This window comes from Dendrobates tinctorius, unplaced genomic scaffold, assembly GCF_039654945.1.
Source record: "Dendrobates tinctorius isolate UK_male_01 unplaced genomic scaffold, ASM3965494v1 ptg000179l, whole genome shotgun sequence".
Lineage (NCBI taxonomy): Eukaryota > Metazoa > Chordata > Amphibia > Anura > Dendrobatidae > Dendrobates > Dendrobates tinctorius.
This window is the reverse complement of record NW_027361846.1, coordinates 3,332,730-3,404,818: the sequence shown is the minus strand read 5'-3', so window position 1 is coordinate 3,404,818 and position 72,089 is coordinate 3,332,730. Positions and strand designations below refer to the sequence as shown.

General features: G+C 47.6%; 4 protein-coding genes across 4 annotated transcripts in view; 2 read left to right on the top strand and 2 right to left on the bottom strand.

Moving 5' to 3' along the window:
- Positions 1 to 10,808, top strand: part of LOC141054879 (SCO-spondin-like) — a 463,576-nt gene extending 452,768 nt beyond the window's left edge. Inside the window, exons 115-118 of the mRNA XM_073551763.1 lie at positions 6,447 to 6,507; positions 7,257 to 7,384; positions 10,183 to 10,333; positions 10,598 to 10,808. Of these exons, the coding sequence (XP_073407864.1) occupies positions 6,447 to 6,507; positions 7,257 to 7,384; positions 10,183 to 10,333; positions 10,598 to 10,620 (363 nt within the window). The 3' untranslated portion in view covers positions 10,621 to 10,808. The remainder of the gene's footprint in view (positions 1 to 6,446; positions 6,508 to 7,256; positions 7,385 to 10,182; positions 10,334 to 10,597) is intronic.
- A 39,673-nt stretch (positions 10,809 to 50,481) lies between these two features.
- On the bottom strand, positions 50,482 to 55,753 carry LOC141054877 (uncharacterized). The gene is made up of 3 exons (XM_073551762.1): positions 55,731 to 55,753; positions 55,408 to 55,576; positions 50,482 to 51,853 (listed from the first exon to the last, which is right to left on the bottom strand). Exons 1-3 carry the CDS (start codon positions 55,751 to 55,753, stop codon positions 50,861 to 50,863), a joined length of 1,185 nt encoding a protein of 394 aa, XP_073407863.1. The 3' UTR covers positions 50,482 to 50,860.
- Positions 53,284 to 54,671, bottom strand: LOC141054875 (uncharacterized). The gene has a single exon (XM_073551760.1). It carries the CDS (start codon positions 54,424 to 54,426, stop codon positions 53,284 to 53,286), a length of 1,143 nt encoding a protein of 380 aa, XP_073407861.1. The 5' UTR covers positions 54,427 to 54,671.
- LOC141054864 (zinc finger protein 777-like) lies at positions 55,743 to 70,500 on the top strand. Its single transcript, XM_073551745.1, has 5 exons — positions 55,743 to 55,899; positions 59,174 to 59,300; positions 69,205 to 69,294; positions 69,456 to 69,512; positions 70,358 to 70,500. Exons 1-5 carry the CDS (start codon positions 55,798 to 55,800, stop codon positions 70,441 to 70,443), a joined length of 462 nt encoding a protein of 153 aa, XP_073407846.1. The 5' UTR covers positions 55,743 to 55,797; the 3' UTR covers positions 70,444 to 70,500.
- The last annotated feature ends 1,589 nt before the right edge of the window (positions 70,501 to 72,089 follow it).

Sequence of the window (72,089 nt, the reverse complement as noted above, 5' to 3'; positions counted from 1 at the left end):
CACCACGGTAACGAGGATTATTACATCACACCGACACCACAGTAACGAGGATTATTACACCACACCGACACCACGGTAACGAGGATTATTACACCACACCGACACCACGGTAACGAGGATTATTACATCACACCGACACCACGGTAACGAGGATTATTACATCACACCGACACCACGGTAACGAGGATTATTACATCACACCGACACCACGGTAACGAGGATTATTACATCACACTGACACCACGGTAACGAGGATTATTACATCACACCGACACCACGGTAACGAGGATTATTACATCACACTGACACCACGGTAACGAGGATTATTACATCACACCGACACCACGGTAACGAGGATTATTACATCACACTGACACCATGGTAACGAGTATTATTACATCACACCGACACCACGGTAACGAGGATTATTACACCACACTGACACCATGGTAACGAGTATTATTACATCACACTGACACCACGGTAACGAGGATTATTACATCACACTGACACCATGGTAACGAGGATTATTACATCACACCGACACCACGGTAACGAGGATTATTACACCACACTGACACCATGGTAACGAGTATTATTACATCACACCGACACCACGGTAACGAGGATTATTACATCACACCGACACCACGGTAACGAGGATTATTACATCACACCGACACCACGGTAACGAGGATTATTACACCACACTGACACCATGGTAACGAGGATTATTACACCACACTGACACCACGGTAACGAGGATTATTACATCACACCGACACCACGGTAACGAGGATTATTACATCACACTGACACCATGGTAACGAGTATTATTACATCACACCGACACCACGGTAACGAGGATTATTACACCACACTGACACCATGGTAACGAGTATTATTACATCACACCGACACCACGGTAACGAGGATTATTACATCACACTGACACCATGGTAACGAGTATTATTACATCACACTGACACCACGGTAACGAGGATTATTACATCACACCGACACCACGGTAACGAGGATTATTACATCACACTGACACCACGGTAACGAGGATTATTACATCACACCGACACCACGGTAACGAGGATTATTACACCACACCAACACCACGGTAACGAGTATTATTACACCACACCGACACCACTGTAACGAGGATTATTACATCACACCGACACCACGGTAACGAGGATTATTACATCACACCGACACCACGGTAACGAGGATTATTACATCACATTGACACCACAGTAACAAGGATTATTACACCACACTGACACCACGGTAACGAGGATTATTACACCACACCGACACCACGGTAACGAGGATTATTACATCACACCGACACCACGGTAACAAGGATTATTACATCACACCGACACCACGGTAACGAGGATTATTACATCACACTGACACCACGGTAACAAGGATTATTACACCACACCGACACCACGGTAACGAGGATTATTACATCACACCGACACCACGGTAACGAGGATTATTACATCACACCGACACCACGGTAACGAGGATTATTACATCACACCGACACCACGGTAACGAGGATTATTACATCACACCGACACCACGGTAACAAGGATTATTACACTACACCGACACCACGGTAACAAGGATTACTACATCACACCGACACCACGGTAACGAGGATTACTACATCACACCGACACCACGGTAACGAGGATTATTACATCACACCGACACCACGGTAACGAGGATTATTACATCACACCGACACCACGGTAACGAGGATTATTACATCACACCGACACCACGGTAACGAGGATTATTACATCACACCGACACCACGGTAACAAGGATTATTACATCACACCGACACCACGGTAATGAGGATTATTACATCACACCGACACCACGGTAACAAGGATTATTACATCACACCGACACCACGGTAACGAGGATTATTACATCACACTGACACCACAGTAACAAGGATTATTACACTACACCGACACCACGGTAACGAGGATTATTACATCACACCGACACCACGGTAACGAGGATTATTACATCACACCGACACCACGGTAACGAGGATTATTACACCACACCGACACCACGGTAACGAGGATTATTACATCACACTGACACCACGGTAACGAGGATTATTACATCACACCGACACCACGGTAACGAGGATTATTACACCACACCGACACCACGGTAACGAGGATTATTACATCACACCGACACCACGGTAACAAGGATTATTACACCACACCGACACCACGGTAACAAGGATTACTACATCACACCGACACCATGGTAACGAGGATTATTACATCACACTGACACCACGGTAACAAGGATTATTACACCACACCGACACCACGGTAACAAGGATTACTACATCACACCGACACCACGGTAACGAGGATTACTACATCACACCGACACCACGGTAACGAGGATTATTACATCACACCGACACCACGGTAACGAGGATTATTACATCACACCGACACCACGGTAACAAGGATTATTACACTACACCGACACCACGGTAACAAGGATTACTACATCACACCGACACCACGGTAACGAGGATTACTACATCACACCGACACCACGGTAACGAGGATTATTACATCACACCGACACCACGGTAACGAGGATTATTACATCACACCGACAGCACGGTAACGAGGATTATTACATCACACCGACACCACGGTAACGAGGATTATTACATCACACCGACACCACGGTAACAAGGATTATTACATCACACTGACACCACGGTAACAAGGATTATTACATCACACTGACACCACGGTAACAAGGATTACACTGCGTTCCAAATTATTATGCAAAAAGAGTTTGGGAGTGATAAGGTTAGAGTTTGTTGTTTACACTCATTGCTGGTGATGTGTCAGGGGTCTTTATATCACTGAAAGCAATTGCAGAGACCTGTGCACATTAGTTTGGCCGGTGTGTCCAGATAAAGGCAAGATACTGAAGAAGGCTGTTCCACATTATTAAGCAGCCGACATTTTTTGCCAAAATGTGAAAGAAAAAGGATGTGTCGGCTGCTGAGAAGCCACAAATTGTGGAGTATTTAGGTGAAGGCATGACTACAACCAACATTGCCAAGACACTTCATCGTGATCATCGCACAGTCAAGAAGTATGTCGCTGATTCCCAGCACACACGTGTGCGGCTGATAAGGAAACATTGAGGACTCTTTCCAACAGGCAATTGTGTCAGGTTAAAAGAGCAGCTGCAGAAATGTCTTGTCATAGCAGCAGACAAGTTTTTGAAGCTGCTGGTGCCTCCAGCGTCCCCCGAACAACAAGCTGCAGGGTCCTTCAGAGGTTTGCAGCTGTGTGTAAGCCGTCCTGTCCACCACCTCTATCCACTGCACACAAGCAGAAGCGGCTCCTGTGGGCCAAACTATACATGAAGACTGACTTCCAAACTGTTCTGTTCTCCGATGAGTGCCGTGCAACGCTCGATGGTCCAGATGGATGGAGTGGAGGATGGCTGGTTGATGGACACCCCATGAAAACACGGCTAAGGCGCCAACAAGGAGGAGGTGGAGTAATGTTTTGGGCTGGAATCATGGGGAGAGAGATTGTCGGCCCCTTTAGGATCCCTGAAGGGGTAAAGATGAACTCCATAATCTATGTGGAGTTTCTAGAACAGCACTTCTGCCATGGTTCAAGAGGAAGAACCGTGCTTTCCGCAGCCAGATCATTGTCATGCCTGATAATGCAGCGTCTCCTGCTGCAAATAACACATCTGCATCTCTGGCTGCTATGGGCATAAAGAGGACAAACTTATGGTGTGGCCACCATCTTCCCCGGACCTCAACCCCACTGAGAACCTCTGGAGCATCATCACAAGGAGCGTCTATGATGGCGGGAGGCAGCTCACATCTAAGCAACAGCTCTGGGAGGGGATTCTGTCCACAGGCAAAGCAACGGAAGCACAAACCATCCAAAACCTGACAAATCCAATGGACGAGAGAGTTCAGAAGCTTCTTTCCAACAAGGGTCCTATGTGCAGATGTAACATCACCGAGAAGAAAGGTCTGACCTGAAAACTGTTTGATGTCATTCTGTAATAAGCTGATAATGATTATCATTCCACAAGTGACCATTGTTTTGTTCAAAATAAAAATAAAAAGGCTGAAAACTCTGCTGAGCATAATAATGTGGAACCTGCATTGTGAGAGTTTCTTATTTTCATAGGCAGATTGTTCAAAAACATTGCAATTATACTAGAATATTAGATGACGGGAAAATAACAATGACGGCAATTCATATCGGTAATTTACAGAAAATAGGAGGAAATATTTGCTGCATAATAATTTGGAACACAGTGTATTACACTGACACCATGGTAACGAGGATTACTACATCACACCGACACCACGGTAACGAGGATTACTACATCACACCGACACCACGGTAACGAGGATTATTACACCACACCGACACCACGGTAGCAAGGATTATTACATCACACTGACACCACGGTAACGAGGATTATTACATCACACCGACACCACGGTAATGAGGATTATTACATCACACCGACACCACGGTAGCAAGGATTATTACATCACACTGACACCACGGTAACGAGGATTATTACATCACACCGACACCACGGTAATGAGGATTATTACATCACACCGACACCACGGTAGCAAGGATTATTACATCACACTGACACCACGGTAACGAGGATTATTACATCACACTGACACCACAGTAACGAGGATTATTACACCACACTGACACCACGGTAACGAGGATTATTACATCACACCGACACCACGGTAACGAGGATTATTACATCACACCGATACCACGGTAACGAGGATTATTACATCACACCGACACCACGGTAACGAGGATTATTACATCACACCGACACCACGGTAACGAGGATTATTACATCACACCGACACCACGGTAACGAGGATTATTACACCACACCGACACCACGGTAACGAGGATTATTACACCACACCGACACCACGGTAACGAGGATTATTACACCACACCGACACCACGGTAACGAGGATTATTACATCACACCGACACCACGGTAGCAAGGATTATTACATCACACTGACACCACGGTAACGAGGATTATTACATCACACCGACACCACGGTAATGAGGATTATTACATCACACCGACACCACGGTAGCAAGGATTATTACATCACACTGACACCACGGTAACGAGGATTATTACATCACACTGACACCACAGTAACGAGGATTATTACACCACACTGACACCACGGTAACGAGGATTATTACATCACACCGACACCACGGTAACGAGGATTATTACATCACACCGACACCACGGTAACGAGGATTATTACATCACACCGACACCACGGTAACGAGGATTATTACATCACACCGACACCACGGTAACGAGGATTATTACACCACACCGACACCACGGTAACGAGGATTATTACACCACACCGACACCACGGTAACGAGGATTATTACACCACACCGACACCACGGTAACGAGGATTATTACATCACACCGACACCACGGTAGCAAGGATTATTACATCACACCGACACCACGGTAACGAGGATTATTACATCACACCGACACCACGGTAACGAGGATTATTACATCACACCGACACCACGGTAACGAGGATTATTACATCACACTGACACCACGGTAACGAGGATTATTACACCACACCGACACCACGGTAACGAGGATTATTACACCACACCGACACCACGGTAACGAGGATTATTACACCACACCGACACCACGGTAACGAGGATTATTACATCACACCGACACCACGGTAGCAAGGATTATTACATCACACTGACACCACGGTAACGAGGATTATTACATCACACCGACACCACGGTAACGAGGATTATTACATCACACCGACACCACGGTAACGAGGATTATTACATCACACCGACACCACGGTAACGAGGATTATTACATCACACCGACACCACGGTAACGAGGATTATTACATCACACCGACACCACGGTAACGAGGATTATTACACCACACCGACACCACGGTAACGAGGATTATTACACCACACCGACACCACGGTAACGAGGATTATTACATCACACCGACACCACGGTAGCAAGGATTATTATATCACACTGACACCACGGTAACGAGGATTATTACATCACACCGACACCACGGTAATGAGGATTATTACATCACACCGACACCACGGTAGCAAGGATTATTACATCACACTGACACCACGGTAACGAGGATTATTACATCACACTGACACCACAGTAACGAGGATTATTACACCACACTGACACCACGGTAACGAGGATTATTATACACATCGACACTGGGGATATAAAGGTTCATGCTGTAATGACCAGTTTCTATGTGATAGGTGGAGGTGAAGGTGCAGGAGCCCGGAGGATGCTGTCCCGTGTGCCGTAGACTGATAGCAGGTAGGATTGTACCTTTTACTGTAGATTTAGGGGGCGTCTTGGGATCTTGTGCTCTGAGAGGATATCATCATTCCTGGCTGGTCACGTAAGGCGAGGCTAGTCTTGTGGTTCCTGGCTGGTCACGTAAGACGGGGCTAGTCTTGTGGTTACGGGCTGGTCACGTAAGGCGGGTCTAGTCTTGTGGTTCCTGGCTGGTCACGTAAGGCTGGGCTAGTCTTGTAGTTCCTGGCTGGTCACGTAAGGCTGGGCTAGTCTTGTGGTTACGGGCTGGTCCCATAAGGTGGGGCTAGTCTTGTGGTTCCTGGCTGGTCACGTAAGGCTGGGCTAGTCTTGTGGTTCCTGGCTGGTCACGTAAGGCGGGGCTAGTCTTGTGGTTACTGGCTGGTCACGTAAGGCAGGGCTAGTTTTGTGGTTACTGGCTGGTCAAGTAAAGCGGGGCTAGTCTTGTTGTTCCTGGCTGGTTACTTTGAGTGGGGCTAGTCTCGTGACTCCTCGCTGTTGACGTGGGGCAAGGTCAGTTTAGTGGCTGCTGTCCAGTCACTCAGTACAGGACCTGTCTAGTGGCGTCTGCCTGATGACATGGGGTGGGGCCGGTCTAGTGGCGCCTGGCTCTTGTAGTCTGCTATGAAATAGACATGTGGGGACCATGACTTTTGATAGATTCACCAGTGAGAAGCTGATGTGTCCAGTGGCTTCTGGGCTCATTTTCAACCATTATAATGTATAATAATGTGGTCATCTCTCTACAGATGGCTCCCCAGTCTGCAAACTCCATACTGAGGTCAGGAACATCACCAAAGGCGGCTGCTACCTGGAGAATGTGGAGGTTCGCTTCTGTCGTGGTCAGTGCTCATCCTGGACCAATGTCCTAGCAGAGGTAAAAGGTCATAGATGGGGTTGAAAGGTCAAAGATGATAGCAGGGATTACTGGCTGGACAACTGAGGGAAGGTCGGGAATTACAAGTGGCACGATAGAGGGGAGGTTGGGGATTGCAGGAGGGGTGATAGAGGGAACTTCAGTGACTACAGGGGGAACAACAGAAGGTGGGACATGGGAGTGAAGGTCAGTGATTACAGGTGGGACATGGGAGTGAATGTCAGTGATTATAGGTGGGACATGGGAGTGAAGGTCAGTGATTACAGGTGGGACATGGGAGTGAATGTCAGTGATTATAGGTGGGACATGGGAGTGAAGGTCAGTGATTACAGGTGGGACATGGGAGTGAAGGTCAGTGATTACAGGTGGGACATGGGAGTGAAGGTCAGTGATTACAGGTGGGACATGGGAGTGAAGGTCAGTGATTATAGGTGGGACATGGGAGTGAAGGTCAGTGATTACAGGTGGGACATGGGAGTGAAGGTCAGTGAGTATAGGTGGGACATGGGAGTGAAGGTCAGTGATTACAGGTGGGACATGGGAGTGAAGGTCAGTGATTACAGGTGGGACATGGGAGTGAAGGTCAGTGAGTATAGGTGGGACATGGGAGTGAAGGTCAGTGATTACAGGTGGGACATGGGAGTGAAGGTCAGTGATTACAGGTGGGACATGGGGGAGTGAAGGTCAGTGATTACAGGTGGGACATGGGAGTGAAGGTCAGTGATTACAGGTGGGACATGGGAGTGAAGGTCAGTGAGTATAGGTGGGACATGGGAGTGAAGGTCAGTGATTATAGGTGGGACATGAGAGTGAATGTCAGTGATTACAGGTGGGACATGGGAGTGAAGGTCAGTGATTACAGGTGGGACATGGGAGTGAAGGTCAGTGATTATAGGTGGGACATGGGAGTGAAGGTCAGTGATTACAGGTGGGACATGGGAGTGAATGTCAGTGATTATAGGTGGGACATGGGAGTGAAGGTCAGTGATTACAGGTGGGACATGGGAGTGAAGGTGAGTGAGTATAGGTGGGACATGGGAGTGAAGGTCAGTGATTACAGGTGGGACATGGGAGTGAAGGTCAGTGATTACAGGTGGGACATGGGACTGAAGGTCAGTGAGTATAGGTGGGACATGGGAGTGAAGGTCAGTGATTACAGGTGGGACATGGGAGTGAAGGTCAGTGAGTATAGGTGGGACATGGGAGTGAAGGTCAGTGATTACAGGTGGGACATGGGAGTGAAGGTCAGTGATTATAGGTGGGGCGACAGAGGGAAGGTCAGTGATTACAGGTGGGACATGGGAGTGAAGATCAGTGATTACAGGTGGGACATGGGGGTGAAGGTCAGTGATTACAGGTGGGACATGGGAGTGAAGGTCAGTGAGTATAGGTGGGACATGGGAGTGAAGGTCAGTGATTACAGGTGGGACATGGGAGTGAAGGTCAGTGAGTATAGGTGGGACATGGGAGTGAAGGTCAGTGATTACAGGTGGGACATGGGAGTGAAGGTCAGTGATTACAGGTGGGACATGGGAGTGAAGGTCAGTGAGTATAGGTGGGACATGGGAGTGAAGGTCAGTGATTACAGGTGGGACATGGGAGTGAAGGTCAGTGATTATAGGTGGGGCGACAGAGGGAAGGTCAGTGATTACAGGTGGGACATGGGAGTGAAGATCAGTGATTACAGGTGGGACATGGGGGTGAAGGTCAGTGATTACAGGTGGGACATGGGGGTGAAGGTCAGTGATTATAGGTGGGACATGAGAGTGATGGTCAGTGATTATAGGTGGGGTGACAGAGGGAAGGTCAGTGAGTATAGGTGGGGTGACAGAGGGAAGGTCAGTGATTATAGGTGGGGTGACAGAGGGAAGGTCAGTGATTATAGGTGGGGTGACAGAGGGAAGGTCAGTGAGTATAGGTGGGGTGACAGAGGGAAGGTCAGTGATTATAGGTGGGGTGACAGAGGGAAGGTCAGTGATTATAGGTGGGGTGACAGAGGGAAGGTCAGTGATTATAGGTGGGGTGACAGAGGGAAGGTCAGTGATTATAGGTGGGGTGACAGAGGGAAGGTCGGGGTTTACATGCAAAATGACTAATTACAGGAGGGATGACGGCGAGGTCAGTGATTACAGGCGGGACATTGGAGGGAGGGTCAGTAATTATAGGTGGAGGAAACCAAAGGAAGGCCGGGATTTACAGGTGGGATGACAGTTGGAATGTCAGGGATTACAGGCGGGACGATGGAGGGAAGGTCGGTGATTACAGGTGGCACACTGGAGGAAAGGTCGGGGATTACAGGTGGAATGACGGAGGGAAAGACAGTGATTACAAGTTTGATAACAACTAGTGATGAGCGAGTATACTTGTTGCTCGGGTGTCCTCCAAGTATTTTGGCGTGCTCGGAGATTTAGTTTTCGCCTCAGCTTGCATGATCTGCAGCTGCTAGACAGCCTGAATACACATGGGGATTCCCTAACAGTCAGGGAATCCCTGGATGTATTCAGGATGTCCAGCAGCCACAAATCACGCAGCTGCGTTGACACAATCTAAATCTCCGAGCACTCCAAAATACTCGGAGGACACCCGAGCAACAAGTATACTCGCTCATCACTAATAACAAGGTGAAGACTTTGTATTACAGGCATGATGAAAGAGGGAAGGTCAGGGATTTCAGGCAGGATAATGGAAGATAGGCCAGGGATTACAGACCGGACAACAGAGGGAAGCTCCGGGATTGCAGATGGTGTTAGAGGGTATGGCCTACATCATGTTATCACCCAGCCTCATTGTCTCTGCAGGAACCGTATCTTCAGACCATGTGTGACTGCTGCAGCTACAGACTGGACCCCGAGAACCCGGTGAAAATCCTGAACCTCGGCTGTGAGGATGGCGAGGAGGAGCCGGTAGTTCTCCCCGTGATTGACAGCTGCGAGTGCACTGGCTGTCAGGGTACGTAGCAGCAATAAAGAGGACTTGCCCTGCAGGTACAGGGGAAGGTGAGCGCCTGCCGAACACCAGTCACAGATCTCACTACTGTCCGGTATCAGCCATTATTAGCTCCTTTGTTTTCGCTACCTGAAGTGATGTTCTGCATTTTATTTTTTGGAAATGGGATTGAATTTCCTTTTGCGTAGGCTTCTCTTAGGTTTTACCTCTTGTGCAATCACTAATCGTCACTGATATATGGACCATGCTCTGATTCTGTCTACACAGGTGGAGACTTCTCCAAGCGCTGAACCCTGCGCCGGTGATCCCTCTGCCGGTGATCCCTCTGCCGGTGATCCCTCTGCCGGTGATCGCTCTGCCGCTGATCCCTCTGCCGGTGATCACTCTGCCGCTGATCCCCAGCTGTCTGGCTCTTCCTCCCTTGTGCTGCAGTCACGCTGAATGTATATCATTTTAATAAACCCTTTTCTGCAACAAATTTTGCATCTTTTCTCCATTTTTATGTATGTTTTCTCCCCCATTACCTCCCAGGCGCTGAGCGTCGTCTCTTCTCAGTTCTTTCCCTTCTCTTGCCTCATGTGGCCCAATCTTCTATCCTCTGTGAGAGTGTTAATCTTCTGAGAATTATCCATCCCCCAAATGATGAGAACACCTCATGACACGATTGATTGGCTGTATGAAGAACGAGACATTATCAGGACCCCCGTCTGGTGACTGCTCAGCCAGGTGAAGGCCCTGCCCGGTCATGGCTCAGCCGGTAATACAAATCCCGATTGTGCGATGATGGTGAATATTGTGGGGAAAAAAAAACAATAAAGTTTCAACATTTGTGAGCAAAGACGGAATAATAAGATCAGAGGAAAGCATTCAAATAACGAGAAGTAAAGGGGACAACGTGTCCTGCCGGATCGCAATGTGTCAAGATGGTGAATAATCCCATCAAATAGTGACCCTGCCGAGATGCGGGAGCATGGATCCACAACATTACAGACCTGAGAGCCGCTTACTGGAGGGGGGGATACAACCCTCACCGGACTCCAGCCATATACTGTGAACATCGGCCTCTCCGAGAAGTCGGACAGATAACCCGGTGGGATCATCCACAGCAGGAGACGGGTCAGTGAGGACGAATAAAATCACAGGGTTTTCCGGACTGGCGCATAGAAAGTGTCAGGTCAATATCCGAAAAATGAGAAATTACCGTTCGGAAGGGGTAGCCTGCAAGCCCCCTCTGTCTCCTTCTGTGAAACTCTACTCTCCCCCTCCCTCGGGAATGCAGTTTATGGCCCTAGGTATCTGACCCAAACTGGTGACCCCTAAAGAGATTATCCCGGGGAAAACCCTGACTGTCACCGGGATTGGGGGTGTCCACTGTCCCTTGCCGATGACCTGGGTTTTTATAGATTGGGGTGCTGGTATCGGGGTGAAGGAAATGGGGGTGTCCGTAAACTTACCCACAAATGTTTTTTTGGGAACTGATTTGGGGGGGATGTTTGCTTATTATGTCCCGGACACCCCTCCCCAATCTGATACTGAGGGTAATGTTACTGCTAATGATGTGAATGTGCGTGCTTTACCTGATAATTATGATGTACCTGGAGGAACAGGAGTACTCAGTCACATTATGCTGCGGGGTGAAATGGCTGAGGAACCCCTAACAGGAGCAAGCAACAGTGCTAAAGGGAAATGGGGAGAGGCACGGGAATCATGAAGAAGGTGAGGCTAAGCAATTGACCAGTGCCACAAAGAAAGGTGACCTGGCCGATAACTGCTCCATAATGAGCACTGCTCCTGAAGTAATGGGGAAGGATGAAGAGGTAGTACCCATCACTGAGCAGGCTAATGGGACTGTGGAAATCCCCGGGGAGACGACCTATGTAGCCATGTCACCCGCAGTCAGAGTGCCCAGAATGCAAGTAACACCCTGCCTTCTGGACCCTACTCAGTCAGAGGATTGACTGAACCAGCGACAGACCCAGAGCAGGTCCCAGAGGGTCCCCATGAGGACGGAACCTTAACATCACTTCTGGCTGCCTTCAGCCAGGAGTTCTTGGCTGCTCTGCACTCAGATGTTAGCCTGGAGACCTTAAGAAACCTCACCGAGACACCCACCTCCGAGACTGATAAGGTGTTCTGGGAACGAGGGAGATTGTACCGGGAGACGGTTCCCTGTAAACTCCAACAGGAGTGGTTGAGGGAGAGACAGCTGGTCGTACGCTACCAATTTAGGGGTGAGTTGTTATGGATTGCCCATGAGATTCCATTCACTGGACACTTGGGGATCAGCAAAACTAAGGCCCGGCTGTCTCAACACTTCTATTGACCCAAAATGGGGACAGATGTAACAAACTATTGCCGCTCCTGTATCACATGTCAAACAGTGGGGAAGTCAGGGCCTGTTCCCAAGGCTCCCCTGATCTCTTTGCCAGTGATAGAGGAGCCTTTCCAGAGGATTGCTGTGGACATTGTGGGACCACTGGCCGTCCCCAGCAGCTTTGGAAAGAGTTTCATCCTTACTGTGGTAGACTATGCTACCCGGTACCCGGAGGCAGTGGCTCTGTCCTCTACTAGGGCGGATAAGGTGACGGATGCCCTGTTGGCCATCTTTTCCCAAGTAGGATTTCCCAGGGAGATGCTTACTGACCAGGAGATTCAATTCATGTCTCTCTGTAGGAAAATGCAGCTGCAACATCTGGTATCGAGCGCTTATCAGCAAGTGAAAGAACTGGGAGCGCAGGTGGTCTTCTCATCCATCTTCCCAGTGGGTGGCCATGGAACAAGGAGGTGGAACAAGATTATGGAGGTGAACAACTGGCTACGTTGATGGTGCCGTCAGCAAGGATTTGGATTTCTGGATCACGGAATGAATTACCAATATGATGGACTACTTGCTAGAGATACCCTCGGCATCAGATTGGGAGGGGTGTCAGGGGCATAATATGCGAAAATCCTGCCCAATTCAGTCCCCAACAAAATGTCGGTGTCAGGAACACCGCACTGCACTTGCTCACTGAGCCAGTGCGCATGTCCTGTGTACAAAAACAGTGCTCAAAGATACCTGTGGAGCAGGGCAGCAGCAGTGAAGATGCATGCTTCAGACTATCAGGACCTGAAGCACGTGACTGCTGGAGGCGTGGCCTAAACTCCACAGATCTAGGAGCTGCAGGGAAACTCCTAGAAAGGTAACTACAGAACAATGTTACCAAGGGGCATATACAGAGACAGAAACCAGATGAAGCCAGGGTCAAAGCACGAGATAGCAATACAGTACCAAAGGGTTAGACAGAGCGAATAGTCAGGACGTAGCAATAGATCAGAAAACCAGAACGGGCAATAGACTGTACAATAGGGACAAACTGTAACGGAGTAACGATAGCCAAGCCAGGCGGTCAGAACCGGAAAAGACAATAGTCCCAAAACGAGAGACGGAGTTCAGAGTGAGGGGACAGACTGGGTCATACACGGGAATCAAACAAGCAATGCAGTATACACGCACACCAGGGGGGTCAGACACACAGCCAGAATAACCATATAGCTGACAGGGAATCCTAGTCTGGAGTGAGTATAAATACCCCTCCCTGATCCAAAGAGAGGCCGGCAAAAGTTAACCCTGTGAGAACAGGACATTAACCATGTCCTAACCATGACAGTCGGTGGGCAAGTTTTCGGACAACCCCACTTCCTTCACCCCGCTCCTGACATCCCAATCTAAATAAACCCAGGCTATTGACAAGAGACAGCAGACGCCCCAATCCCGTTGACAATCCCAGGGTTTTCCCCATAATAATCTCTTCAGGGGCCGCCAGATTGGGTCAGATAAGGGTTCGTTCGGCCCCCGTGTCTTTGAGGCCTGTAGCGATTTGGCCCCCCCACGGTGACATGCTGCAAATTTTCACAGAACCTCCGTTCCTTCCCTGCCAGAATCTACCAAATACCCCGGAACACACTTTGCTGCCACCAGCTAGTTATGATATTAAAATCAATCTCGGGTCAGGAGCCAACCGACCAGTAGTGTAGTTTTAGCACAGAGGATGTGGCAAGTAAGCTTATAGAGCAAGGAAACACAAAACTAGTAAATATTAAAGATTTTACTCCAAAAAAAATAGGCAGTGTTTACAAAAGTACAAAACATGTTACAAAGAGAGACAGATACAATATGTACAGGCAATTACAAAATAAAAATGGATTAAAAGATGAACTTACATATTTCAGTCAATGGCACACCATGTGGAGTGGGGGAGGGGAGTTCCCAACGACCAAGATTCAGTCCACAGCATGGATGGTATATGCTGTCTACACCAGGTCTGAACAACCTGCAAAATGGCTGTTCCTGCTTTATAGTTGGCCTATAAACTTAGGGACCTCCCCGTGCTGACCTCACCGGGTGGCTGGATACGCCCCCTTTGGAAAGTTATGAAAAACTTTCTATTGGCCATAACTCTTGGGGGGAAGCTCGTAGAGGGACTACGGAAGTATTATATGTCTGCTTACAGCATCATCTTCCATTTGAGAGTAAACATATCTCTAGGTATTAGATTAGATTAGTTACTAGATAGCAATAGGGACGTCTTATTGACACCTCACCATTACTAACCTCGGGGCTTGATGTCACAAAGGTGACATCAACCCCTCAACTAATACCCCACTTGCCACTGATACAAGGCAAGTGGGAAGAGCGAGACTAAGTGCCAGAATTAGCGCATCTTACAGATGTGGGTTTTCTGGGGTGGATGAGAGCTGATGTTTTTAGCCAGGGGGTGGGGCAATATCCATGGCCCCTTCCTAGGCTATTAATATCAGGCCTCAGCTGTCTGCATAGCCTTTGCTGGTTTTTAATTATAGGGGGACCCCATGTCAGTTTTTTTTAATAGCCAGGCGGTAGTTAAGGGTAATTAAACCACAGTGCCGTTAATTCACGGCGCTGTGGAGAAAGTAAATAGCGCCCACCCAGCGTCGGATTTTCTCTAGGGTCTCGGCTGCCCGGGGTAGCCGAAACACCAGAACATGAATCTGGTCGGCTGGTTTTTACCGACCCCGCTTTTACAATCGCCGTTATTAACCCTATAACAGCGATCGCCAAAAAAAAAAAAAGCTGCGGTTTTGCATTTAATTTCTCTCTCCTCTGATGTGATCGCACATCAGAGTAGAGAGAAAAAGGGTCCCCGATCCCCCCCCCCGGTACCTCCCGGTGGTCCTCGTAGTCCCTGGGCCCTCCTGCCTCCTCCGGTGGGTGTCGCCATCTTGGTCCCCGAAGAAAATGGTGGGCGCGGTGCACCCGCCGCGAATCTGCCGGCTGGCAAATTCCATTCATTCATTTTTATCACTGTGATAAACTATCACAGTGACCAAAATAAAAAAAAATAGTAAAAACAAAACCCCGTTTATCACCCCCCTTAGTTAGGTACATATAATAAAATACAGAAAATATATTTATTCTCAATTTTTCATTAGGGTTAGAGTCAGAATTAGTGTTAGGGTTGAAATTAGGGTTAGGATTAGGGATTAGGGTTGTGTTGGGGTTAGGGTTGGATCAAGACTTGAGGGGTTTCCACTATTTACCAACTTTGGGGGTCTAATTTCTCCTGTTACCCTTGGGAAAATAAAAAATAGTGGGCTAAAAATCATTTTTGAGGAAAAAAATATATTTTTTTATTTTCACTGCTCTGTGTTATAAGCTTCTGTGAAGCACTTGGGGGTTCAAAGTGCTCACCAGACATCTAGATAAGTTCCTTAAGGGGTCTAATTTCCAAAATGGGGTCACATGTTTTTTTTTTTTTACTGTTTAGGCACATCAGCTCCGGCGCAGGAGCTCTATCCTGTTGAGGGCAGAGCAGAGTCCTGCAGTGCGCAGGCGTCGGGAGAGGACAGAGAGGTCCGGCGCCTGCACACTGCAGTACTCTGCCCTTGTTGAGGTAGGGCTAAATTAACCCTTCACGGTTGATCCAGTGATTTCCAAATTAGTTCACAGGATGTTGCTAGCAACTGGGAATAACCACACGGAGATGTGTCTCTGTATGGGAGGATCAAAGCAGACCACTAACCCCGTTTATTGAATCTCACATTACATAGCATCCTGCTTAATTATGCAAAGTATACAGCTACCAATAGAATCGTAATACATTTAAGCCAATAGTATTGCAAGAAAATCGGAATATGTCCCTAGCTACGTGACGTGGACTATAGAATAGCACATTCTTTTAGGGTCTCATCTCATATCTTGTACAAGCTGGAACAGTCTGTTTTCATAACAGCCGTGAACTTTCATCTAGTTAAGTTACAAAATTTAACTCGTAAACAACAAAATGGCGTCGCAAGCACAAAAATGGATCCCGGAGAACAAGATGTCCCATACATCTGAATACTGTACTTCACAATTCCCCCTAGATAAATTTTGTTAACACATTTGCAGCATCAGAGGTGCTATCCCAAGCTAACAGCTTGAGGGCTACTGGTCTTCACATGACTGATGCCGTGTTATCAGTCATGGCTGTCGCGGCGCACCCGTCCCCCCTGTGTACTGCAATTCACGAATAACAACTTTTGATAACGGTGGTGGAGATCTTTTGTAGGTAGCCATGTGCTTGGCTTCAACATCTTCATCAAGTAGCCTTTTGAGATCGGTGCAGAGAAGAGCAGGGGCAACGACGCCTTTGGTATCATCATTAGCTGTCTTAGTGCAGACTTTCCTAATACATACAGACATACACCAAAGAACAAGTTTTAGTATCACATATACTACAAGGATACAGGCAGCAATGTGTAACAAGCCTGTAAGATTCCAGCTATCCAGCCCCCAATTCCCTTAATCCAATTGGCTGGATTGAGAAAGGAGAAAGTGTCTGACCAACAACTGTCCTTATTACGATCATTGTGTTTATTGTATTGATCTGAGTCATTGAATATCTTTTAACTTCTACCAATAATAATATGGAAAATGAGAAAAACCAAAACATTATGTCCCTTCATTTGCTATTGGCTTGTTGGGTGATGAGGAGGACTTGATAGGGACCGTCATACAAGGGTTCTAGTCCGTGCTTCCTGACATGCCTCTTCACGACTACCAAATCACCAGGCTTCAGGTTATGACAGGTGTCGGTTTCTGCTGAATCTGGAAGAGAAGAAGAAACTAGAGCATAGATGTTAGTAAGATTTTCACTAAGCTGGATAACATATTGAACAGCACAGTCAGTCTCTTCTGATAACTGCTGAGGCTGGAAATTTGCAACTGGGGGCCTAGCACCAAACAATATCTCATATGGGGACAGGCCATGTTTTGCAATAGGGGTAGTGCGAATGAGGTATAGTACAATGGGTAGGAGCTCTGGCCATGGAGCCGTAGTCTCCTGCATCATTTTGGTCAATTGTCCCCTCAGTGTGCCGTTCAGCCTCTCAACTTCCCCACTGGATTATGGGTGGTACGGAGTATGGAGAGCTACAGTGGATCCAAGCATTGTCAGAACTTCTTGGTACACATGAGAAGAAAAGGCCGGGCCTTGATCACTTTCAACAACTTCTGGAACCCCATATCTGCATATAACTTCCATCACCAGTTTCTTCGCTGTGGTTTTTGCAGTCATGTTGGTAACTGGAAATGCTTCCGGCCACCTGGAGAACATGTCAACAACAACCAAACAGTATTCATACCTTCCAGACTTAGGCAACATGATATGGTCCACCTGGAGCCTTTGGAAAGGATAGTCGGGCTTAGCAAGATGCTTCGGGGGTGAAGTTGACCGGGATTACAAGGTTGACAGATATTACAGGAACGTTTGAGCGCTGACAAAACTGTGGAAATTCCCGGGGCCCAGTAGAATTTTTGCACCAGTGCGAGGGCCTGATTCTTTCCTCGATGTGTAGGTCCATGTGCCCATATGGCAAGAGCAGGGTACATCCGCTTAGGGAGACACACGAGTTGGTCCTTTTTCCAGAGACCATTATCCATACGTGTCCCATCAGTCTTCCATTGCTTCACCTTTTCCTTTGGAGACATTCTCTGCATCGTCATTAAGCGGTCTCGCAGGGTCCGACAGAAAACTTCAGTCTGTTGTAGATCATCAGGTTCTTGTAGGGTCAGTGCTTCATGTAACTGTTTACGCTGAGAGCGTGTGGTCACCATAGTTGGTATGGTTGGTTCAACGGGTAAGAGAGCGGCGGCTTTTGCTTGCATATCCGCAAATGTGTTGCCAACAGTCTGTGGACTGGTCCTAGGACCGTGCACCTTAACTTTGATAATAGCCACCTGAGCAGGTAATTTGTTCGAGTCCATGAGGATTTTAACAGCTTCAGAATTTTTCATTGGGGTTCCGGCAGTAGTAATAAACCCTCGATTGGCCCATAGAGCCCCAAAATCGTGAGTAATATCAAATGCATACCGTGAGTCCGTGTATAACACCAGATCAGGATTTTTGTAGTGGATTCTCGCTGACATTTGGTGGAGTAGCTGTTTCTTCAGTCAGAAGTTGGGAACAATCATATTGGAGGTATTCCTCATCACTGCCATCTTTCCTTATAGTTCATTATACGTCTTTCAAGGCGTTGTAAAGGGGTTGCATTATGCGGGATGCATCCGGTATCCACTGACAACAATAAGTGCATAGTCCAAGAAAACGCTGGAGTTCAGTTTCATCTTTTGGGAAAGGAAGGGAGCTGACAGCTATTTTTCTTTCTTCTGCGAGGTGTCTGGCACCCTGAAGGAGACAGTGACCCAAGAATATCACTTGACCAAGGCAGAACTGAAGTCTCGAGGCCGAAACCCGACAGTTCAGTGCTGCCAGATGCTTGAGGAGGCTAACAGTGGCAGCAATGGCAAAAGACACCTGCTCATATTTTTTTTTTTTTGCAAACTGGTTGGGACTGTTTTGGGCCCCTTGTGGCATAACTGTGGGAAAGGCATACAAAATACAGATTTCCTCACTGTCTTCATCTGCATAGGGATAATGTAACGTAAGAATCATCTGACCATCATCTTGGAATTGTATTCTGGAGCGGAACTGTGATAATAAATCTGCCCCCTCGGGGAAGGGTCCCACAGGGATTGGTTTTGTAAGAGTATATTAATTGGGTCTATCATCTACTCTGATTAAAACAGCGGGAGTATGAGTTGGGCACAGCGCCAGAATTAGCAGGGAGGGGCTGAGGAGCAGGGTTCCCAGTAGCTGAAGTCTGAGGGGGGCCAGAGTTTGCTGTATGGGCTGAAGGGCACACTGATAAGGGACAAACTGTGTGCTCGCAGCTGTGTTGAGCGCGAAGGGAGGGGGCTGGAGCAGCTACGGCTGCTAGCTTGTTTTTTTTTTCCTTTTCTCTCTCTCTGCTGAACAGAGCGGGTTAAATTCTTCTGAAAACTTTTTTTTTTTTTTTAGCAGGGACTGAGGCTGGCAGCGGTGGCTGATAATAGATACCGTCAGAGTTTAACAAAGGAAAGGTGGGGGCGGGGGCTGCTTCTCCCGGTCTCCTTGTACAATCATCATCTAGCAGGGAGACCTCTTCTTTCAAATCATTCTTAACTATTTGCCTGCCTGACACATCAGTCTCGATGTCAGTTCCTTCTTTAATCACTTTCTGACACCACAGTCACTTTCTTGAACCACAATACATCCCATCTTTGCCATAATAATAGACAATTTTTCCTTCTTCAACATAGCAGTAACAGAAAAAATCAGAATTCACTTCCTCTGTTCTTCCTAACACCTTCGTCACACAATTCATGTGCCAAGCCACAAAATTCTTCTTTTCCTTCCACGGATAACCTCATTTAGAGCTAAATATCCTTCTGTTGTGCACAGATCTGGCGGCCGTTTCAGTCTCTGTTCCACCGGGTCAATAATCCCCCTCTGGGATTGCCCAAGATTCGCGGTACTCAGTGAAAGGAGGAGGGCGTCTCAGACTAGCCCTCCGGACACCTCTGGTTATATATATTGTGGTGTAGTTACCACTATGTCAGCTAGGGGGCGCTGTGTGGGTGTCCCAGGACGGGTGTACAGGCACATTCAGTGTGGTAACAGGAGCAGGGTCCTAAATGACCATTATGGGTCTCAAGGTGGGTGGCCTTGGGATACAGGCTCCAGGTTGTATTGATCAGCAGAGGTATTGCTGATCTTTCTGTTACACTGTGTCAGGGAAGCCTGTGTGTGTCTATACAACCTTTAGTGATGTCATAGCCATGTGATCCCCTTTGGGTGTGGTTACAGGGCTATGTAATTGAGGTGTTTGGCACATGTGAGAGACTGTGAGGGAGTCTGTCTGAGTGTGGACAGACTTCCATGTGTCCAGGCGGGACACTACAGAGGTTGTATATGGGGAGGACTACAGCTCCCAGCATGTGTTGAGACTCTCGGTCCGAGTCTGAAGCCACGGACATTTGTGTTCTTTTGCCTAATCTAGAGGCTATTTTGGTAATGTGCTCCCTTGTGGGTTTATGATGCAAATAAACCCCATGAACTTTGGGAAGAACCTGCCTCATGATTGTCTCCCGCTGCACCTAAGCGAGTCGAATCCCTACAATTGGTGGAGAATGCGGGCAGCGACTCCCAGAAGCACGTGTGGCAGTGCTGGCGATTCTGAGCCAGGAGAGCAGACGGTCTGACAACCGTGAGTAATACTGACCGAGGTCAGAGAAAGTGACTATTAATATTTGTGGGATACCTCTGAGGAGAAGAGGCGTCCAGGAACCTGTGTGGCTGACACAGGTAACAGACAGGAGTCTGTGTTGCACTGGGGTCAGTGAGAGACTGTGTTCCTGGAGGGGTCAGTGAGCAAGGTCCTGGAGGGTCAGTGTTGGGAAGAGCCCTGAAGCACGTGCTATGACCTTGGACCTGGTGAGGCGTGTGTTGGGCAGTCTCAGGTGGAGACGGATGTCCTGAAGAGCACTTGCTGAGCCCCTGGACCTGGTGAGACCGGTGTGTTCGGAAACCCTGGGAGGAGGGCTGCTCCCTGAATAGCACCCGGTGTGCGCCTGTGTGTTGGACGGTCTCAGGCGGAGACGGTACGTCCTGAACAGCACACGGACAGGACATGTGAGAGACTGTGCATGTGTTTTTGTTTTTTTTTTCTTTTCCTCTGCAAAACCTGAAGGTGCTTGCTGTAGCTCAGTGGGGTCACGAAGGTCTCGCAGCACAGGGTCCTGGTGTTTTTCCTTTTTTGGGATCTGCCCTGGGAGCATTGGTAGCAGACGCTGTCTGTCTACACCATCCTGCTGCAGCTTTATTGCATGTGACTAAGTGGATACAGTAGTTGTGGCTTTACACAACTATTAAGGGTGAGTACCCTGTATTATTGCTGCATAACCCATTATACCTGCACTGGTAAGTCCCTATGGGTGCACTTTTGTGGCTTTTTTATCTTTGAGGGTGACAAGCGGCTTCCAGTAACCCGGCAGGGTTACGAAGGTGACAAGCGGCTTCCGGTGGATCGGCGGGTCCACGAAGATGGCGCAGCAGGAGCTGCAGTGACACCAGCCGCTGTGTATGTGTGTGAACAGCAGCCGGAGGTGCCGGTGATCAGTGACAGCAGGAGCTGTGGTGGTGCCAGCAAAGACTTGTCTGGTATCGTGAGAGACAAACTGTACTGTGTGAACTGTGGCATAAGAAGTTCTGCAGAACGGACAAGGGGAAATCCCAAAAGGGGGCGGTGACCCAAAAGGGAGTGGTAACCAAAAAAGGGGTGGAGTCCCAAAGGGGGCGGTGACCCAAATTAGAGTGGTAACCCAAAAAGGGGTGGAGTCACAAAAGGGGGAGGTGACCCAAATTGGAGTGGTAACCCAAAAGGGGTGGAGTGCCAAAAGGGGGCGGTGACCCAAATTGGAGTGGCAACCCAAAGCGGGGTGGTGGTCCAGAAAGGGGCCAAGTTTGAAGAAGTGACAGCACTAGGTGACTCAGTAGGTACGTCTGGAGTACCGCAGTGTATGTGCAGGTCTTTTTCAGAATGTGGAATATCATTTCCAGGTAGTAATGACGGGCCACAGATGTGTACAGTGATGCTGCACCGGGAAGGAGCCTTTGGTCGGCTGGACTCAGAGAGTCAGGTGACTCTGACAGGAACGCCTCTCGTTTTCTCTCTGACCGAGAAAAACGTCAGGGTTCGCTGTAAACACGGGGTCACGGTGAACTACGCAGTAGACACAGTAGTGTTTGAGGGGACCAAAGGTGGTGAGTGCCAAGGTAGAGGGATACCACGGGACTTAGTCTATGCCTGGGAGAGGGGCCGGGACTTTCTTTTGTTTGATGACATTTGGTCGGATGATGGAGATGCTTCGACTGTGGGGCCAGCGGACACTGAGACAGTGACGGCTCCTGACATGGACAGGTCAGAGGTAGAACTGACCAGAGGAAGAAGTACATCTGCCCAACTGACGGACCTGACGTCTCGTGATAAGACAGATGGTGGGCTGGGAGATGAGACTACTGGACTAGACACATTGGTGCTGGACGGTAACTGGAGGGTTCACTCGACTGGTGTGACTGACCCAGTGGTACCCTTTGATGATATAATTAAAGAGGTAGTGGTGAGACACGTGCTGGCCAAAAGAGAACAAGATCATGAGATACAGCTGATGAGACTGTAACAGAACATGTCGAACGGGAAAGAGTCCTAAGGCAAGCAGCTGAGCACAGAGTGGATGAGCTGGAGAAGGAAGTCTCTGAGCTCAGAGGTCACCTGTCAGCATGTAAAACCATGAACAAGACCCTGTTGGAAGATATGGAGGTGCTCAGAGAGGCCCAAGAGAAGCATCAACAGGAGATTCTCAGGAGAGAGGATCAGCGTCGCTACCTGGCAGAGGAGCGAGATAAAGTTCTGCAAGAACTCAGTGGAGTAGTAAAAGGTCTTCTGCAGAAGAAGTGGATGGGTGAAGACGTACAGCGGCCGTGCCCGACTGATAGCAAGGCAGAACTGCCAAAGCCCATCTTGGAAAAGGGTCCTGAAGACTGTAAATCTCAGGAAGATGGTGAACCAAGAGCTGCACAAGACAGTCACCCGGTCTTGGCAGATACCTTGAGGGAAGTGTCCGTGGGGAACCCAGAGCCATCTGTCCAGGATGAGAGCAAGTCCATGACCTTCAAGTGCGTGATGGAGGTACCCGAAGACGTGCGAGAAGCGTGTGCCAGCGAAGGTGTGCATGAGACCTTTAAAAAGGCAGTAAAGGCCTATAGTGTGAGCTGGGCACCAGAAACAGACCAGTTGGTGATACTGGCAGAAACGGAAGACACAGAGAGAAGGGTGGCTGTCCTGAAGGAGATGCACCTACAATGTCTCCGCACGAAACAGATGCTCGTGGAGCGTAATAGGAAAGCCGCTCGACGTCTGGAGCTTGCAAGGGAAGCACAAAGTCGGCTGGGCTTTGTGGAAGACATAATTCTGGTACCCAGAAATCTGGTGGGGAAAGTTGTTGGCAGACTTGGAAAGGTGATGCAGGAGATGGTGAATCGATCCTGTGTGAAGAGAGTGAGGATCCCACCTGCTGGTGAAATCCAAGTCGTTATTGAAGATGACATGGTTCCTGTCATTGTGGTTGGTTCGGTGGAAAGCATTGGGAAGCTTCGCATGCTCCTGGAATATCGGGTAGCGTACCTGAAGGAGATTGAGCAGCTAAGACAGGATCGACTGCAGATGAATGAGCAGATAGAGAACGTCAGGTGGCGTCCACCTCCAACCCAAGGTGTAAGGACCCGAAGGGATCCTCCAAGGAATGAAAGGACAGGTAGTCGAAGGCAAGAACGTCGAGAGTCCGCAAGTGGCCGTTCTAATCGTAGTAACATAGGCACGAGACCCGGTGGTGGACATAGTGACAGAGGGTCAGACTCAGACCAGCCAGTTGGCCCAGCTGGACGTGGGACTCATGACAGTGTGAACTGGGAGAGCCGGCCGGTGAGAGAAAGGTCGGGTGACGGAGCGCACTGCAAACAGGTGGAGACTAAAGAGTGTCTGATCACACTGACGGACGTTGACGGGAAGGCCAAAGCCCAAGGCCGAGATACTGACCGCTGGGGGCGGGGAGGCCTAACGTGAATATGAGGCAGTTTGACTACCGAAACAGACGGAGATGGTCCTCTCGACTTGTAGGGCAAGGTGACATGGGTGCCAGGTCTCAAGATACCTGGGTGATGTCATGTGTTCAACCCCACAAGTTTGAACAGAGGGGGGAGGTATGTGGTGTAGTTACCACTATGTCAGCTAGGGGGCGCTGTGTGGGTGTCCCAGGACGGGTGTACAGGCACATTCAGTGTGGTAACAGGAGCAGGGTCCTAAATGACCATTATGGGTCTCAAGGTGGGTGGCCTTGGGATGCAGGCTCCAGGGTGTATTGATCAGCAGAGGTACTGCTGATCTTTCTGTTACACTGTGTCAGGGAAGCCTGTGTGTGTCTATACAACCTTTAGTGATGTCATAGCCATGTGATCCCCTTTGGGTGTGGTTACAGGGCTATGTAATTGAGGTGTTTGGCACATGTGAGAGACTGTGAGGGAGTCTGTCTGAGTGTGGACAGACTTCCATGTGTCCAGGCGGGACACTACAGAGGTTGTATATGGGGAGGACTACAGCTCCCAGCATGTGCTGAGACTCTCGGTCCGAGTCTGAAGCCACAGACATTTGTGTTCTTTTGCCTAATCTAGAGGCTATTTTGGTAATGTGCTCCCTTGTGGATTTATGATGCAAATAAACCCCATGAACTTTGGGAAGAACCTGCCTCATGATTGTCTCCCGCTGCACCTAAGCGAGTCGAATCCCTACAATATATATATATCTATATATACCTGAGTTACATATCCTACCCAGTCTTCAATCACTTTACCACGCCTGACTCTAACAGTGAATTCAGGATATTTTGACTATAAAGAGAGCCACAATCACTGGTCAATCCGGGGTGTCCGTCCCTTATGAGGTACGGTTCGAGCACTGGGCCCCCAACGGGACTGCACCTCTATATGATTCCACCCATGAATCACCCCACCAGAGGACAAATCTCAGATCCTCTTTGCAGCAACAAGCACAGGAAGACCACACCAACGGTCAGTCTGAACAGTATAACTGCCAACTTACCGTGGTTGTCGTGGGAGATGATCAGTCCCAATTTTCCAGCACCTGTGTCCGCTCCGAGGGTCCTTTGTCTTGTTGTCCTCCGGGGGCAGAGGCGTCCCTATTCGGGGGCCCCACGTTGGGTGCCAAGCTGTTGAGGTAGGGCTAAATTAACCCTTCACGGTTGATCCAGTGATTTCCAAATTAGTTCACAGGATGTTGCTAGCAACTGAGAATAACCACACGGAGATGTGTCTCTGTATGGGAGGATCAAAGCAGACCACTAACCCCATTTATTGAATCTCACATTACATAGCATCCTGCTTAATTATGAAAAGTATACAGCTACCAATAGAATCGTAATACATTTAAGCCAATAGTATTGCAAGAAAATCGGAATATGTTACTAGCTGCGTGACAGACTATAGAACAATAGCACATTCTTTTAGGGTCTCATCTCATATCTCATATCTTGTACAAGCTGGAACAGTCTGTTTTCATAACAGCCGTGAACTTTCTTCTAGTTAAGTCACAAAATTTAACTCGTAAACAAAATGGCGTCGCAAGCACAAAAATGGATCCCGGAGAACAAGATCGCCCATACATCTGAATACTGTACTTCACACCCTCAACAGGACAGATAAAGTGCGCCTGCACCGGAGCCACTGTGAAAAATGAGGATGAATGAACTCATGGAGATCAACATCCAACACTGCGGAGACACCATCACATGTTTCTCAACGCAGTGATTCTAGAGCAATGCCCCCATCCCTTATGGGAAATATGTAAAAACATGCAAAACACAAGCCGCGGAGACACAATCACATGTTTCTCAACGCAAGCAATGACTATTTTTTATGCAGTGGTGGCATTTATGTACATGTAATCAAAGTACATGTATCTAAGTACGCTGGCAGTTATAACATGGCAGTTAGACAGGGCAGGAGACAGGTAAGACATAAATAAATCTCTTCCCTGTACATTTGGGCAACCCCAAATATTTACCATATGCATTTGTGTAATTTATATCCTGGCCGCTGCATTCACACACATCCACCGCCCTGGCATTAACTCTCTACACTCCATCCATATTGGCCCCTCGCTCCTTTCCTCTCCTATGTATAGCACTCATGCTCTTTTCACATTGTTAAATTGCACAGATCCAGTCAGTCCCCCCATTCAACATCAGAGACGCTCTCACAAATCACTTAACCATCTGCTCACTCTTTCTATCCTCCTTCTCCTAGTCGCAGGAGACATTGCTCCCAACCCTGGTCCCCCATGTTATAGAAAGTCAAGCCCCCCAACTGCTACACTCAGAAACCCCTCTAATCTTATTAATATTCCCTGCATGCCATCTGTCTCTCTTAATTGTGCCCTTTGGAATTCTCGCTCAGTGTGTAACAAACTCTCCTTCATCCATGACTTCTTCCTTTCTAATTCTCTTAACCTCCTGGCTCTTACTGAAACCTGGATCCAGCAGTCAGACACTACCGCTGCTGCTGCACTTTCATATGGGGGCTACACTTCTCTCATACCCAAAGATCAGACAATAGAGCAGGTGGAGGCGTTGGTCTGCTCCTATCACCAAAATGTACCTTTCAGGTTATCCCTCAACTACCCTCACTAGTCTTCCCTTCTTTTGAGGTCCATGCCATCAGACTCTACACCCCCTTCTCCATGCGAGTGGCGGTGGTGTATCGTCCTCCCGGCCCCTCCCATCATTTCCTGGATCATTTTGCCACTTGGCTTCCACATTTTCTCTCCTGTGACATCCCTACCCTCATCATGGGCGATTTCAATATCCCCATTGCTCTTCCCCTCTCCCCATCTGCTACTCACCTTTTATCTCTAACCTCCTCGTTTGGCCTTTTGCAGCTTACTAATTCTCCAATGCATGAAGACGGAAACTCCCTCGACTTGGTCTTCTCTCGGCTTTGTGCAGTGGATGATATTGCAAACTCCCCTCTCCCGCTCTCTGACCACAACCTTCTTTCATTCTCTATAAAGAACTGCCAGGCTGCTCAGGTCACCCCCACTGTCCATATTTATAGAAACATACAGGCCATTAACACCCAGAAAGTTATGAAGAGCTTGCAGTCTTCATTGGCCCCTATCTCCTCCCTCTCATGTCCTGATTCTGCATTGAAGCATTACAATGAAACACTTCAAAGTGCCCTGGATGAATTTGCACCCCCTATAAATAGAACACCACAACGCAGACGGCGACAACCCTGGCACATGGTGCAAACACGTTTCCTGCAGCGGTGCTCCAGGTGCGCCGAACGTCTGAGGAGAAAATCCAATCTACACGAAGATTTCATCCGCTATAAGTTTATGCTTAGAACATACAACACTGCCCTTCACCTCTCCAAACAAACCTATTTCACCACCCTCATCACCTCACTGTCCAATAACCCGAAATGTTATGAGTTCATTTTCCCCTTCACCATTGAGGTCTGATGAACTCCCTCTTCTGGTGAAGGAAGGTAGTGAGGCTGATTACCAAACACCTGAGCTGGTAGAGGATGACTGGGTGATGGGAATTGCTGACTGGATATAAGGCAGCCGACGCCCTTCTGCCTCGCTGGTGATTTCTCCGAGGGATTCTAGGAGACCAGTCTAATTCCTGCTCCTCAAAAGCTAAGTTTTCTGCCTTGCTTTTTGCATTTGTGTTTTGGTTTTATTTTGCCTTGCTTTTCTGGATTCTGCCATTCCCTGCTGGGGTGAGCAGAATTCCTTTGTGCCTTTTTGCTGTGTCTTCAGAAAATACCTGAGTACTGACAGTCTTTTTGAAGCCTAGCGTCTTCAGGGCCTTTTTCCCTGTTAGTCTGTTGGCTCTTGTTTTGATAGGGTTTTTGGCGGATTGCAGACAGCAGCTTTTCTATCCTGTCCTATCTAGTTAGCTTGGGCCCCATCATTTGCTCAGTCTATCTTTCTATCTGTGTTAGTGATTTTTCTTCTTGCTTCACTGTCATTATATGTTGGGGGCTGCCTATTGCTTTGGGGTCTGCTCTGGGGCAGTTTAGATTTCCCTTTCTGTCTTTAGGCTATGTAGTTCTCCGGCTGTGATCGAGGGGTCTAGGGAACCGTAGGAACCCCCCACGGCTACTGCTAGTTGTTGTTGATAGGTTCAGGGGTCTGCAATCCGATAGCTGCCAACTTCTCTGGTTTTCTGGACTTAGCTAGTATTTCTGTTTTTGCCTCCTACGGTGACTCGTTCATTACACCGAAACGTCTCTTTGAAACTTTTCATTCTCTACTCAACCCAAGAGTGCAGGCCCCAACCACGGAGCTTCGAGCTGAAGATCTGGCCAATTACTTCAAAGAAAAAATTGACCAAATCCGACAGGAAATTATCTCCCAATCACCTCATACCATGCACTGTCCTCCCTCCCCCACTGCATCTAGCTCACTCTCTGATTTTGAACCAGTCACAGAAGTAAGCAGGCTCCTTGCATCTTCTCGCCCAACCACTTGCACCAGGGACCCATTTCCATCACATCTCCTCCAGTCCCTTTCCCCTGCTGTCACCCCTCACCTAAAATATTTAACCTCTCTCTCTCTTCTGGTATCTTTCCCTCCTCATTTAAGCATGCCATCATACATCCACTACTTAAAAAACATCCCTCGACCAAAACTGTGCCGCTAACTATAGACCTGTCTCTAATCTTCCCTTCATCTCTAAACTCCTGGAACGCCTGGTCCACTCCCGTCTTATCCGCTATCTCTTTGATAACTCTCTTCTCGACCCTCTCCAATCCGGTTTCCGCTCTCTACACTCTACTGAAACTGCCCTCACTAAAGTCTCTAATGATCTACTAACAGCTAAATCTAATGGTCACTACTCCATGCTAATTGTCTTGGATCTCTCTGCAGCATTCGACACTGTGGATCATCAGCTCCTCCTCACTATGCTCCGTTCCATTGGCCTCAAGGACGCCGTTCTCTCCTGGTTTTCCTCCTATCTCTCCGACCGCTCCTTTACTGTTTCTTTTGCCGGTTCCTCCTCCTCTCACCTTCCCCTTACTGTTGGGGTCCCCTCCAGGATCGGTTCTAGGCCCCCTCCTCTTCTCCTTGTACACTGCCCCTATTGGTCAAAGAATCAGTAGATTTGGTTTCCAGTACCATCTCTATGCTGATGACACCCAATTATACGCTTCTTCTCCTGACATCACGCCAGCCTTTCTAGAAAACACCGGCGATTGTCTAAACGCTGTGTCTAATATCATGTCCTCACTATATCTGAAACTGAACCTGTCAAAGACTGAACTCCTGGTGTTTCCTCCCTCTACTAATGTACCTATACCCGACATTGCCATTTCCGTGTGTGGTTCCACTATTACTCCCCAGCAACATGCCCGCTGTCTTGGGGTCATACTTGATTCCGAGCTTTCCTTTGCCCGCCACATCCGATCACTGGCTCGCTCTTGTTATCTGCACCTCAAAAACATTTCTAGAATTCAAACTTTTCTTACTTTTGACTCTGCAAAAACTCTTACTGTTTCTCTTATTCATTCTCGTCTCGACTATCATAGCTCTCTTCTCATCGGTCTCCCTCTTACCAAACTCTCCCCTCTCCCATCTGTCTTGAATGCTGCAGCCAGGATCATATTCCTCGCCAATCGATACACCGATGCCTCTACCTTGTGCCAGTCATTACACTGGCTACCCATCCACTCCAGAATTCAGTATAAACTTATTACCCTCACCCACAAAGCCCTCCATGGCTCAGCACCACCCTACATCTCCTCCCTTGTTTCAGTATACCACCCTACCCGCGCCCTCCGTTCTGCTGATGACCTGAGGTTAGTATCCTCAATAATCAGAACCTCCCACTCCCGTCTCCACTACTTAACACGTGCTGCGCCAATTCTTTGGAATGCACTTCCCAGGTCAATACGATTAGTCCCCAATCCCCACAATTTTAAGCGTGCCCTGAAAACGCATTTATTCAGACTGGCCTATCGCCTCAACACATTAACCTAATCTATCCCTGTGTGGCACAGCCAAAAGTTTTGCCATAACCAGGTTCCCGCATCATGTTCCCACATGCTTTATGCATCCATTAGCCCTCTGTGTCTGTACTGTTACACACTTAACATTATGGCTGGTCCATTCAATCAGGGTAACTGTTACCACCCACCTTTCGTGTCTCCTCTTTCCTCATAGACTGTAAGCTTGCGAGCAGGGCCCTCATTCCTCTTGGTATCTGTTATGAGCTATGTGATTATTGTTATGCTGTAATGTCTATTGTCTGTACAAGTCCCCTCTGAAATGCAAAGTGCTGCGGAATATGTCGGCGCCATAGAAATAAAATGTATTATTATTATTATTATTATATTACTAGCCAGGTCTTTCACCGGGAAGGAACAACCACGGGAAGGGCAGTCTCCAATGAAGGAAACCACCTATGCCAAAACATGGTATCCATCCACAGACAGCTGTTTCGGGGTATTGCCCCTCATCAGTGTGGAGTAGGAAACTGGCCAGTAGGAGCAATGCCTAGTAGAAGACTGTGAAAAATGAGGATGAGTGACCTCATGGAGATCAACATCCTACACTGCGGAGACACCGTCACTTGTTTCTCAACGCAAGCAATGACTAGCCAGGTCTTTCCCCGGGAAGGAACAACCAAAACAGCTGTCTGTGGATGGATACCATGTTTTGGCATAGGTGGTTTCCTTCATTGGAGACTGCCCTTCCCGTGGATGTTCCCTCCCGGGGAAAGACCTGGCTAGTCATTGCTTGCGTTGAGAAACATGTGATGGTGTCTCCGCGGCTTGTGTTTTGCACCGGAGCCATGACATGAAGGGAAGAAGAGGACGGCATCATATGAAGATGGGAGGCGCCGGACTGTGACACCCATCGGACCGGACCGCCCCTCCGGTGAGTATAATCTAACGTGTTTTTCTTATGTTTCAGGTAACATCGGGGGCTTATCTGCAGCATTACAGAATGCAGTACAGAATGCTGGAGAGAAGCCCCTGATGTCAAAGCTGAAAGTCAAAAAACAAGGGTGACAGGTTCCCTTTAAAGCGTTCCAGAGTTATGGCCTCATAAAGGGACAGTGGTCAGAATTGGAAATGTCGGCCCGGTCATTAAGCTGCAAATTGGCTCCATCACTAAGGGGTTAAATCCATGTCCAGTAATCTGCACACGGCCGTAATTGTGTTAGATCTGCCTATTCTATAGGTACTTACTGTGTGTGATCCGTGTCTTCTCTCCTGTCGGCTCCTGCGGTGATTTCACACGATGTAATCTAGATGTACAGTATGTGTCTAGTCTCTCCTGCCCCTGTGATTACACGGCACAGGCCACTGCCGGCCTTTACTCTGGGGGTGTATCCATCTGTGGGTCAATCTTTCCTCTGAACACGATGTGTAAATGGCAGGGAGAATTTCTGTCAAAGCTGATGTTAAAATCACATTGCCGTCAGATAGCGGCCGCCCTGCATTCAGATGGAAATCAGACGCTGCAGGTGAGACATCGGACTGTACTCGCATAAAAACCGCATCACACTCACATAAAACCGCATCACACTCACATAAAAACCGCATCACACTCACATAAAAACCGCATCACACTCACATAAAAACCGCATCACACTCACATAAAACCGCATCACACTCACATAAAAACCGCATCACACTCACATAAAACCGCATCACACTCACATAAAAACCGCATCACACTCACATAAAAACCGCATCACACTCACATAAAAACCGCATCACACTCACATAAAAACCGCATCACACTCACATAAAAACCGCATCACACTCACATAAAAACCGCATCACACTCACATAAAAACCGCATCACACTCACATTAAACCGCATCACACTCACATAAAAACCGCATCACACTCACATCAAACCGCATCACACTCACATCAAACCGCATCACACTCACATAAAACCGCATCACACTCGCATAAAACCGCATCACACTCGCATAAAAACCGCATCACACTCACATAAAAACCGCATCACACTCACATAAAAACCGCATCACAATCACATCAAACCGCATCACACTCACATCACACTCACATAAAACCGCATCACACTCACATAAAACCGCATCTCACATAAAAACCACATCACACTCACATAAAACAGCATCACACTCACATAAAACTTGAGGTAAGGTTGCAGGATTTGGGAATGTTTAGTTTGCAAAAGAGAAGACTGAGAGAAGACTTAATAACAGTCTACAAATATCTAAAGGGCTGTCACATTGTAGAAGGATCAACTTTATTCTCATTTGCACAAGGAAAGACTAGAAGCAATGGGATGAAACTGAATGGGAGGAGACACAGATTAGATATTAGAAAAAACTTTTTGACAGTTAGAGTGATCAATGAGTGGAACAGGCTGCCACGAGAAGTGGTGAGTTCTCCTTCAATGGAAGTCTTCAAACAGAGGCTGGACAGACATCTGACTGGGATGATTTAGCGAATCCTGCTTTGAGCAGGGGGTTGGACCAGATGGCCCAGGAGGTCCCTTCCAACTCTACGATTCTATGATTCTATGATTCTACATCACACTCACATAAAAACCACATCACACTCACATAAAAACCACATCACACTCATATCACACTCACATCACACTCACATCACACTCACATAAAACCGCATCACACTCACATAAAAACCACATCACACTCACATCACACTCACATCACACTCACATAAAACCGCATCACACTCACATAAAAACCACATCACACTCATATCACACTCACATCACACTCACATCACACTCACATCACACTCACATAAAACCGCATCACACTCACATAAAAACCACATCACACTCATATCACACTCACATCACACTCACATCACACTCACATAAAACCGCATCACACTCACATAAAAACCGCATCACAATCACATCAAACCGCATCACACTCACATCACACTCACATAAAACCGCATCACACTCACATAAAACCGCATCTCACATAAAAACCACATCACACTCACATAAAACAGCATCACACTCACATAAAACTTGAGGTAAGGTTGCAGGATTTGGGAATGTTTAGTTTGCAAAAGAGAAGACTGAGAGAAGACTTAATAGCTGTCTACAAATATCTAATGGGCTGTCACATTGTAGAAGGATCAACTTTATTCTCATTTGCACAAGGAAAGACTAGAAGCAATGGGATGAAACTGAATGGGAGGAGACACAGATTAGATATTAGAAAAACTTTTTGACAGTTAGAGTGATCAACGAGTGGAACAGGCTGCCACGAGAAGTGGTGAGTTCTCCTTCAATGGAAGTCTTCAAACAGAGGCTGGACAGACATCTGTCTGGGATGATTTAGCGAATCCTGCTTTGAGCAGGGGGTTGGACCAGATGGCCCAGGAGGTCCCTTCCAACTCTACGATTCTATGATTCTATGATTCTACATCACACTCACATAAAAACCACATCACACTCACATAAAAACCACATCACACTCACAAAAAACCGCATCACACTCACATAAAAACCACATCACACTCATATCACACTCACATCACACTCACATCACACTCACATAAAACCGCATCACACTCACATAAAAACCACATCACACTCACATCACACTCACATCACACTCACATAAAACCGCATCACACTCACATAAAAACCACATCACACTCATATCACACTCACATCACACTCACATCACACTCACATCACACTCACATAAAACCGCATCACACTCACATAAAAACCACATCACACTCACATCACACTCACATCACACTCACATCACACTCACATAAAACCGCATCACACTCACATAAAAACCTCATCACACTCATATCACACTCGCATCACACTCGCATAAAACCGCATCACACTCACATCACACTCACATAAAACCGCATCACACTCACATCACACTCACATAAAACCGCATCACACTCATATCACACTCGCATCACACTCGCATAAAACCGCATCACACTCACATCACACTCACATAAAACCGCATCACACTCACATAAAACCGCATCACACTCATATCACACTCGCATCACACTCGCATAAAACCGCATCACACTCACATCACACTCACATAAAACCGCATCACACTCACATCACACTCACATAAAACCGCATCACACTCACATAAAACCGCATCACACTCACATAAAAACTGCATCACACTCACATCACACTCGCATAAAACCGCATCACACTCACGTCACACTCGCATAAAACCACATCACACTCACATCACACTCGCATCACACTCGCATTACACTCGCATCACACTCATATCACACTCACATCACACTCACATCACACTCGCATCACACTCGCATCACACTCACATAAAACCGCATCACACTCACATAAAACCGCATCACACTCATATCACACTCGCATAAAACCGCATCACACTCACATAAAACCTGCATCACACTCACATCACTCACATAAAACCGCATCACACTCACATCACACTCACATAAAACCGCATCACACTCATATCACACTTGCATCACACTCGCATCAAACCGCATCACACTCACATCACACTCACATAAAACCGCATCACACTCACATAAAACCGCATCACACTCATATCACACTCGCATACAACCGCATCACACTCACATCACACTCACATAAAACCGCATCACACTCACATCACACTCACATAAAACCGCATCACACTCGCATAAAAACCGCATCACACTCACATAAAACCACATCACACTCACATCACACTCGCATCACACTCGCATCACACTCGCATAAAACCGCATCACACTCACATAAAACCGCATCACACTCAAATCACACACATAAAACCGCATCACACTCACATAAAAACCGCATCACACTCACATCACACTCGCATCACACTCACATCAAACCGCATCACACTCACATCACACTCACATAAAACCGCATCACACTCACATCACACTCACATAAAAACCACATCACACTCACATAAAACCGCATCACACTCACATCACACTCACAAAAAACCGCATCACACTCACATAAAAACCACATCACACTCACATCACACTCACATCACACTCACATAAAACCGCATCACACTCACATAAAAACCACATCACACTCATATCACACTCACATCACACTCACATCACACTCACATCACACTCACATAAAACCGCATCACACTCACATAAAAACCACATCACACTCATATCACACTCACATCACACTCACATCACACTCACATCACACTCACATAAAACCGCATCACACTCACATAAAAACCTCATCACACTCATATCACACTCGCATCACACTCGCATAAAACCGCATCACACTCACATCACACTCACATAAAACCGCATCACACTCACATCACACTCACATAAAACCGCATCACACTCATATCACACTCGCATCACACTCGCATAAAACCGCATCACACTCACATCACACTCACATAAAACCGCATCACACTCACATAAAACCGCATCACACTCATATCACACTCGCATCACACTCGCATAAAACCGCATCACACTCACATCACACTCACATAAAACCGCATCACACTCACATCACACTCACATAAAACCGCATCACACTCACATAAAACCGCATCACACTCACATAAAAACTGCATCACACTCACATCACACTCGCATAAAACCGCATCACACTCACGTCACACTCGCATAAAACCACATCACACTCACATCACACTCGCATCACACTCGCATTACACTCGCATCACACTCATATCACACTCACATCACACTCACATCACACTCGCATCACACTCGCATCACACTCACATAAAACCGCATCACACTCACATAAAACCGCATCACACTCATATCACACTCGCATAAAACCGCATCACACTCACATAAAACCTGCATCACACTCACATCACTCACATAAAACCGCATCACACTCACATCACACTCACATAAAACCGCATCACACTCATATCACACTTGCATCACACTCGCATCAAACCGCATCACACTCACATCACACTCACATAAAACCGCATCACACTCACATAAAACCGCATCACACTCATATCACACTCGCATACAACCGCATCACACTCACATCACACTCACATAAAACCGCATCACACTCACATCACACTCACATAAAACCGCATCACACTCGCATAAAAACCGCATCACACTCACATAAAACCACATCACACTCACATCACACTCGCATCACACTCGCATCACACTCGCATAAAACCGCATCACACTCACATAAAACCGCATCACACTCAAATCACACACATAAAACCGCATCACACTCACATAAAAACCGCATCACACTCGCATCACACTCACATCAAACCGCATCACACTCACATCACACTCACATAAAACCGCATCACACTCACATCACACTCACATAAAACCGCATCACACTCACATAAAACCGCATCACACTCGCATAAAACAGCATCACACTCACATAAAACCGCATCACACTCACATAAAACCACATCACACTCACATAAAACTACATCACACTCACATAAAAACCACATCACACTCACATAAAACCGCATCACACTCACATAAAAACCACATCACACTCACATAAAACCGCATCACACTCACATCACACTCACATAAAACCGCATCACACTCACATAAAACCGCATCACACTCGCATAAAACAGCATCACACTCACATAAAACCGCATCACACTCACATAAAACCACATCACACTCACATCACACTCACATAAAAACCACATCACACTCACATAAAACCGCATCACACTCACATAAAACCGCATCACACTCATATCACACTCACATCACACTCGCATAAAACCGCATCACACTCACATAAAAACCGCATCACACTCACATAAAACAGTATCACACTCACATAAAACCGCATCACACTCACATAAAACCACATCACACTCACATAAAACTACATCACACTCACATAAAAACCACATCACACTCACATAAAACCGCATCACACTCACATAAAAACCACATTACACTCACATAAAACCGCATCACACTCACATCACACTCACATAAAACCGCATCACACTCACATAAAAACCACATCACACTCACATCACACTCACATCACACTCACATAAAACCGCATCACACTCACATAAAAACCGCATCACACTCACATCACACTCACATAAAACCGCATCACACTCATATCACACTCGCATCACACTCGCATAAAACCGCATCACACTCACATCACACTCACATAAAACCGCATCACACTCACATAAAACCGCATCACACTCATATCACACTCGCATCACACTCGCATAAAACCGCATCACACTCACATCACACTCACATAAAACCGCATCACACTCACATCACACTCACATAAAACCGCATCACACTCACATAAAACCGCATCACACTCACATAAAACCGCATCACACTCACATAAAAACCACATCACACTCACATAAAACCGCATCACACTCACATCACACTCGCATAAAACCACATCACACTCACATCACACTCGCATAAAACCACATCACACTCACATCACACTCGCATCACACTCATATCACACTCACATCACACTCGCATCACACTCGCATCACACTCACATAAAACCGCATCACACTCACATAAAAACCGCATCACACTCACATAAAACCGCATCACACTCATATCGCACTCGCATAAGACCGCATCACACTCACATAAAACCTGCATCACACTCACATCACACTCACATCACACTCACATAAAACCGCATCACACTCACATCACACTCACATAAAACCGCATCACACTCATATCACACTCGCATCACACTCGCATCAAACCGCATCACACTCACATCACACTCACATAAAACCGCATCACACTCACATAAAACCGCATCACACTCATATCACACTCGCATAAAACCGCATCACACTCACATCACACTCACATAAAACCGCATCACACTCACATAAAAACCGCATCACACTCACATAAAACCACATCACACTCGCATCACACTCACATCAAACCGCATCACACTCACATCACACTCACATCAAACCGCATCACACTCACATCACACTCACATAAAACCACATCACACTCGCATAAAACCGCATCACACTCGCATAAAACAGCATCACACTCGCATAAAACCGCATCACACTCACATAAAACTACATCACACTCACATAAAAACCACATCACACTCACATAAAACCGCATCACACTCACATAAAAACCGCATCACACTCATATCACACTCGCATAAGACCGCATCACACTCACATAAAACCTGCATCACACTCACATCACTCACATAAAACCGCATCACACTCACATCACACTCACATAAAACCGCATCACACTCATATCACACTCGCATCACACTCGCATCAAACCGCATCACACTCACATCACACTCACATAAAACCGCATCACACTCACATAAAACCGCATCACACTCATATCACACTCGCATAAAACCGCATCACACTCACATAAAACCGCATCACACTCACATCACACTCACATAAAACCGCATCACACTCACATAAAAACCGCATCACACTCACATAAAACCACATCACACTCGCATCACACTCACATCAAACCGCATCACACTCACATCACACTCACATCAAACCGCATCACACTCACATCACACTCACATAAAACCGCATCACACTCGCATAAAACCGCATCACACTCGCATAAAACAGCATCACACTCGCATAAAACCGCATCACACTCACATAAAACTACATCACACTCACATAAAAACCACATCACACTCACATAAAACCGCATCACACTCACATCACACTCACATAAAAACCACATCACACTCACTTCACACTCACATAAAACCGCATCACACTCACATAAAACCGCATCACACTCGCATAAAACAGCATCACACTCACATCACACTCACATAAAAACCACATCACACTCACATAAAACCACATCACACTCACATAAAACCACATCACACTCACATAAAACAGCATCACACTCACATCACACTCACATAAAAACCACATCACACTCACATAAAACCGCATCACACTCACATAAAAACCACATCACACTCACATAAAACCGCATCACACTCACATAAAACCGCATCACACTCATATCACACTCACATCACACTCGCATAAAACCGCATCACACTCACATAAAAACCGCATCACACTCATATCACACTCACATCACACTCGCATAAAACCGCATCACACTCACCTAAAACCGCATCACACTCATATCACACTCGCATCACACTCGCATAAAACCGCATCACACTCACATCACACTCACATCAAACCGCATCACACTCACATCACACTCACATAAAACCGCATCACACTCATATCACACTCGCATAAAACCGCATCACTCACATCACACTCACATAAAACCGCATCACACTCACATCACACTCACATAAAACCGCATCACACTCGCATAAAAACCGCATCACACTCACATCACACTCACATAAAACCGCATCACACTCATATCACACTCGCATCACACTCGCATAAAACCGCATCACACTCACATAAAACCGCATCACACTCACATAAAAACCGCATCACACTCACATCACACTCATATCACACTCGCATAAAACCGCATCACACTCACATCACACTCATATCACACTCGCATCACACTCGCATAAAACCGCATCACACTCACATCACACTCACATAAAACCGCATCACACTCACATAAAAACCGCATCACACTCACATAAAACCACATCACACTCGCATCACACTCACATCAAACCGCATCACACTCACATCACACTCACATCAAACCGCATCACACTCACATCACACTCACATAAAACCGCATCACACTCGCATAAAACCGCATCACACTCGCATAAAACAGCATCACACTCGCATAAAACCGCATCACACTCACATAAAACTACATCACACTCACATAAAAACCACATCACACTCACATAAAACCGCATCACACTCACATCACACTCACATAAAAACCACATCACACTCACTTCACACTCACATAAAACCGCATCACACTCACATAAAACCGCATCACACTCGCATAAAACAGCATCACACTCACATCACACTCACATAAAAACCACATCACACTCACATAAAACCGCATCACACTCACATAAAACCACATCACACTCACATAAAACAGCATCACACTCACATCACACTCACATAAAAACCACATCACACTCACATAAAACCGCATCACACTCACATAAAAACCACATCACACTCACATAAAACCGCATCACACTCACATAAAACCGCATCACACTCATATCACACTCACATCACACTCGCATAAAACCGCATCACACTCACATAAAAACCGCATCACACTCATATCACACTCACATCACACTCGCATAAAACCGCATCACACTCACCTAAAACCGCATCACACTCATATCACACTCGCATCACACTCGCATAAAACCGCATCACACTCACATCACACTCACATAAAACCGCATCACACTCACATCACACTCACATAAAACCGCATCACACTCATATCACACTCGCATAAAACCGCATCACTCACATCACACTCACATAAAACCGCATCACACTCACATCACACTCACATAAAACCGCATCACACTCGCATAAAAACCGCATCACACTCACATCACACTCACATAAAACCGCATCACACTCATATCACACTCGCATCACACTCGCATAAAACCGCATCACACTCACATAAAACCGCATCACACTCACATAAAAACCGCATCACACTCACATCACACTCATATCACACTCGCATAAAACCGCATCACACTCACATCACACTCATATCACACTCGCATCACACTCGCATAAAACCGCATCACACTCACATCACACTCGCATAAAACCGCATCACACTCACATCACACTCACATAAAAACTGCATCACACTCTCATCACACTCGCATCACACTCACATCACACTCGCATCACACTCGCATAAAACCGCATCAAACTCGCATCACACTCGCATCACACTCACATCACACTCGCATAAAAACCGCATCACACTTGCATCACACTCACATAAAAACCGCATCACACTATAATACACTCCTCAAAGTGCTCCATATAGTATAATGTGCACCAGTCCTCCATATTGTAAAATGCACACCCCATATTCCTCCATATAGTATAATATACTCCCTATAGTCCACCATATAGTATAATACATTCCTCAAAGTGCTCCATATAGTATAATGTGCACCACAGTCCTCCATATTGTAAAATGCACACCCCATAGTCCTCCATATAGTATAATACACTCCTCATAGTCCTCCATATATAATACAGTCCTCATAGTCCTCCACATAGTATAGTACACTCCTCAAAGTGCTCCATATAGTATAATGCACCGCCATAGCCATCAATGTAGTACAATTCACTTTCCATAGTATAATGCACCCCATAGTTCTTCAAATAGTATAATGTATTCCCCATAGTCCTTGATACAGTATAATGCAGCCCACATATAGTATAATGCAGCCACCCCATAGAGCATAATGCATCCACCCCACAGAGTATAATGTAACCCCCCCATAGAATATAATGCAGCCCCCTCATATAGTATAATGTAGCCCCCTCAGAGTATAATGCGATCTCCCCTCATAGAATATAAATATAATACAGCCCCCCATAGAATATAATGTGGCCCCCAATAGAATACAGCCCATCTCCCCATAGTATATAATGTAGCCCCCCATAGAATATAATGCAGCACCCCATATAACACAGCCTCCCCCATAGAATATAATGTACCCCCCATAGTATATAGCGCAGCCTCCCCATAGAATATAATGTATAATGTACCCCCCATAGTATATAACAGCCTCCCCCATAGAATATAATGTATAATGTACCCCCCATAGTATATAACACAGCCTCCCCCATAGAATATAATATACCCCCATAGTATATATCACAGCCTCCCCCATAGAATATAATGTACCCCCATAGTATATAACACAGCCTCCCCATAGAATATAATATACCCCCATAGAATATATCACAGCCTCCCCCATAGAATATAATGTACCCTCCATAGTATATAACACAGCCTCCCCCATACAATATAATGTACCCTCCATAGTATATAACACAGCCTCCCCCATAGAATATAATGCAGCACCCCATATAACACAGCCTCCCCCATAGAATATAATATACCCCCATAGTATATATCACAGCCTCCCCCATAGAATATAATGTACCCTCCATAGTATATAACACAGCCTCCCCCATAGAATATAATGTATAATGTACCCCCCATAGTATATAACACAGCCTCCCCCATAGAATATAATGTATAATGTACCCCCCATAGTATATAACACAGCCTCCCCCATAGAATATAATATACCCCCATAGTATATAACACAGCCTCCCCCATAGAATATAATATACCCCCATAGTATATATCACAGCCTCCCCCATAGAATATAATGTACCCTCCATAGTATATAACACAGCCTCCCCCATAGAATATAATATACCCCCATAGTATATATCACAGCCTCCCCCATAGAATATAATATACCCCCATAGTATATAACACAGCCTCCCCCATAGAATATAATATACCCCCATAGTATATATCACAGCCTCCCCCATAGAATATAATGTACCCTCCATAGTATATAACACAGCCTCCCCCATAGAATATAATATACCCCCATAGTATATATCACAGCCTCCCCCATAGAATATAATGTACCCTCCATAGTATATAACACAGCCTCCCCATAGAATATAATATACCCCCATAGTATATATCACAGCCTCCCCCATAGAATATAATGTACCCTCCATAGTATATAACACAGCCTCCCCCATAGAATATAATATACCCCCCATAGTATATAACACAGCCTCCCCCATAGAACATAATGTATAATGTACCCCCATAGCATATAACACAGCCACATAGTATATAACACAGCCTCCCCCATAGAATATAATATACCCCCATAGTATATAACACAGCCTCCCCCATAGAATATAATATACCCCCCATTAGCATATAACACAGCATGCATAGCATGTAGCACAGCCCTCATAGCATATTTCACAGCCCACATAGTATATAGCACAGCCTCATAGTATATAGCACAGCCCGCATAGTATATAGCACGGCCTCATAGTATATAGCACAGCCCGCATAGTATATAGCACAGCCTCATAGTATATAGCACAGCCCACATAGTGAAGAGCACAGCCTCATAGTATATAGTACAGCCCACACAGTATATAGCACAGCCCTCATAATATATAGCACAGCCCACATAGTATATAGCACAGCCCGCATAGCATATTGCACAGTCCACATATATATAGCACAGCCCACATAGTATATAACACAGCCTCATAGTATATAGCACAGCCCACATAGTATATAGCACAGCCCGCATAGTATACAGCACAACCCGCATAGTATACAGCACAGCCCCTGGATTCGTCACAGCCCCTGGATCCGTCACCGCTCCTGGATCCGTCACCGCCCCTGGATCCGTCACCGCCCCTGGATTCGTCACCGCTCCTGGATTCGTCACAGCCCCTGGATTCGTCACCCCTCCTGGATTCGTCACCGCTCCTGGATTCGTCACCGCTCCTGGATTCGTCACCGCCCCTGGCTTCGTCACCGCCCCTGGATTCGTCACCACTCCTGGCTTCGTCACCGTTCCTGGCTTCGTCACCGCTCCTGGCTTCGTCACCGCTCCTGGCTTCGTCACCGCTCCTGGATTCGTCACCGCTCCTGGATCCGTCACCCCTCCTGGATCCGTCACCCCTCCTGGATTCGTCACAGCCCCTGGATCCGTCACCGCTCCTGGACCCGTCACCGCTCCTGGATTCGTCACCGCCCCTGGATTCGTCACCGCTCCTGGATTCATAGAATCATAGAATCATAGAATCGTAGAGTTGGAAGGGACCTCCTGGGCCATCTGGTCCAACCCCCTGCTCAAAGCAGGATTCGCTAAATCATCCCAGTCAGATGTCTGTCCAGCCTCTGTTTGAAGACTTCCATTGAAGGAGAACTCGCCACTTCTCGTGGCAGCCTGTTCCACTCATTGATCACTCTAATTGTCAAAAAGTTTTTTCTAATATCTAATCTGTGTCTCCTCCCATTCAGTTTCATCCCATTGCTTCTAGTCTTTCCTTGTGCAAATGAGAATAAAGTTGATCCTTCTACAATGTGACAGCCCTTTAGATATTTGTAGACAGCAATTAAGTCTCCTCTCAGTCTTCTCTTTTGCAAACTAAACATTCCCAAATCCTGCAACCTTTCCTCATAAGACAGGGTTTGCAGACCGGTCACCATTCTGGTCGCTCTTTTCTGAACTTGCTCCAGTTTGTTGATGTCTTTTTTAAAATGTGGTGCCCAAAACTGGACACAATATTCCAGATGAGGTCTGACCAAAGAGGAGTAGAGGGAAATAATGACTTCACGTGATCTAGACTGTATGCTTCTGTTTATACATCCTAGAACTGCATTTGCCTTTTTTGCTGCTGCATCACACTGTTGACTCATATTCAGTCTGTGATCTATTAGTATACCCAAGTCTTTTTCACATGTGCTGTCACTTAGCCCTATTCCTCCCATTCTGTATATGCTTTTTTCATTTTTATTGCCCAGATGTAGTACTTTGCATTTTTCCCTGTTAAAAACCATTCTGTTAGTTGCTGCCCACTTCTCCAGTTTATATATATCTTTTTGAATCCTCTCTCTCTCTTCTCTAGTATTAGCTATCCCTCCTAGCTTTGTGTCATCAGCAAATTTAATCAGTTTACCCTCAATTCCTTCATCTAAATCGTTGATAAAGATGTTGAACAATACAGGGCCCAGGACAGAGCCCTGTGGTACCCCACTTGAGACATTCTTCCAACTGGATGTGTGTAAAATAATGCATATCCTGTAAAATATTCAGGACTAGTTACCAGATAAAAATATAGTGGTTTATTTGGATTCTTCCATCAAAGAAAGGTTATTACAGAAAAACAGGTGAATAAAAATAAGTGAAAGAGATATTGTCCATTGTTCATAGCAAAGCAGCATGTATTCTTCTTTCTCTCCGGGAACCCACATGGCAAATGGCGTCTGTCTCTCTGTTCGACTTCTTCGTACTAAAGTAACATACCAGCTGTTGAGTTATGTCATCTTGCGTCTGTCTCTCATGATGGTGAGGGAAGAAGAGGAGCGACCTCTACAGTTAGCCATGAATTATATACGTCTTCTAAAGCACGTGGTCTCTACATATATGGAGCTGTCTTTCTACCATGAGCCAAGCTTAAAAATAGCCTATGTCATGTAAGCTAAAGCATTCTACAGAACTGGGTCTTATAAGAAATTAACGGATTATTAATATTTAACAATTCCCCCTTTTGAGGGAGACAGACATTAATTGGAACCCTCAAATATAACAAGATCTTCTTTCTTCTTTTCTTCTTCTTTGACAAAATAATTTAATATCAATAATAATAATAATAATAATAATAATAATAATATCAGATTACCGTTATAAGTACTCAATGACATAATTGATGTGAATTCATGTTATGGTAAGCCGTGAACAATATTCATATAAAATATGTATAATTATACTTCCCTAAGTCTAAATTGAAGCATCTCAGGTCCAGTCATCATCATCTGATGTAATCTGGTCTTCATTTTGATGTCTTCTGTCTTCTTCTTGGTTCTTTTTAAAAATACAGTTTTCTTATAGCATATAGATGTGTTGTGTATCAAATCAAAGTCCATAATTTCAAATGTTAATACGAAAACAAAGTCTATGCAGCTTTAATATCTGTGCAGTGTTATCTTTAAAAACCTGGGCTTACATTGGCTCGCCTTGGATATTCTGGAATCCTCCATCGGTACTGGTCTTTGAACAGGTGTGACGTCTTTGGTCAGCAAAGCAAGGGTTAAAATGACTCTTCCTTGCTAAACATAGCACCATAACCAGTCCTTGTCCTAATGCACAGGACATATGTCAGGGTTGTAGCTTCCTGATAATTACCTTCATTGTTCACCAGCTTTCATCGAAGCTTTTCAGGTGATTGAAAACCACTGGAACTTGATAAGAAAGTGATAACACCGTTCATCTCAGCATCATAGGATCATCGTCCTCTGGTTGTCAGGTTAGACACTTTAATTGTGACTGTCGGTGGTGGATACTGCACTTGTGACTGTCACTGGTGGATACTGCACTTGTGACTGTCAGTGGTGGATACTGCACTTGTAATTAACACAGTCTATTACTCAGAAATCATAGCTTTGTTACCTTCTGGGATTTCTGGATCGCGGCATTCTTCTTCTTGCAACTGATAAAAATCAATGAAGTTTAGAAATGTGAAAAGTCTTTATTAACATAATTTCAGTATCTTGCTTGAAGTCTTCATTCCCTATTCTATACCAAATCTGGTAATTTCCCTATCCCATAATATCACAGCGTACCATAGCAATCAGTAATATCCATATAATTATTATCAGAATTTGTACTGTATATGGATTTCAATATTTGAAATAATAAACCAATAATAAGTGATAATACATTATTATCCATATTCTTCATGTGATAGAACATTTTTATGTCATAGGTGTAATTACCTTTTTCAACCCATAGGTGTCACTGTGTTTTATGTAACCAGTGTTTTCATCTTTATTAATAAGGAATATATTTATTATACTAATAATATGTAGGAATGTATAGCCATGAACCAAAATAAGAATATATGAGTGAGCGAATGAATGAATAAAAGAATTGTTGCATATAACTCAGAAGTGAAACATTTTCTTAGTAATAGAACCATATAATTGCTATATTTAATGAAGCAATATTCTCAGTAGATATTACTTTACTAAATATTGGTGAAAGAATTAAAAATAATGAAAAATAAGAATAAAAATAAAAATAAGAATAAGGCCTTTATGTTGATGCAGAGTAGTTATGTCTTCAAATTATGCAACTTTGCATGTAATTCCTCTTAGTGTAAAGAAATGACTCTTTATAATACTTGTTATTATACCCAATACTTATACCATTGTACCTTATTAATATTTTTTCCTATTAAAATGTGTGAAGAAGAGGTATTAATCAAATGTGATTATGTAGTTAGGATAAAAAACATATTTCCCCCTTAATACCAAAAAATATTGTTTCATGAAATAATTCATTTATCAAAACCAAAATTAAAAATAATTAATTTATAAATTATGTGAATTTATACTTGCTTATACCATTATTTGTCTGAAGATGTGTAACCATCAAAATTAATTTGAATATCATAAAATTATCCTTTGGAAAAATTAATTTTAAATGTAGTTTAAGATTAACACACTTGGACAGAGAAGGAAGGTCCACTATTCCCAGATGCAGCTGGTGAATACCAGGCTCTGTGCTGGTGCCTGTTTAAAAGAGCTAAAGCTGATAAGGAAAGAATAGATTCTCTTCCTAAACTATTTTCTATTTTGTTGTGCGATTGCACTTATCCACAATTAACTAAATCAAGAAATAATTACTATAGAAATATAGAAATATATGTTTGTATAGATAATATTTCATTATGTATCCTAATATTCTAATAATTTAACTGATCTGCATATTTCCTCCTAAAGATAAAAGCTTTTGGGGTTTTTTTTTTTTTTTTTTTTTTTTTTTTTCATGCATTCAGGATCCTGAGGTCTCACAAACGTATCACATTACTCGCTCAGCAGCTGCTCATACACTCAGTCACTGTCACTCAGACTGTGTCACATATTAAGTTTAATACACGTATTTTAACCCAAATTATCCTAATTATCAATGCATTGTAAACTATTTCAATTTAGTCTCTTAATATTTCTTTGAATATTCCCCAAATACACATGACATAAATATATGTATAGCTATACTTGACATTTAGGCCTGGAAAAAAAATTCCATTGCTTTGCAAAAGTTGAGACCCCCTTTAAAATTCTTTTCCTAAGGAACAGGGACATAGTATACTGGTCTGGTATACTTATTATTAGAACAAGGTTGAAATTTTCACCTGTTGAGGTTGTCATTCAAACCATGCAGTAAAAAAGCACACACCCAGAACATTTTAAAAAGCAATTGGTTATTTCCTTTTAAGGGTTAGATATATAAAATCATGCAATTATTGCAACATCCTGTGTAAATAAAGGCATAAATCCTTGGAAGAGAATTTTTCTCGATTAAGTCCTGCTTTGAAATGAAAATTCTAAGGAAACATAAAAAATAAGGTTAATATCATATTCATATTCTAAATATTATTACTGATGTAGATTTTAATTTTCATTAAAAAATACAGTTCTACTATTCCTACTTCTACAAACACTCTATATATATACTGTATGACTATGTATATATCCACAAACCATAAAACTACAGGATTATACTCTATAAAATAATTACATATAACTCACTAATTGTATAACACTGTTACACAAAATATATTACTTTTTCTAGCCAATTCCTACACCCATACTTATTTCTCTGCAAAAAATATCCTGAAAGGTTCTTGCCATTTTAAAACTGATAGATTCTTGGAGCAGAGTATTCAGTTTACAGGCCATGATGTCACTCACCACCTGTTTCTGTCTGTTAAATTCGGCCATCTTTGTTACAGAAAGAAAATCAGAACTCATCATTTTTCTTAATTCCATTTGTGTCTTTTCGGTGTTCTTTTGCATCATTCCATATGGTTTATAACAAACATGTGATTTTCTTTTTCTTTCTTCGTAGATTTGATTTTGGGGAAATCTCATTTTAGAAGGTTTTGCTAATACAGGCTTCTGATAAGATTTTACTCTGCCTGTCTTCCCAAAATTAGCACAATTTACTTTCCTCTCACGATTCTCGTGTTTTCTGGCGAAATCAAGGGATTGCGCACATTCAAACAAAGAATCTTTTTGTGACGCAATAACACGAGATGCAGGATTTAGAAACCAAAATTTGCTTACAAAACTCCTTATGAGGGACGGTGTTTTGACATTCTCACTCAGCATTTTGTACAAACGTTCATATATGGACATGAACGTAAAAATACATTCCTTCCGACCAATCCTTAATTTTTGAAGAATATCAATATCTGGATGATTTTCATTTGATGAACAAAAAATGAGAATTTTTAATCTGTCTTTATCAGTTAAATTCTCATGTGTTTCACCAGATAACTTTAAAGACAATCTCCTTGCAAAATTTACAGGGATCCACATTTTGAACAACTGATTCTTCTCCTCGTTAGATAAATCAAAGTTATCAGTACAACTTTCAAAAACCTCAGAGTTTCTATAAACATCTATTTTGTTGTCATAAGCAGGAATTATTTGGCATATTTTTATCAAATCCTTCCTCACGCTACTTCTGATTTGGGCCTGTGAGTCTTCTATTTTTAGTGGTACGTCTTTCCCTTGTACGTCCTCTACGTCAGTTCTGAAGTCTCCTCCTACTTCTCCATCTTGTTCCACGTCTGCAAGGTCACCTTCAATGGCTGCTACTACTTGTAACTGTTTCTCCACATTACAGTGAATCTCGGGAATATCACTATCCTCTACACAATCATTTTTAGATTTCTCTGACACAGATCTATGAAATATATCTACCATCTGTAGAATATTTTTTAATCTCTCTCTTTCTCTATTGAAAAACTTAGAATCTAACCTCTGATTCTCGAGTTCACACTCGGCATATAAACTTAACCATAAAACTTCTGAATTAGAATTGTCTACAGACTTAAATTTCAATTTACTCTGCTTAGCAAGACAATTAATGACATCCATTTTATCTTACCTTGAAATGTCTCAGCTCCTTTGATGGACAACGCTGGGTTCCTGTCTTCACACGTCTGGCTTAGGTCTGGTACTTTTGGCACTTGTAGTACTTCTCAATCTATCTGGTACTTCTTACTTCTAGGTTCTATGTGATTCTTGTAAGTAGTGGAATTCCCGATAACTTGCACATATGATTTGACGTTAGCAAAGTCCAATCCCCCGTGTGTGCAAGTTGAGGGAAATCCGCAAAAAAGTACAAAAATTCAGATCTGGCTGGCTCTCCAATGTAAAATAATGCATATCCTGTAAAATATTCAGGACTAGTTACCAGATAAAAATATAGTGGTTTATTTGGATTCTTCCATCAAAGAAAGGTTATTACAGAAAAACAGGTGAATAAAAATAAGTGAAAGAGATATTGTCCATTGTTCATAGCAAAGCAGCATGTATTCTTCTTTCTCTCCGGGAACCCACATGGCAAATGGCGTCTGTCTCTCTGTTCGACTTCTTCGTACTAAAGTAACATACCAGCTGTTGAGTTATGTCATCTTGCGTCTGTCTCTCATGATGGTGAGGGAAGAAGAGGAGCGACCTCTACAGTTAGCCATGAATTATATACGTCTTCTAAAGCACGTGGTCTCTACATATATGGAGCTGTCTTTCTACCATGAGCCAAGCTTAAAAATAGCCTATGTCATGTAAGCTAAAGCATTCTACAGAACTGGGTCTTATAAGAAATTAACGGATTATTAATATTTAACAATGTGCAGCCATTTACGACCACTCTTTGGGTCCGATCACTAAGCCAGTTATGAATCCACCTAACAGTTGCCTTGTCCATTCCATACTTAGTCATTTTTTCAATAAGGATTGTATGAGAGACTTTGTCAAATGCTTTGCTGAAGTCAAGATATACTATATCTACAGCATTTCCTTGATCCACCCAATCAGTGATACCGTCATAGAAGGATTCGTCACCCCTCCTGGATTCGTCACCGCTCCTGGATTCGTCACCGCTCCTGGATCTGTCACCCCTCCTGGATTCGTCACAGCCCCTGGATTCGTCACCGCTTCTGGATTCGTCACAGCCCCCTGGATCTGTCACCGCTCCTGGATCCGTCACCCCTCCTGGATTCGTCACCGCTCCTGGATTCGTCACCGCTCCTGGATTCGTCACCGCTCCTGGATTCGTCACCGCTCCTGGATTCGTCACAGCCCCTGGATCCGTCACAGCCCCTGGATCCGTCACCGCCCCTGGATTCGTCACCCCTCCTGGATTCGTCACCGCTCCTGGATTCGTCACCGCTCCTGGATCCGTCACCGCTCCTGGATCCGTCACCCCTCCTGGATTCGTCACAGCCCCTGGATTCGTCACCGCTTCTGGATTCGTCACAGCCCCTGGATCCGTCACCGCCCCTGGATCCGTCACCGCCCCTGGATTCGTCACCCCTCCTGGATTCGTCACCGTTCCTGGATTCGTCACCGCTCCTGGATCCGTCACCGCTCCTGGATCCGTCACCCCTCCTGGATTCGTCACAGCCCCTGGATTCGTCACCGCTTCTGGATTCGTCACAGCCCCTGGATCCGTCACCGCTCCTGGATCCGTCACCCCTCCTGGATTCGCCACCGCTCCTGGATCCGTCACCGCTCCTGGATCCGTCACCGCTCCTGGATTCGTCACCGCTCCTGGCTTCGTCTACAAACACTGAGATAAATAACTCACCAATATACCCCCATAGTATATATCACAGCCTCCCCCATAGAATATAATGTACCCTCCATAGTATATAACACAGCCTCCCCCATAGAATATAATATACCCCCATAGTATATAACACAGCCTCCCCCATAGAATATAATATACCCCCCATTAGCATATAACACAGCATGCATAGCATGTAGCACAGCCCTCATAGCATATAGCACAGCCCGCATAGTATATAGCACGGCCTCATAGTATATAGCACAGCCCGCATAGTATATAGCACAGCCTCATAGTATATAGCACAGCCCACATAGTGAATAGCACAGCCTCATAGTATATACACTCACTGGCCACTTTATTAGGTACACCTGTCCAACTGTGTGTTAAGACTTAATTTCTAATCAGCCAATCACATGGCGGCAACTCAGTGCATTTAGGCATGTAGACATGGTCAAGACAATCTCCTGCAGTTCAAACCGAGCATCAGTATGGGGAAGAAAGGTGATTTGAGTGCCTTTGAACGTGGCATGATTGTTGGTGCCAGAAGGGCTGGTCTGAGAATTTCAGAAACTGCTGATCTACTGGGATTTTCACGCACAACCATCTCTAGGGTTTACAGAGAATGGTCCGAAAAAGAAAAAAAATCCAGTGAGCGGCAGTTCTGTGGCCGGAAATGCCATGTTGATGCCAGAGGTCAGAGGAGAATGGGCAGACTGGTTCGAGCTGATAGAAAGGCAACAGTGACTCAAATTGCCACCCGTTACAACCAAGGTAGGCAGAAGAGCATCTCTGAACGCACAGTGCGTCGAACTTTGAGGCAGATGGGCTACAGCAGCAGAAGACCACACTGGGTACCACTCCTCTCAGCTAAGAACAGGAAACTGAGGCTACAATTTGCACAAGCTCATCGAAATTGGACAGTAGAAGATTGGAAAAACGTTGCCTGGTCTGATGAGTCTCGATTTCTGCTGCGACATTCGGATGGTAGGGTCAGAATTTGGCGTAAACAACATGAAAGCATGGATCCATCCAGCCTTGTATCAACGGTTCAGGCTGGTGGTGGTGGTGTCATGGTGTGGGGAATTTTTTCTTGGCACTCTTTGGGCCCCTTGGTACCAATTGAGCATCGTTGCAACGCCACAGCCTACCTGAGTATTGTTGCTGACCATGTCCATCCCTTTATGACCACAATGTACCCAACATCTGATGGCTACTTTCAGCAGGATAATGCGCCATGTCATAAAGCTCGAATCATCTCAGATTGGTTTCTTGAACATGACAATGAGTTCACTGTACTCAAATGGCCTCCTCAGTCACCAGATCTCAATCCAATAGAGCATCTTTGGGATGTGGTGGAACGGGAGATTCGCATCAGGGATGTGCAGCCGACAAATCTGCGCCAACTGTGTGATGCCATCATGTCAATATGGTCCAAAATCTCTGAGGAATGCTTCCAGCACCTTGTTGAATCTCTGCCACGAAGAATTGAGGCAGTTCTGAAGGCAAAAGGGGGTCCAACCCCTTACTAGCATGGTGTACCTAATAAAGTGGCCAGTGAGTGTAGTACAGCCCACACAGTATATAGCACAGCCCTCATAATATATAGCACAGCCCACATAGTATATAGCACAGCCCGCATAGCATATTGCACAGTCCACATATATATAGCACAGCCCACATAGTATATAACACAGCCTCATAGTATATAGCACAGCCCACATAGTATATAGCACAGCCCGCATAGAATACAGCACAGCCCGCATAGTATACAGCACAGCCCCTGGATCCGTCACCGCCCCTGGATTCGTCACTCCTCCTGGATTCGTCACCGCTCCTGGATTCGTCACCGCTCCTGGATTCGTCACCGCCCCTGGATTCGTCACCGCCCCTGGATTCGTCACCGCCCCTGGATTCGTCACCACTCCTGGATTCGTCACCCCTCCTGGATTCGTCACCGCTCCTGGATTCGTCACAGCCCCTGGATCCGTCACCGCTCCTGGATCCGTCACCCCTCCTGGATTCGTCACCGCTCCTGGATTCGTCACCGCTCCTGGATTCGTCACCCCTCCTGGATCCGTCACCGCTCCTGGATTCGTCACCCCTCCTGGATCCGTCACCGCTCCTGGATTCGTCACAGCCCCTGGATCCGTCACCGCTCCTGGATCCGTCACCGCTCCTGGACCCGTCACCGCTCCTGGACCCGTCACCGCTCCTGGATTCGTCACCGCCCCTGGATTCGTCACCCCTCCTGGATTCGTCACCCCTCCTGGATTCGTCACCGCTCCTGGATTCGTCAAGGCTCCTGGATTCGTCACAGCCCCTGGATCCGTCACCGCCCCTGGACCCGTCACCGCTCCTGGACCCGTCACCGCTCCTGGACCCGTCACCACTCCTGGATTCGTCACCGCCCCTGGATTCGTCACCGCTCCTGGATTCGTCACCCCTCCTGGATTCGTCACCGCTCCTGGATTCGTCACCGCTCCTGGATCCGTCACCCCTCCTGGATTCGTCACAGCCCCTGGATTCGTCACCGCTTCTGGATTCGTCACAGCCCCTGGATCCATCACCGCTCCTGGATCCGTCAACGCTCCTGGATTCGTCACCGCCCCTGGATTCGTCACCGCTCCTGGATCCGTCACCCCTCCTGGATTCGTCACAGCCCCTGGATTCGTCACCGCTTCTGGATTAGTCACAGCCCCTGGATCCGTCACCGCTCCTGGATCCGTCACCGCTCCTGGATCCGTCACCCCTCCTGGATTCGTCACCCCTCCTGGATTCGTCACCGCTCCTGGATTCGTCACCCCTCCTGGATTCGTCACCCCTCCTGGATTCGTCACCGCTCCTGGATTCGTCACAGCCCCTGGATACGTCACCGCTCCTGGATTCGTCACCGCCCCTGGATTCGTCACCCCTCCTGGATTCGTCACCCCTCCTGGATTCGTCACCCCTCCTGGATTCGTCACCCCTCCTGGATTCGTCACCGCTCCTGGATTCGTCACAGCCCCTGGATTCGTCACCGCTCCTGGATTCGTCACCGCCCCTGGATTCGTCACCCCTCCTGGATTCGTCACCCCTCCTGGATTCGTCACCGCCCCTGGATCCGTCACTGCCACTGAATCCGTCACCGCCCCTGGATCCGTCACCCCTCCTGGATCCGTCACCGCCCCTGGATCCGTCACCCCTCCTGGATTCGTCACCCCTCCTGGATTCGTCACCGCTCCTGGATTCGTCACCCCTCCTGGATTCGTCACCCCTCCTGGATTCGTCACCGCTCCTGGATTCGTCACAGCCCCTGGATCCGTCACCGCTTCTGGATTAGTCACCCCTCCTGGATTCGTCACCCCTCCTGGATTCGTCACCGCCCCTGGATCCGTCACCGCCACTGAATCCGTCACCGCCCCTGGATCCGTCACCCCTCCTGGATCCGTCACCGCCCCTGGATCCGTCACCCCTCCTGGATCCGTCACCGCCCCTGGATCCGTCACCGCCCCTGGATCCGTCACCGCTCCTGGCTTCGTCTACAAACACTGAGATAAATAACTCACCAAATCCTGAGTGTGTGAACGTGACCTTACTCTGTACGAGCTCGGAACGTCTCCAAAGATAGAAGCTTCTTCTCCGGCCGATGTAACCGCACTGACCAATGTAGAAGCCAGAAAATAACCAGTCCGTGACCCAGACAGGAGCCACAGGCTGAGCCCATGGCTGACCAGCCTTCACTAGAGGCCTGCAGAGCTGGATAACGAGGCGCAGGCTTTATAGTGAAGGGGCTGGAAGAGCCGGGGAGCCGCACCGCCGAGCACCAACCACGCCTCCCCTACAGCCGCTCACTCACGCGCGGCCACGCCCCTGCGCTTGACGTCACTACCTCAATCTGCCCACAGCTAACATGGCGCCCGCTGACTTCCTGACTAAGTTCCGCCTCTTCCGGTCATATGGCGGTGACGTCACAACGCCGCTGGACCGCTCCAGTGCAGCTGCAGCATCAAACAACGATATTATGGGAGACGATCCCGGAGCCCGGAGGGACAGCGATGGTGAGAGCGGCGCCCACTGCACTGCCAGCGACCTACCCGGGGGCTGTGCCAGCGATCTACCGTGCGATCTACCCGGGGGCTGTGCCAGCTACCAGCAGGGGGGTGGGGAGGAGGAGAAGAGAGCTGTGCCACCTCTCGGGGGGAAGAGGGGAGAGAGCTGTGCCACCTCTGGGGGAGGGGGGAGAGAGCTGTGCCACCTCTGGGGGAGGGGGGAGAGAGCTGTGCCACCTCTGGGGGAGGGGGGAGAGAGCTGTGCCACCTCTGGGGGGGAAGAGGGGAGAGAGCTGTGCCACCTCTCGGGGGGAAGAGGGGAGAGAGCTGTGCCACCTCTGGGGGGGAAGAGGGGAGAGAGCTGTGCCACCTCTCGGGGAGGGGGGAGAGAGCTGTGCCACCTCTGGGGGGGAAGAGGGGGGAGAGCTGTGCCACCTCTCGGGGAGGGGGGAGAGAGCTGTGCCACCTCTGGGGGGGAAGAGGGGAGAGAGCTGTGCCACCTCTCGGGGAGGGGGGAGAGAGCTGTGCCACCTCTGGGGGGGAAGAGGGGGGAGAGCTGTGCCACCTCTCGGGGAGGGGGGAGAGAGCTGTGCCACCTCTGGGGGGGAAGAGGGGGGAGAGAGCTGTGCCACCTCTGGGGGGGAAGAGAGAGCTGTGCCACCTCTGGGGGGGAGGAGAGGGGAGAGAGACCTGTGCCACCTCTGGGGGGGAGGAGAGGGGAGAGAGACCTGTGCCACCTCTGGGGGGGAGGAGAGGGGAGAGAGACCTGTGCCACCTCTGGGGGGGAGGAGAGGGGAGAGAGACCTGTGCCACCTCTGGGGGGGAGGAGAGGGGAGAGACCTGTGCCACCTCTGGGGGGGAGGAGAGGGGAGAGAGCTGCGCCACCTCTGGGGGGGAAGAGGGGGGAGAGCTGTGCCACCTCTCGGGGAGGGGGGAGAGAGCTGTGCCACCTCTGGGGGGGAAGAGGGGAGAGAGCTGTGCCACCTCTCGGGGAGGGGGGAGAGAGCTGTGCCACCTCTGGGGGGGAAGAGGGGGGAGAGAGCTGTGCCACCTCTGGGGGGGAAGAGAGACCTGTGCCACCTCTGGGGGGGAGGAGAGGGGAGAGAGACCTGTGCCACCTCTGGGGGGGAGGAGAGGGGAGAGAGACCTGTGCCACCTCTGGGGGGGAGGAGAGGGGAGAGAGACCTGTGCCACCTCTGGGGGGGAGGAGAGGGGAGAGAGACCTGTGCCACCTCTGGGGGGGAGGAGAGGGGAGAGAGACCTGTGCCACCTCTGGGGGGGAGGAGAGGGGAGAGAGACCTGTGCCACCTCTGGGGGGGAGGAGAGGGGAGAGAGACCTGTGCCACCTCTGGGGGGGAGGAGAGGGGAGAGAGACCTGTGCCACCTCTGGGGGGGAGGAGAGGGGAGAGAGACCTGTGCCACCTCTGGGGGGGAGGAGAGGGGAGAGAGACCTGTGCCACCTCTGGGGGGGAGGAGAGGGGAGAGAGACCTGTGCCACCTCTGGGGGGGAGGAGAGGGGAGAGAGACCTGTGCCACCTCTGGGGGGGAGGAGAGGGGAGAGAGACCTGTGCCACCTCTGGGGGGGAGGAGAGGGGAGAGAGACCTGTGCCACCTCTGGGGGGGAGGAGAGGGGAGAGAGACCTGTGCCACCTCTGGGGGGGAGGAGAGGGGAGAGAGACCTGTGCCACCTCTGGGGGGGAGGAGAGGGGAGAGAGACCTGTGCCACCTCTGGGGGGGAGGAGAGGGGAGAGAGACCTGTGCCACCTCTGGGGGGGAGGAGAGGGGAGAGAGACCTGTGCCACCTCTGGGGGGGAGGAGAGGGGAGAGAGACCTGTGCCACCTCTGGGGGGGAGGAGAGGGGAGAGAGACCTGTGCCACCTCTGGGGGGGAGGAGAGGGGAGAGAGACCTGTGCCACCTCTGGGGGGGAGGAGAGGGGAGAGAGACCTGTGCCACCTCTGGGGGGGAGGAGAGGGGAGAGAGACCTGTGCCACCTCTGGGGGGGAGGAGAGGGGAGAGAGCTGCGCCACCTCTGGGGGGGAGGAGAGGGGAGAGAGCTGCGCCACCTCTGGGGGGGAGGAGAGGGGAGAGAGCTGCGCCACCTCTGGGGGGGAGGAGAGGGGAGAGAGCTGCGCCACCTCTGGGGGGGAGGAGAGGGGAGAGAGCTGCGCCACCTCTGGGGGGGAGGAGAGGGGAGAGAGCTGCGCCACCTCTGGGGGGGAGGAGAGGGGAGAGAGCTGCGCCACCTCTGGGGGGGAGGAGAGGGGAGAGATCTGCGCCACCTCTGGGGGGGGGGAGAGGGGAGAGAGCTGCGCCACCTCTCGGGGGGAGGGGGGAGAGAGCTGCGCCACCTCTCGGGGGGAGGGGAGAGAGCTGTGCCACCTCTGGGGGGGGAGGGGAGAGAGCTGTGCCACCTCTGGGTGGGGGGGGAAGAGGGGAGAGAGCTGTGCCACCTCTGGGTGGGGGGGGAAGAGGGGAGAGAGCCGTGCCACCTATCGGGGGGGAGGGGAAGAGGGGAGAGAGCCGCGCCACCTCTGGGGGGGAAGAGGGGAGAGAGCCGTGCCACCTATCGGGGGGGGGGGGAGAGCTGCGCACTCTGGGGGGGAAGAGGGGGGAGAGCTGTGCCACCTCGGGGGGGGGGAGAGAGCTGTGCCACCTATCAGGGGGGAGGGGGAGAGCAATGCCACACTTTTCCGGGGGAGCTTATGTGTAGCTGTACCACCTATTCAAGGAAGAGGGAGAGCTATGCCATCTATCTGGGAAGGGAATGAGAGCAATGCCCCATATTTGGGGTGGGCGGAGGAGAGCTGTGCTTCCTATCCCTGAGAGGTGGGCGGGAGCACACTGTGCCACCTATCCATAGTGAGCGGAGGGGAGCTGAGCCACGTATGGGAGGTTGGGAGCTGTGCCATCGATCTGGATGGAGCAGGAGAGCTGTGCCACCTATCCTGGGCAAGGGGAGCTTTACCATCTTTCTGTGGGCGTGCCACACATTTAGGGGAGTAGGAAAGCTGTGCCAACTATCCAGTGGGAGAGGAAGAGAGCTTTGCCACCTCCTCTGGGGGGAGGGTTGTACCACATATCCAGAGGGGGGTAGGTGGAAGATGTGAGGCATATCCAGGGGAGGAAGAACTGTGCCACCTATCTGGGAAGGAGAGCTGTGCCATTTATTCAGCGATCCGGAGGGAGGGGAGGAGAGCTGTGCCACCTTTCTGGGGTGACGGGGGAGGGCTGTGTGATGGAGCCGAGGATTTTGCACTAAGTGTCGTGCGCTGCACTCTGCAGATCTCATTCCGGTTTGATGATGTGGCGGTGTTCTTCACGGAGGACGAGTGGCGCAGTTTGGAAGAATGGCAGAAGGAGCTGTACAAGGACGTAATGAAGGAAAATTACCAGACCCTGGTGTTCGTGGGTAAGTGCCGCACTTGGGGTCCCTCAATAATGTCGCTCCCATCACTACGAGTTAACGAGGTGTGACATTGGTTACGTGTGCTTCCTATTTCCCTGTCGCTCCGAATCGTCCTTTCCTCTCGCAGTGTCAATCTGGCCCTTGCTCCCGCCGGCGCCCTCGCGTCCCCTTGCTCGCGCCCTTGCTCCCGCTGGCGCCCTCGCTTGCCCTTGCTCCCGCCGGCGCCCTCGCGTCCCCTTGCTCGCGCCCTCGCGTCCCCTTGCTCGCGCCCTCGCGTCCCCTTGCTCGCGCCCTCGCGTCCCCTTGCTCGCGCCGTCGCCCTCGCGTCCTGTTGTGAACTCTCTCGATTTGACTTCTGAGTCGGGGCTCCCTCTGGTGGTTACTGTGGGTAGTGGAGCTGGCCGGGTTGACAGAAGTCTGCCACCTGACAATGATGATGATTGGAAATCAGGGGTTACTGACTGGGAGAATATGAGTGAGCAGGCTTCCCTCAGTTGCTGTTGGTGATTGTTTCTTCCTGTGCATTTTGAGGTCTGCTGTCTCCTGCCTGATCCTGCATGTTTCAGTTAAGTTGTTCATTTGCTAATCCTTTGCATCTGATCTGGTTTTGCCTCTTTCTGATTTGCTGTGAGTGTTCAGCGTGCTCCCTCCTGGGGCTGTGCTGAACCCTGCTCAATATGTTACAGCTTGTGTCAGTTTGTTCAGTCCCCTGTTAGATTGGTTTCTTCTGCTTTGCTGCCAGATTATACCAGAGTGCTGATCTAGCGGGGGGTGAGGTTGTGTGGCCTCAGGTTTTTTGTGCATCAGACGTGTTGGATTTTTTAGGGTTTTTTGGGCAGATTGCAGACAGTGTCTTTCCTGTCCTTTCTAGTTAGTGTGGGCCCCATTGTTTGCTCAGCCTATTTTCCTACCTGTGTTTGTATTTTCATCTTGTCTCACCGACAATATATATTTGGGGGCTATCTGTTCCTTTGGGGTCTGCTCCGGGGCAGTTTATATTTGCCCTTTCTTGCTTTAGGGTTATTTAGTCCTCCGGCTGTGCCGAGGCGTCTAGGATCATCGTAGGCACGCTCCACGACTGCTGTTATTGGGACGAATTGATTGGGACAATGTCCTCAAAAATAGGAGCGCAGAAAATAAATGGGAAATATTTAAATCAGTTTTACACCCCCACTGCGAGCTAGCCATACCGTACAGAAATAAAAGGGCTAGGAACAGGAGAACACCAATGTGGCTAAATAAGGATGTAAAAAGGGCAATAAAGAACAAGAACAAGGCATTTAGGAAGCTAAAACAAGAAGGCAATGAAGAAGCATTAAAGAGTTATAGAGAAAAAAATAAAATGTGCAAAAAACAAATACATTTAGCAAAAGTGGAAACTGAGAGACTCATTGCTGAGGAAAGTAAAACAAACCCCAAACTATTCTTTAATTATATAAACAGTAAAATGATTAAAATTGATGGTGTCGGCCCTTTAAAGAACAATGAGGGTGAAATCATAGAGAGCGATGTGGGAAAAGCAAATGTTTTAAATACTTTTTTCTCAACAGTGTTCACACAGGAAAAGGATTTACCAGGGGAAATGCAGAGTGATAATGTAAACTCCCCGTTAAGTATTACCTGCCTAACCCAGGAAGAAGTGCAGGACCGCCTCAGTAAGATGAAAACGGACAAATCACCAGGCCCTGATGGCATTCACCCTCGGGTATTAAGGGAGTTAAGTAATGTGATAGACAAGCCTCTATTCCTTATATTTAAAGACTCCATAGAAGCAGGGTCTGTTCCTTTTGATTGGCGGCAAATGTGGTACTAATATTCAAAAAGGGGTGTAAAAGGGAACCTGGAAACTATAGGCCGGTAAGCTTAACATCTGTTGTGGGTAACATTTTTGAAGGGTTTCTAAGGGATACCATTATGGAATATCTCAATGTTAATAAATGTTTAACTCCATATCAACATGGATTTATGAAGGATCGCTCCTGTCAGACTAACCTGATCAGCTTCTATGAGGATGTGAGCTCTCAAATGGACCCAGGAGAATCATTGGATGTCATTTATCTCCACTTCTCTAAAGCATGTGACACTGTCCCACATAAAAGATTGGTCAGTAAGAGGAGAAAGCTTGGGCTAGGGGAAAATGTGTGTAGATGGGTAGGGAGCTGGCTTAGTGATAGAAAACAAAGAGTGGTTATTAATGGTGCATCCTCAGATTGGGCCAGGGTTACTAGTGGGGGACCACAGGGGTCTGTATTGGCCCCCCTACTATTTAATATATTTATTAATGATCTAGTGGATGGCTTACACAGTAAAATATCAGTATTTGCAGATGATACAAAACTATGTAAGGTAGTTACCACAAAGGAGGACAGTTTGCAACTACAGACAGATTTGAGTAAATTGGAGAATTGGGCTGAAAAATGGCAAACGAGGTTTAACACCGATAAGTGTAAGGTTATGCACATGGGAAGGAGAAACAGAGGCTACAATTACTTACTAAATGGGAAACTGCTGGGGAAATCAGACATGGAAAAAGACTTAGGCATCTTAGTCAATAAGAAGCTAAATTGGAGTGCCCAGTGTCAGGCAGCTGCCACCAAAGCAAATAGGGTCATGGGATGCATTAGAAGAGGTCTGGGGACACGAGATGAAAACATAATTCTCCCTCTGTACAAATCACTCGTCAGACCACACTTGGAGGATTGTGTGCAATTTTGGACGCCGGCGCTCGAGAAAGACATTACTGAACTTGAAAGGGTTCAAAGGCGGCTACTAAAATGATAAATGGAGTTGGTTCACTACAATACCCAGAAAGGTTATCAAAATTAGGTCTATTTACTCTAGAAAAGAGAAGACTTAGGGGAGACCTAATATATATGCACAAGTATATCAGAGGGCAACACAGAGATCTCTCCAATGAACTGTTTGTACCAAGGACTGTGACAAGAACAAGGGGGCATTCTCTTCGTTTGGAGGAGAGACAATTTCTGCACCAGCATAGAAGAGGGTTCTTCACGGTAAGAGCAGTGAGGCTCTGGAATTCTCTTCCTGAGGAAGTGGTGATGGCCACCTCACTGAATGAATGTAAGAAAGGAATGGAGGCTTTTCTTGTGAGTAACAGTATAGAAGGTTACGAATAACAGAATATTATAGGTAGATGGATGACCCAGCTTAGGGGAAGGAATTTTTTTTCCCTACGGAGAAAATTGGCTTCTACTCTGTGGGTTTTTTGCCTTCCCCAGGATCAACAATGCAGAACAGCTGCACTAAAAATAGGCTGAACTAGATGGACATAAGGTCTTCAGCCTTCAAAACTATGTTACTATGTTACTGTGCTAGTTGTGTGGTAGAATCAGGGATCTGCAATCTGCATAGTTACCAACCTCTCTGGTTTTCTGTGACTTAGCTTGTTTTGTTTTTTCCTCCTCCGGTGACTCATTCATAACAGAATCACCAGCCATACCGCAGATTCTAGGGTTCAATAAAGAAGGAAAGAATTGTAAAAAAAAAAAAAGTGTCAGAATTTTTTTTTTTAATATTTTTTCCTCTTTTTCTCTGGGGCCATAGGAGGATTTTTTTTTCCTAATGGAGACTAAGCAATTCTCTGATCGTGTGGAGCAACTTGCTGCTGAAGTGCAGGGAATTTCTACCTCATTCAGTCACATGCTGCTGAACCAAAGATCCCTACTCCTGATGTGTTTTCTGGGGATCGGTCTAAATTCTTGAATTTTAAGAATAATTGTAAATTATTTCTGGCCTTGAAGCCTAACTCATCGGGGAGCTCTGTGCAGCAGGTTAAAATTGTCATCTCCTTGCTGTGCAGCGATCCCCAGGATTGGGCTTTTTCTCTGACACCTGAAAATCCTATTCTGACTTATGTGGATGCGTTTTTTCAAGCCTTGGGGTTGTTGTATGATGAACCTAATGCTATTGATCAAGCTGAGAGAACCCTGTTGGCATTAAACCAGGGTCAGGATCCCGCAGAGTTATACTGTCAAAGATTCCAAAAGTGGGCGGTCCTTACTACATGGAATGATAGTGCATTGGCAGCCCTCTTTCGGAAGGGTTTATCAGAGACCGTAAAAGATGTTATGGTGGGATTTCTAGTTCCTTCTGGTCTGGATGGCTCTATGTCATTAGCCATTCAAGTTGATCGGCGTTTACGTGAACGTAAAACTGTTAGGTTGAACAATAAATAATGTTCCCTAGTTGCCTGCTCCTGGCCCAATGGGTATTGATCAGTGCGCACTAAAAGAAATCGCACCACACAATTGGATGTAACCTCTCTTGGTCAATGTATGGCACAGCTCCAAGAGAGAGCAAGAGAAAAAGAGAGAGCTTTATTGATTCAAACAGGTTTTTATGTCACTTGTGAAGGGGCTCGGTTAACTCTAAAATGGGAGTGTCCAGATGTATTCCATTGGTTAGTGGGTTGGGCAGTGAGCTGGTCTGGGCGGATCCATGAGGTCATCACAGTGGGCGTTGTCTTGGGTGGATCCATGGAGCACAGGGTGGTTTGGCCAAACAGGAAATTCCAGTTCTATGAGCACATGGTATGAGGTGCTGGCAGCCATCTTTAGTGTCACACTTTCATCTGAAAAAGCTCATGGAAGGTGAAATAATACACTTGAGGTTAATTAAGTATTTGATCTTAAGGCTCTTCTCAACAAAACTACACGACAGGCGTTGCCGCCTTTTGAACAAATGTCTGAATCCATGCAATGTGATAGGGTTTTGTCTAGGGCGCAACATCGGGAGTTTAGAAGGCGTAATAAGCTGTGTTTTTTCTGTGGAGATGCCTCTCATACTATTTCTGTCTACCCTAAACGATGAGAAACGTTTTGCGCACACATTTGCTGTGGGCAGTGTACAACCTAAGTTTCTTTTGGCAATTACTCTGATCTGCTCCTTATCCACATTTTCCGCTAAGGCTTTTGTGGATTCAGGAGCAGCTTTGAATCTGATGCATTTAGACTTTGCTAAACGTTGTGGTTTTCCCATGATACCTCTGCGGACGCCTATTCCTTTGAGGGGTATTGATGCTACTCCTTTGGCGGAGAATAAACCCCAGTTTTGGACCGAGGTGATAATGCGGGTCGCCCCGGACCACCAAGAGAATTGTAAATTTTTGGTGCTGCACAATTTGCATGATACTATTGTTCTGGGTTTTCCCTGGTTTGCAGGATTTGGGAATGTTTAGTTTGCAAATGTTTAGTTTGCAAAAGAGAAGACTGAGAGGAGACTTAATAGCTGTCTACAAATATCTCAAGGTCTGTCACATTTTAGAAGGATCAACTTTATTCTCATTTGCACAAGGAAAAACTAGAAGCAATGGGATGAAACTAAATGGGAGGAGACACAGATTAGATGTTAGAAAAAACTTTTTGACAGTGATCAATGAGTGGAACAGGCTGCCACGAGAGGTGGTGAGTTCTCCTCCAATGGAAGTCTTCAAACAGAGGCTGGACAGAGATCTGTCTGGGATAATTTAGCGAATCCTGCTTTGAGCAGGGGGTTGGACCAGATGGCCCAGGAGGTCCCTTCCAACTCTACGATTCTATGGTTGCAAACTCATAATCCAGTTTTGGATTGGAAATCTGTGTCTGTGGTGAGTTGGGGTTGTCAGTGTGTTCTTAGGGACGCTCCTGTTTTCTCCACCTCTCCTCAGTCTCATGATATTCCTGATTATCTGGCTGATTTCTCTGATGTATTTAGTGAGAGTAAGTCTGCGTCTTTGCCTCCTCATAGGAGTTATGACTGTGCAATTTAGTTGATGCCTGGGTGTAAATTTCGCAAGGGTCGGCTTCTCAACTTATCTGTACCCGAGCACGAGGCTATGCGATCCTATATTAAGGAGGCGTTGGAGAAGGGTCATATTAGACCATCCTCGTCACCTTTAGGTGCTGGGGGGTTTTTGTGGCCAAGAAAGATGGGTCATTAAGACCGTGTATTGATTATCGTTCCCTTAACAAGATGAGGGTTAAATATCAGTATCCGTTACCTCTGATGTCTGATTTATTCTCCAGAGTTGAGTGCCTGCTGGTTTACTAAGCTTGACCTCAGGGGGGCGTATAATCTTATTCGGATCAAGCACGGGGATGAATGGAAGACGGCGTTTAATACTCCGGAGGGACATTTTGAGTACCTGGTGATGCCTTTTGGGCTCACTAATGCCCCTTCTGTCTTCCAGTCCTTTATGAATGATATTTTCCGGGACTTTGTGGATAAGTTTTTGATCATCTATCTGGATGATATTTTGGTCTTTTCTAGTGATTGGGATTCTCATGTGGAACATGTCCGGACTGTGTTCCGGATTTTGAGGGAGAATTCCCTGTTTGTTAAGGGATCGAAATGCCTCTTTGGTGTACAGAGGATTTCATTTTTGGGATTTATCTTGTCTCCATCGACTATTGAAATGGACCCGGCCAAGGTACAGGCCATTTATGATTGGGTTCAGCCTACTTCTTTGAAGGCTCTCCAGAAGTTTTTGGGTTTTGCTAATTTCTACCGTAAATTTATAAGTAATATTTCTGGTATTGTCAAACCACTGACTGATCTGACCAAGAAGGGCGCTGATGTGTTGAATTGGTCTCCTGAGGCTATCAACATTTCAGGAGCTTAAGCGGAGATTTACTTCTGCTCCGGTTCTACGGCAACCTGATGTCTCACTCCCATTTCAGGTGGAGGTAGATGCTTCTGAGATTGGTGTATCAGCCGTTTTGTCTCAAAGAGATCCGGTAACCTCTAAGATGAATCCCTGTGCCTTCTTTTCTTGAAATTTTTCCCCATCTGAACGTAACTATGACGTGGGGAATCGGAAATTGTTGGCCATGAAATGGGCATTTGAGGAGTGGAGACATTGGTTGGAGGGAGCTAGACATCAAGTTGTGGTCCTCACCGACCACAAGAATTTGATTTATCTTGAATCAGCCAAACGCTTGAATCCTAGACAGGCTAGGTGGGCCTTGTTTTTCACGCGTTTTAATTTTGTGGTCTCCTTTCTTCCAGGCACTAAAAATGTTAACGCGAATGCCGTTTCTAGGAGTTTTTGTTGATTCTCTTATTGTGACCGAGCCCACTGCCATCCTAGGTGAGGGGGTAGTTCTTTCCGCCATCTCACCCGATTTGAGACGCGCCCTGGAGGATTTTCAGGAGGATAAACCTGAGCGTTGTCCTGTGGGAAAATTGTATGTCCCTGACCAGTGGAGGAAAAGAGTAATGTCTGAAATTCATTGCTCCGCGTTAGCTGGTCATCCAGGTATTTTTGGTACCAGAGATTTGGTGAGTCAGTCTTTTTGGTGGCCTGCCTTATCTCGTGATGTCAGGAATTTTGTGCAGTCCTGTGGGACTTGTTTGCGGTCCAAGCCCTGTTCTCATTCTAGTGGTTTGATGCCCCTGCCGGTGCCCAAGAGGCCATGGACCCATATCTCAATAGATTTTATTTCTGATCTTCCTGTCTCTCAGAGAATGACTGTTATCTGGGTGATCTGTGATAGATTTTCTAAGATGGTCCATCTTGTACCACTTCTAAAGTTGCCATCTTCTTCTGAGTTGGTGCCCTTGTTTTTACAACAGGTGGTTCGGTTGCATGGGATTCCTGAGAACATTGTGTCCGACTGAGGAGTCCAGTTTGTTTCCAGATTTTGGAGAGCTTTTTGTTCCAAACTGGGAATTCAGTTATCTTTCTTCTCTGCATTTCATCCTCAGACCAATGGGCAGACTGAGAGGACAAACCAGACTTTGAAGTCCTATTTGAGATGTTTTATCTCTGCTGATCAGGATGATTGGGTCTCATTTTTGCCCTTGGCCGAATTTGCGCTAAACAATAGGGCTAGTTCTGCCAATTTGATGTCTCCTTTTTTTCTGTGACTTTGGGTTTCATCCTCGAATTTCTTCGGGGCAGGTGGAAGCTTCGGTCTGCCCAAGTGTGGACACTGTGGTAGAGAGAATGCAGCAGATTTGGGACCAAGTAGTGGAAAGGCCCAACGGTTTTCCAACCGGCATAGGACCATTGGTCCCCGGTTTAAAGTGGGTGATATGGTTTGTTTGTCCTCAAAAAATATTCCTATGAAGATTGCGTCTCCAAAATTCAAGCCAAGGTTCATTGGACCTTATAAGATTTTGGAAATCCTTAACCCCATTTCTTTCCGTTTGGCTCTTCCAGTTACGTTTAAGATTCATAACGTTTTTCATAAATCTTTGTTGAAAAGATTTGTGTAGCCAGTAGTTCCCATGGTGGCGCCCCCTGACCCTGTATTGGTTACGGGTAATTTGGAGTATGAGGTAGAGAAGATATTGGATTCTCATCTGGCTAGACGGAGACTCCAGTACTTGGTCCAGTGGAAAGGTTATGGCCAGGAGGATAATTCTTGGGTCTCTGCTTCTGACATTCATGCCGAGGGATTGGTTCGTGCTTTTCACCGGCCCATCCTGATCGGCCTGGTGGCGTGGATGAGGGTTCGGTGACCCCTCCTCAAGGGGGGGGGGGGTACTGTTGTGAACTCTCTTGATTTGACTTCTGATTCGGGGCTTCCTCTTGTGGTTACTGTGGGTAGTGGAGCTGGCCGAAGTCTGCCACCTGACGACGATGATTAGAAATTGGATTACTGACTGGAGTATAAGTGAGCAGGCTTCCTTCAGTGGCTGCTGGTGATTAGTTTCTTCCTGTGAATTTTGAGGTCTGCTGTCTCCTGCCTGTTTCTGCATTTTTCAGTTAAGTTGTTCATTTGCTAATCCTTTGCATCTGATATTGCCTCTTTCTGCTTTGCTGTGAGGGTTCAGCGTGCTCCCTGCTGGGCGTGCTGGGCCCCGCTCCATATGTTACAGCTTGTGTCAATTCAGTCCCCTGTTACATTAGTCTCTTTTGCTTTGCTGCCAGTTCATACCAGAATGCTGATACAGTGGGGGAGAGGTCGTGAGATCTGTGTTTTTTTGTACATCAGAAGTGTTGGCTTTTTTAGGGTTTTTGCTTGATTGCAGACAGTGTCTTTCCTATCCTATCTAGTCAGTTTGGGCCCCATCATTTGCTCAGTCTATTTTCTGCCTGCGTTTGTGTCTCATCTTGTCTCACCGACAATATATATTTGGGGGCTATTTATTCCTTTGGGGTTCTACTCCGGGGCAGTTTAGATTTCACCTTTCTTGCTTCAGGCTTAGTTAGCTCTCCGGCTGTGCCGAGGCGTCTAGGGCATTGTAGGTACGCCCCACGGCTACTGCAAGTTGTGTTGTTAGGATTAGGGGTCTGCAATCCGCTGAGTTACCAATCTTTCTGGTTTCCTGGTGGCCTAGCCTATTCCTGCCATCCTCCTCGGTGACCAGTTCATAACAGCGTCCCCTGCGCTGCCGCCGGCGCCCTCGCGTCCCCTGCGCTGCCGCCGGCGCCCTCGCGTCCCCTGCGCTGCCGCCGGCGCCCTCGCGTCCCCTGCGCTGCCGCCGGCGCCCTCGCGTCCCCTGCGCTGCCGCCGGCGCCCTCGCGTCCCCTGCGCTGCCGCCGGCGCCCTCGCGTCCCCTGCGCTGCCGCCGGCGCCCTCGCGTCCCCTGCGCTGCCGCCGGCGCCCTCGCGTCCCCTGCGCTGCCGCCGGCGCCCTCGCGTCCCCTGCGCTGCCGCCGGCGCCCTCGCGTCCCCTGCGCTGCCGCCGGCGCCCTCGCGTCCCCTGCGCTGCCGCCGGCGCCCTCGCGTCCCCTGCGCTGCCGCCGGCGCCCTCGCGTCCCCTGCGCTGCCGCCGGCGCCCTCGCGTCCCCTGCGCTGCCGCCGGCGCCCTCGCGTCCCCTGCGCTGCCGCCGGCGCCCTCGCGTCCCCTGCGCTGCCGCCGGCGCCCTCGCGTCCCCTGCGCTGCCGCCGGCGCCCTCGCGTCCCCTGCGCTGCCGCCGGCGCCCTCTCGCTGCATGTAACGTTTTCTGTTTCTTTCAGATCAGCCGGAGATCATGTCCAGGCTTGAGAGGGGAGAGGACCCCTGTATCAGGGCACAGGAGCAATGCTCAGAAAACCCCGCCCCCACAGGTGATGGGAGGAGCCACATGACATCACTGATTTTTTAGTCTTTGTGGTGGAAGGATTTAAGATTTGGATTGTGGGTGGGGTCAGTAAATAGTGGGTGGAGTCTCTGATTCTACATATACTGTTTTCTTGGCCATTAACATTTTTTTTCTCATCGTCCACAGAAAGAAGCGACCGATCGGAGGAGGAGCTGGACATGGAGCTGCAGATCGACTGCCCAGGTGCCCACCCCGAGCACATCCCCCCCCGACTCCTGAATGCTACCCTAGAACAAACACCCCCCCCCCCCCCGAGCACATCCCCTACTCTGCATTTAGGAGGCCTGCCTGCTCTGAGTGTGAGGGTGAGAGGGCTGCGGCCGATTGGCGTCGTAGGTGGTCTGCCTGCTCTGCTTCGGGGTGGGGGGGCTGTGGCTGGTCAGTGTCGTAAGCGGTGTGCCTGCTCTGCTTCGGGGTGGGGGGGCTGTGGCTGGTCGGTGTCGTAGGCGGTCTGCCTGCTCTGCTTCAGGGTGGGGGGCTGTGGCTGGCCGTTGTCGTAGGAAGCGGTCTGCCTGCTCTGCTTCGGGGTGGGGGGCTGTGGCCGGCCGGTATCGTAGGAAGCGGTCTGCCTGCTCTGCTTCGGGGTGGGGGGCTGTGGCCGGCCGGTGTCGTAGGCGGTCTGCCTGCTCTGCTTCGGGGTGGGGGGGCTGTGGCCAGTCTGCGTCGTAGGAGGTCTATTCCGGGGGGGGGGGTGTTTGCCTGTCTCGGGAGGCCCCGGCTGTGTCTGGGGTTGGGGGCTGTGGCCTGTCTGGGGGGTGTTGGCCTGCTTTGTCTCGGGGGTGAGGGCTGCTTCGTCTTTCTGAGGGGGCTGCTGCCGTTTGGCGTCGTAAGCGGTCTGCCAGCTCTGTCTGGGGGGCTGCGGCTGGTTAGCGTTGTAGGAGGTCTGTCTGGGGTGGGGTGGGGACTGTGGCCGGCCAGTGTTGTAGGTGGTCTGTCTGGGGTGTTTGCCTGCTCTGTCTCAGGAGGCCCCGGCTGTGTCTGCACTGTAGCGCTTTTCACGGGGTGACGGCCTTGTCTTTCTCTTACAGAGGAGCTGCTGGAGGAGGCCGAGGAGCAGCCGCAGTGGGATATGCTGGACATACTGATATTTCTGGATGAGCTCTTTGACCTGTAGATGGCGCTGTCTGCACAGTTTGTGTCTGTTTGCTTTTATTAAATGGTTTATTTTGTAGGTTGTCTCGTCTTTATGCGGTGGGGGAGGCGCAGCGTCATTATCGCTCACATTTCCTCTGTGCTGCTGTGGTTCCTTCTATTGTCCTGTGAGGGGGTTCTGAGGATTGGATCTCGGTCCCCAGTGGAGGATCGGCTGTCCTGTAATAAGACCCTGGTGTCTGCTGCTTGTATGGATGGGTTGCTGGTAACCGCGCTCCATGGAGCTCTGCCCCTCCATTACATGGCAGCAGGCAGAGACTGGGGAACAACAAGGCCTTATGGTGGTGCATTTCTCTTTAAGAAGGGTCATGAAGTGGTCTCCACTCCGAATCACCCTGATTCTGCAGCTGTATGATCACTGCCGACTCCCCAATAACCCAAGAAAAACTACTCGAGCCACGACCAATTGATAGGCACGACCAATTGTTAATACAGGCAGCGTATGGCTTACAGAACAAGAGGAACAGAGCTATTACATTTTATGTATTTAATCCAAAAAGACAGGCAGTGTCCATAAAAATCTACAAAAGATGATACAAAAAGGACAAAACAGCACAATATATACAATTACACAAAGTAATAAGGAGTGAAAATGACTGACTAAACTTGACGTCACAGAGATGTGCAGATTTACGGAGAGAAGAACTCCAGTGACCCGTGGATCAATCCCACACAGCAATGTGTTATACTGGCCATGATCAAGGGTTGTAATTGGCTTTGGCTTTTTATTAGCACAAGTTCCACCCCCCATACCTCCCTTCTGGTGACAATAACAGTGCTGGACCTCACAGAACTATACCATGTGTCTTAGTAAATTATCAGATGCCTTTAAGCCCCCGTTACACATAGCGATATCGCTAGCAATATCGCTGTAACGTCACTGGTTTTGTGACGCAGCAGCAATATTACTAGCGATATCGCTACATGTGATACTTGCCTCCGACCGGCTCCCCCGCTGGCTATCGCTGATTGCGTGAGCCGCTTCCTGCTGTGGAGACGAGCGACGCGTGGACGCGGGCAGGACAACGTCAGGATCGCCGCGTCTGGCCCATTTCTCGTCGGCTGCTTCATGCTGGGCTTCCTGCTGTGGAGACGAGAGACGCGTGGACACAGGCGGGAGGATGTCAGGATCGCCGCGTCTGATAGGTAAGTAGCAACCCCCGACCCCTGCTATGTCGCTGGTGAGATCTGCCTGTGTGGCAGCTCACTGGCGACCACTTAGCGATGCACCAGCGATCCATATCGTCGAGATCGCTGGTGCATCGCTAAGTGTAACGGTACCTGTTGCGAGTTCATTCTCTGGTTCACCAGTTGTGAGTTCTCCTCCTGGACTCCCTCTGGTGGTAACAGGAGGTAGTGAGGCTGATTTGATCGGTGGAGATCTGCCACCTGAGAATGAGGATGACGATTGGACCTCAGGAATCTGATTGGATTTAAGACAGCCGACGCCCTATTCAGTTGCTGGTGATTCCTTCTGGCTTGTCAGCTCGCTCTCTGTTCCAGTCATCTAAAGCTAAGTTTTTCTGCTAATGTTCACACTTGATTTTGTTGGTCTATTCAGTTTTTGTGTGGTCAGCCAGCCCCAGCTGGGGGCTGTGCTGAATTTCC

What these genes read in the sequence shown, in the direction of transcription:
- LOC141054875 (XM_073551760.1), bottom strand. Translation starts at nt 54,426, where the DNA reads ATGGATCCAGGGGCTGTGACGAATCCAGAAGCGGTGACGAATCCAGGG.
- LOC141054877 (XM_073551762.1), bottom strand. Translation starts at nt 55,753, where the DNA reads ATGTTAGCTGTGGGCAGATTGAG. An exon ending in TTAGCTGTGGGCAGATTGAG is followed by an intron (nt 55,577 to 55,730) that starts GTAGTGACGTCA and finishes CCTCTAGTGAAG; the next exon opens with GCTGGTCAGCCATGGGCTCA. An exon ending in GTTCACACACTCAGGATTTG is followed by an intron (nt 51,854 to 55,407) that starts GTGAGTTATTTA and finishes CAGTGTTTGTAG; the next exon opens with ACGAAGCCAGGAGCGGTGAC.
- LOC141054864 (XM_073551745.1), top strand. Translation starts at nt 55,798, where the DNA reads ATGGCGGTGACGTCACAACGCCGCTGGACCGCTCCAGTGCAGCTGCAG. An exon ending in AGAAAACCCCGCCCCCACAG is followed by an intron (nt 69,295 to 69,455) that starts GTGATGGGAGGA and finishes CATCGTCCACAG; the next exon opens with AAAGAAGCGACCGATCGGAG. An exon ending in GCTGCAGATCGACTGCCCAG is followed by an intron (nt 69,513 to 70,357) that starts GTGCCCACCCCG and finishes TTTCTCTTACAG; the next exon opens with AGGAGCTGCTGGAGGAGGCC.